Source organism: Glycine soja, chromosome 4 (assembly GCF_004193775.1).
Source record: "Glycine soja cultivar W05 chromosome 4, ASM419377v2, whole genome shotgun sequence".
NCBI lineage: Eukaryota > Viridiplantae > Streptophyta > Magnoliopsida > Fabales > Fabaceae > Glycine > Glycine soja.
Genome location: NC_041005.1, coordinates 45,030,186 through 45,102,274, shown reverse-complemented (window position 1 = coordinate 45,102,274; position 72,089 = coordinate 45,030,186). Strand labels below are relative to the sequence as shown.

Here is a 72,089-nt window from a genome sequence, read left to right as displayed (position 1 = left end):
TTGTGATATATGGTTATTTTTTAACTACTATAGTTTCTTATAAAAAAAATATTAAAATTAAATTTAGAAATAATAATGAAAATGATAGATCAAAAGAGATAAGAGTTAATTAAGTAAATCAAGTATAAAGATTAACAAAAAAGGAGAGTGGTTTTTGATGGTCCAGAAAGAAATGTTTTGGGCTAGTTGTTAAATAAATTAAAATTAAAATTAAGTAGATTGAAAAGGAATAAAAATAAAAATAAAACAAAATGTTAAATATACCATATTAACATAAGACTTGTGACTCAATGAGAGTGATAATAATTCTTAAAAACACTTTCATTTAAGAAATTTTTTGATAACACTCATTGAAAAAAAATCCTAAAAATGTTTCATTTAAGATGAGGATTCAAATTTATAATATGGGAGTAAATTATAAAATATATATGACCATGATATAACATTAAATAAATCTAAAATTAATATATGATAAATAATGAGAACAAATCTATTTAAAAAGATAATAAAAAATAATTATAAATATACTACAGTATTATAATTTATCTATTATGATATTTTAATTTGTATTGGTATGACTGTTTAAGAGTAAAAACAAATATAGAATGCATATAAAAAGAATCAAAGTGTCCATACAGTCATAATATAAATATGTATTGAATAAGAGTACAACATGAAATGGGTCTTTAAAGTGAGTGCGTGTATAATGTTTTACTTGACTATTTTAGTTATCTTAATTTTAGTTCCGTAAGAGAAAGTTGTAAATTTTAGTCTACACACATAGAGGAAGAGCTGAGAACCTCAACTCCTCAAGGCTTCTACCTTCAAGGTTTTGAGAAATGTGCTACGTACATATCACTACATCTATAGAGCCTCAATGAACAACATCTTTTTCGAAAAAGAATCGAAGTTCTTGAAGGGTCTTTCTCACCTATTTAAGGATTAATGGCAAGAAAGCTCATTACCTTTTTGGTATCTTGGTCGAAGTGATATGCTTAGCAAAAGGGTTTCGGAAGGGGATGAAACCTGATTCAGCAAGGTAAGTGGGGTATGAAGCATCACCATGAACTTAATACATATAAGGCTGAGGCCTTAATTGGCATGTATTGGTTAGGAGCTGCAATACTATTATGAGCATTACTACAAAAACCGCTTTCAAAGATAATTCTATAATTTTTCACGACCATTTTAAACTGTCTTTGAATCTCGAGATTTTTCGTGGAGGGATCAACCTTGATGACTGGGCATATATGGTTTTGAGATAATTAATGTGTGCTTTAGCTTCCTTATATGATGCTTCGGGTTATGGTTTAATGAATAGGGAGGTAGTTTAGGACATTGTGCAATTTGACTATCTTCTCTTAAGGCTGGCAAATGAGAGATATTAGGTTGCTTTTGGCAGGACCATTCTCGACTATATATGCTCTAGCAAGTCGACTGCAAAACCAATGATGGGAGCCAAGATGGAGGGTGGGAATTGAATTTATCAAAATATCTCAAAGACAGTGCCAATGTTGGTTTTCAAGGTCGACTTTGATCGAGATACGGTTCTCGTTAATGGAGGCCTGAGTTTTATGGATTGTGGTTATTCACTCTAACACAACTGGGTTGTGAAAGAGATTAGTTAGATACCTATAAAAACATTAATTCTACCCTTCCACCATTGATTTTGATAGAGTGCAAATGAGTTTTTTTTTATTTAACTACACACTCTCTTTCCTCAATATTTCCAAAATCCACCTTTTTATATTTTTTCACAAAAAACATGAGCTGAGGAAAAAGAATGTGTAGTTGGGTAAACAAAACCGTGCAAATGTAAGATACAAGCATACTTGAAATGGCTGATGTCGATTGTATTTATAAGACGGGGCGTCACAGGAAGCAAGATGCTTGCAAAGCAATTCCTGATACTTTGTCATATGGATTGGTGCTTTCGAGGTAACAGTTGTTTAGACAACTTTGCTTACCCCTAAAAAATTAAAATAAAAATAGCATATAATTATTATTATAATGTTATTTTTGAGCAACGACTATATTCGTGCAAAAAAGTACCGTTGGACACCAATAAAAAAAAAAACACCGTTGGGAAATTGTTGTCCACAACAACGACTGAATTTTTTTTGTTGTTGTCAAAAGATATATTTTTTTACAATGTAAATAGAGTGCAATTCAATTTTTCTGCACAATAAAAATCATTAAAATTTGTGTGAGATTAGTTATTTTTATCATTTTAAATAAAATATAATTTAATTATTTTTTAGTGCGCCAAAAAATAGTTTACATAATAATTGTCTAAAAAAATCTTAATTTTTAAACTTGAATTGATTTATAAATAAGATAATTATAAATTAATAAATAAGTTACTAATAAAATATAATGATGCAAGTTTTTTTTATGGGATTATTGGAAACACCTAAATAAAGTTATTCCATTGTAGAGATTAAGTGGTCAGAGTCGCTTGTACTTAGAAAAATGAAAAGGAGTCTGTGTACATGTGTAACTCATTGGAAGTACTAAAAAAGAACTGTTGCATTGTAGATGCTATGAGGGATTGGCGATGGGCTGGTCATTCCTGACACAAGGCCTAAAGGGCTCTTGTTACGCGCACCCTGTGTATAATTGCTTATACACCTAGTAAACCAGCGTGCTTCCCGTTTTACCTTTCTGTACTGATTGGACAATCCGTAAGTCTCATACAGATTGGTCAATTTGTATGAGACTTGATTCATAAGCCTCAAACTATAACCAACTGAGCTAATATGTTAATTATGTTGTAAAATCATTAATGTTGTTATATATAACATTAAAATTTCTAATGTATATTTAATACGCATGTAAATTTAAATAATAAATTTTGTGACAATTAATTTTGATATAATAATTAATATGTTTACCTATATGAATTTTTATGAAACCTATGATTTTATGTTTACATATATGAATTTTGATATAATAATTAATATATTGACTCCTGACACAAGGCCTAAAGCCTTTGAAAGGCAATGCAAGCCTATTTTAGAGTAGAACCCTATCAGTTTATCCGAGAAAAGGTAGGTTCTTATTTATTTAGATGGATTGTAGGGTCTTGTTCTTAGCTTGAATGGATGTTGACTTAAATCAACATACAATATCTTTAGGTTGAATCTTCTTTTAAGTTTAGGTGTCTTGTTAAATGGATTAGGCCTCAAACCCAGTCCAAAACATTATTGATTCTTTGGAAATATTAGTTGAATATTTTTTTTATACATCAGAAAAATAAAACAGCAACTAAGTGCATAACTCCCATTACATCAGAAAACAGAATAAGGGCAATTAAATCAGTAGGACAATTTGTCCAAACTAGAGACATAGCTTCATGATTTATCCCATACTTAGCAAGTCAATCTGTGCGTGCAGGAGTTAGTTTCACGAAGAATATGCTTCAAGCAAACCCCCCAATGAAGAGATCATAGTGTTAGTTTTTTCACAATTTTGTAAGTATCTCATGTCTTCAGGAATAAGCATATGCAGTTTGTTATCTGAATATTTAGTTAGGATACTAAGTTGTTATCATGTGAAAAATCTGTTTCTGATGTGGTTCATATTCTGTCCTGGTTCAACTCTAGTATTTGAAAATTGTTGTAACTATGTAACCATTATCCCACAATTATCTCTCATATCTCGTTGCACACTTGAGTTTGTTGATGGCCAGAGCTCTATATAAAGTGTGTGTTGCTCTGATAGGTCACCGAATCCGCTCCTCCTTTCATATACTAACACCATTGAGTACGAGTGAGCAAGGGTTTGGAACCACAATCGGTTACAAAGTTGCCGTGGAGCAAAACCGCCACCCCCACGAACATTCAGAATAACAGTAACAATGGCTAGAGGTTGGTCATGTCTCCTTTAGCTTCCGGTAATCGTTTAGACCTTTTTTTTTATTATGTTTTATATTTGGTATCAGAGTTTGTTTGTACCTCTGCCTTGCTTGTTGGGTTGTTCCTATTGTGCATTTACGGAATTTATTTTCTGAGTATATGGTGTTACGTTTTTAGCCTCCTTAATTCGAAATAACATCAAAATTAGGAATGATATGAGTTTTCTAATTTTTCTGTGATTTAAAACGTGTTTTTGGGTGTCTAAAATGCATATAATGGTGTGGGTTTTCGTAATCAGGATCGCGAGTATTAATCGGATCTTTATGACCTAGTTGGAGATTGAAGATACACATGGGCGTGTTTTTTTTTACTGATATGAAATTGTTAATAGATATTATAAACATGCACATGCAAGTTACTTAATCCAGTGGTTGATGCGTTTTATATTACCTCATTGTTATGGGCTGGAATCTCACTGGTAGCCTTTTAATTGCATGTTTTCATTTTTAATAAATAAAAAGAAACGCATAAATGGAAATGCCTTGAGCCAGTCTCAAACCCTTATCCCAAAGCATGATCATTTATGTACAAGTTATTTAAAAATTGTGTGTCTCTAAGCTATGTTGAACATGCAATATTATGTTAAATACTGGTATGCATTGGATTTGATCCTTTAAAGTTTATTACATGTTGAATGAATATACATACAATATTATTTTGAATTGGTATGATTGCTATACATGTAACTTTTATGATTTAATATTGAGCATATTTGCATTATTAAGTATGTTATGCAAGGATTATTTTTAAGTGATTAATATAATTTTATTAAATTAGAGAGTAGCCACAACATCTTTAATTGAGTAAAACTATATACTAAATTTTATAATCACATTAGAAATATTAATTGTGATTAATCATATGTAATGTGATGAAATCTACCCACAGGAATTTTGTTGTATTTGTATGATTAATTAAGATAAAATATTAGATTATATTTCTTAATTTACCCACAGGAATTAAGGAAAAGAACATGATTTAATAGTTTTATCATAAAGTTGCATGATGAATCTAATTGAGTAGGACTTTAGCTCACAGACAAGTTTTGTGTCACTAGATTCATATATTGAGACATGACTTGCATTGGCAAAACATGACATTTGTTTAGTCTCAAATTTGCTTAATGAGCAAGTGTGTTTGTTTGCAGTTTCACAATCTATGAATATTTCTTGTGACCTTCCCATATTGAAAGGTGGTAATTATAAGGTTTAGAAGGAGAGAATTTTCCTTCATTTGGGCTAGATGGATATTGACTATGTTATAAGGAAGGATGAGCCACCGGCTATTACTGAAACTAGCGAACTTGATGTTTGTTGACCTTTATGAAAGGTGGGAGAGATCTAATCGTCTCTCCGTTTTGTTCATAAAAACCAACATATCCGCTAGTATCCGGGGTTCAGTTGACCAACATGATAAGGTCAGAGATATGTTAAAAACTATTGATGAACAGTTTACGACCTCTGAGAAGTCGCTTGCTAGCACACTCATTATGCAATTCTCTTCCATTAAGCTTACTGGAACGAGAGGTGTGCATGAACATATCATGCGCTTAAGGGACATAGTGACTCAGTTGAAAACCTTGGAAGTTACGATGTCTGAATCCTTCCTAGTACATTTCATTTTGTGCACCCTACCTCAACAATATGCACCCTTTAAAATCTCCTACAACACACAGAATGATAAATGGTCTATTAATGAATTGATGACCATGTGTGTTCAAGAAGAGGAAAGATTGGTAATGGAAGAGTGTGAGAAGGTAAATTTGACTACTTTTGCTTTTGGAAAGGATAGGAAGAAGTCTGTAGGGACCAATAAAGGAAAGATTCTGATTCAACCAACAATTAAAAAAGAGTCAAAGTGTTTCTTTTGTAAAAAGAAAGGACACATAAAGAAGGACTGCCCTAAATTTAAAAGTTGGTTTGAGAAGAAAGGTACATCATTTACTTTTGTTTGTTATGAATCTAATATGATTAATGTGAATCATAATACATGGTGGATTGACTCTGGTTCTACAATCCATGTTTCTAATACCTTGCAGGGTATGGAAAGCCTAAGGAAGCCAATGGGAAGTGAGCAGTGCATCTACTCAGGGAGTAGGATCAGCTCGCATGTAGAGGCCATTAGAATGCGCGTCTTAGTTTTAAGTAGTGGTTTTAAATTACATTTGGAGAAAGTTTTTTTATGTTCCTAGTTTTTGTAAAAACTTAATTTCTGTTTCTAAACTTGCACCCTTGGGATTCTATTTTAATTTTACAGACTTTGGTTTTAATTTACAGAATAAATATGAAATTATTAGTTGTGGTCAAGTAATTGATGTTATTGAATTGAAAAATGACGCTACTTATAATTCTATGCACGTTTCTGTTGGGTTAAAACGATGTATTGTGAATGAAGAATCCTCTATATTGTGGCACCGGAGATTAGGACATATCTCTATTGAGAGAATTAAGCGATTAGTGAATGAAGGAGTACTTAGTACTTTGGATTTCACTGATTTTAAGACTTGTGTAGATTGCATCAAGGGTAAGCAAACTAACAAGTCTAAAAAGGGTGCAAAGAGCAGTTCTAATTTATTAGAAATCATACATACAAACGTATGTTGTCCAGACATGGATGCAAATAGTTCGAAATACTTCGTAACCTTTATAGACGATCATTCACGATATATGTATCTCTACTTATTTCATTCTAAGAATGAAGCTTTAGATGCCTTTAAAGTTTTTAAGGCTGAAGTTGAGAAACAATGTGAAAAACAAATTAAGATCGTGAAATCAGATAGAGGTGGGGAGTACTATGGTAGATACACGGAGGATGGACAAACACCAGGTCCATTTGTGACATTTCTTCAAGAACATGGGATTGTTGCCCAGTACACTATGCCTAGTTCTTCGGATCAGAATGGTGTGGCAGAACGAAGAAATCGAACCTTATTAGACATGGTGAGAAGCATGAGGAGTAATGTAAAGCTTCCTCAATTTTTGTGGATTGATGCACATAAGATGGCTGCGTATAAATTAAATCGAGTTCCAACCAAGGCTGTCTCAAAGATACCTTTTGAGTTATTCAAGGGTTGGAAATCGAGTTTGCGACATATACGCATTTGGGGATGCCCATCTGAAGTGAGAGTTTATAACCCACAAGAGAAGAAACTAGACCCTAGGACTATTACTGGGTATTTCATTGGATATGCTGAAAAGTCTAAAGGGTATAAGTTCTATTGTCCATCCCACAACACTAGGATTATGGAGTCAAGGAATGCAAAGTTTCTTGAAAATGACTTGATTAGTGGGAGTGATCAATTTCAGAACATTTCTTCTGAAATGGATCACTATGAAGTTGAACCTTCTGGGATAGGTAATAGATTGGTAGTCATTCCCACCCCTCAAGTTAAAATAGGTGTTAGACAACCAGTGATTGAAGTTCCACAAGCTGTTGAAAGTGATCATATAGATCAAGTTGTTTGTGAGGAACAACATGATAATATTGAACAAACTGGTGAAGAATCAGTTGAACAAGTTCCTCAGCAGGATGACCAAGCAACATTAAAAAGATCTACTAGAGTAAAAAAAACAGCAATTCCTAGTGATTATGTAGTGTACCTACAAGAATCAAACTACAACATTGGAGCTAAAAATGATCCTAAGACGTTTTCACAAGCCATGAGTTCTAAGGAATTAAATTTGTGATATAATACTATGAGGGGTGAGATGGATTCTATGGCATCTAACCAAGTTTGGGATCTCGTTGAGTTGCTTGTTGGTATAAAAGCCATCGGATGTAGATGGGTCTTCAAAACCAAGAAAGACTCAGAAGGCAACATTGAGAGACATAAGGCAAGACTTGTTGCTAAAGGGTTTACTCAAAGAGAAGGAATCGATTACACAGAGACCTTTTCCCTTGTATCTAAGAAAGACTCTCTTTGAGTAATTTTGGCATTAGTAGCTCATTTTGATCTTGAACTGCATCAAATGGATGTGAAAACAACGTTCCTAAATGGTGATCTAGAAGAAGAGGTTTACATGAAACAACCTGAAGGATTCTTATCTAGTGTTGGTGAGCACTTAGTCTGCAAGCTTAATAAGTCCATCTATGGATTGAAACAAGCCTCCCGCCAGTGGTATTTAAAATTTCATGAAGTCATTTCTTCATTTAGCTTTGAAGAGAATGTCATGGATCACTGTATATACCAGAAGGTTAGTGGGAGTAAGATTTGTTTCCTTGTATTATACATAGATGATATTCTGCTTGCGGCTAATGATAAGGGTATGCTATATGAGGTGAAACAATTTCTCTTAAAGAACTTTGATATGAAGGATATGGGTGAAGCATCTTATGTCATAGGAATAAAGATCCATAGAGAAAGATCTCGAGGCATTTTAGGCTTGTCTCAAGAAACCTATATCAACAAAGTTTTAGAGAGATTTAATATGAAAAGTTGTTCACCAAGTGTAGCTCCCATTGTGAAAGGTGATAAACTTGATTTGGGCTAATCCCCCAAAAATGATTTTGAGCGGGAACACATGAAAAATATTTCGTATGCTTCAACAGTTGGAAGCCTTATGTATGCTCAAGTTTGCACTAGACCTGATATTGCGTTCTCTGTTGGAGTTTTGGGAAGATATCAAAGTAATCCAGGTATTGACCATTGGAAAGCTACAAAGAAAGTGATGCGATATCTTCAAGGAACAAAAGACTTCATGCTCATGTATAAACGAACTAATGATCTGGAAGTGATTGGCTATTCCGACTCAGACTTTGCTGGTTGCGTTGATTCACGAAGATCAACATCTGATTATATTTTTATGTTAGCCGGTGAAGCTGTATCTTGGAGAAGTGTCAAGCAAACCTTAACTGCTACTTCCACTATGGAGGCTGAGTTCATTTCCTATTTTGAGGCTACCTCGCATGGTGTATGGTTGAAGAGTTTCATGTCTGGCCTTAGAGTTATGGACTCTATTTCCAGGCCATTAAAGTTGTACTGTGACAATTCTATTGCGGTATTTATGGCTAAGAACAATAAGAGTGGAAGTCGAAGTAAACACATCGACATTAAATATTTAGCCGTAAGAGAACGCGTTAAATAAAGGAAAGTTGTCATTGAACACATTAGCACAGACATGATGATCGTTGATCCCTTAACTAAAGGCATGCCACTAAAGAATTTTAAGGATCATGTAGTGTGAATGAGACTTGGTTCCATAATGTGACATTCATTGTAAGTACATTTATTGTTTTGATGAAATTCTTATTAAGTTTGATGTTTCTCATTTGTTTTGTGCACTTATTTATTTTGAGAAGTATCATTTGAATTTTGACCTAGAATAAACATGTGGTTCATTCATTAAGAGCATTGAGAAACTTGGTATATTGTGATACATGGAAGATAATACTTGTTTTTAGAGGACTTATCGCCTGATCCATATATTTTGTTTCTTGTTATGATTAGTGATGGGTTAAATGGATCAAGTGGGAGAATGTTAGTTTTTTCATGATTTTGTAAGTATCTCATGTCTTCAGAAACAATCATATGCGGTTTGTTATCTGAATATTTAGTTAGGATACTGAATTGTTATCATATGAAAAATCTGTTTCTGATGTAGTCCATATTCTGTCCAGGTTCAATTCTAATATTTGAAAACTGTTGTAACCATGTAATCATTATCTCATAATTATCTTTCATATCCCGTTGCACACTTGAGTTTGTTGATGGCCAGAACTCTATATAAAGTGTGTGCAGCTCTGATAGGTCACATAATTCACTCCTCCTTTCATATACTAACACCATCGAGTACGAGTGAGCAAGAGTTTAGAACCACAATTAGTTATGAAGTTGTCGTGGAGCAAAACCACCACCCCATGAACGTTCAGAACAACAATAGCAATAGATGGAAGTTAGTCATGTCTCTTTTAACTTCTGCTGATCGTTTAGACCTTTTCTTTATTATGTTTTATACATAGATCACAAATCATCTTGATTAGATGAAAATCATCACTGCTGTTTCGAACTAAATCCAAAAGTCATCTTTGATTCAAATTCACAAACAATCAATCTGTAGCCGTCATTCCAAGCATTTTGGAGACCATGGAACATTGGAAATAATTCAGCTTTTATGTTAGTAGATATTCCACATGTATCAGAGAAACCTGAAATCCAGTTACCCAAATGATCTCGAAGTACGTATGCCACTGAAGCCAGCCTTGACCAGGATTCCAAAGAACTTCCATCAATGTAATAAAAATATTTTTTTGTAATAAGCATATTTATAAGTATTATTACGATATTAATCATCTACGTGGTTTAAAATAATAATGAAAATCTCTCTTATTACAATTACCTTATCTAAGGTTACATTTTTTTTTCTTCTGAAAGCAACTCTGGCTTACCACTAGTTCATTCATTTGTTCGTGAAAAAATGATCTTCTTAAATCCTTTTTATTGATTTTTGTTGAGATGTGCATATTTCTAAAAAAAAATACAAATTAAATTTTAAAATAAAAGATGAAGCTGCTAATAAATAAATCGACAGCAATACCAAAAAACAATCAAATGTATGGCGTCAACTGATATTTGATGCTTTTAAAGTTACTATTTAAAAAAACACTTTTAAAGTTCACTTTTCATATACAAAACAGAAATATTACATTCTGTCTATTTCTTTTTATTTATCTATTTTTAAAAGGAAAAGTTATTTCTGTTTATTTAAGAAGTTAAGACAGCATTAATTATCAATTCATTATTCTTTTAATCGTGTCCTAGTCTTGACGTGATTTTTAAATACTTTTCAGGCTTATCATAAATGAGAGAAAAATAATATTAAAGATCATGCTAAGAATTAAAAAAATACTTTCAAAATATATAGGAAAAAGAAGAAGAGAAAGGGTACTAATAACTAATAAGAACATACAATTGGGCAGATCCTCCTGGCCCAGGCCATTCGTTCTGTAGCTGTTTTGGGCCTTTGTAGCCTGAGTTTTATTGAAATATTGGCAAAAAAAAGTAATTTCTTGTGTCACTGAAGAGAAGTCATTTGATAGGATGTATGAAAAATTAACACAAATTAAAATGAAAGGACTTTTAATACTTACTTTTATTGTAACAAAAATGTTAGTTACACATTTTTTAATACTCTATCAAAGTATATTTTAGCACTTTGTGCACAAAAAAGAGTTGTACCTCTATCGAGCAAGCATATATATAATGTTAAGTTTGATTTTAAACTTTCTTTTTCCCAAAATCTTTTGTTGACCATACACATTAGACATTAAAAACGAACATTATTCTATATTTATCCAGTTTTTTAATTTGCTTTTTTTTATTTCTTCTACCCAAGCTGTTGCAAAGCTAAATCCCATAGTAATGGAAAAATGGGCTTTCATTTCTAGATGGAAGGCAAACAACTCTTCAATCTTTAAGGAGTCCAGTTAATTAGGGTTATAAAACCTGCCAATCTCAAATCCATTACCGCAATTGCTTTGCACCCCCAACGTTTTTTCTTGTACATCCAACATTTTTCATTGTTTTCAAAATTATCCCTGTCAAATTTACATATTTGTAATTCGTATGATCCATTAAGAACCACCAATCTGTATGGGCCCATACAAATTTTTTTAATTTTTTTAAATATATATATATTTTACGAATTAATTTAAAATTAATGACTTATGTAAGATTCAAACATATGAATTTCAAGTTATTAATAAAACACTTTAATCAACTAAACTAATAGGTCAATTATATTATAAAATAATTAATGTCAATATATATAACATTAAAATTTTTTATGTATATTTAATGCATATGTAAATTTACATAATAAATTTTGTGAGAATTAATTTTGGTACATTAAATATATTAGAACAAAATTAATTGTCATAAAATTTATTATATAAATTTATATGTACATTAAATATACATTAGAAATTAAAAAAATAATTTGTATAACATTTTAAAAAAAATTATAATTTGTACGTGCATACTAATTGTCGATCTGTACGCACAACAATCCTTATGAACATATGAATTGTCAATCCGTATAGACAATCAATATGAACATGCAAATTGTCGATCCGTATGCATGACAATCCGTATGAACATACGGAGACAATCTGTATAAACATACGGATTATCAATCCGTAAGCTTGTGGAATATAAATTCACTTTGTGTATTACAAATCCATAGTTTTTCTGGGGATAATTTTGAAGAAAATGAAAAAGTGTTAGGTGGACACAATTTGCAGGATGCGCAAAGCAATTCCCATCCATTACCCATAAGATTATTTGTATAGATCCGCCACAAAAACTGGATCCTACCTCGGTTTTACTTCTACAAAACCCAAAATGGGGTTTCCCAAAATATAAAATGCTAGAACATATACACTTTAGAAAACAAAATGTAATGATAATAATTGTTTTAAAAGAATCCCGGTAATTCAGTCAAAAAAGAAAATCCCAGTAGAGAATAATAAAACATCTAACCAATTAGAATAGTTTGTTGTTTTAAGACAACAAATAGAATAGTTAGCGTAGTTCTATACTATTTATAGAAAATAAAAATAAAAAGTGCTATGATAATGGAATATGCATTTTATTCCTTGTCTGGGTCTTTTTCAATTGTCAAATCTAGGCCCTTTTGCTTTGTAAGAAAAGCTGCCGGCCATAGTAATTAGACTTTTTTTAACCTCATAATCATCGAAGAGAAAATAGCTGAACAAAAAAGAGTTTGGTGGTATAAGATAAAAGTTGTGTGCTTCTTGTTTCAAAGAGGTTTATGAAAACTTGAAAAAGAACCACATGAACCTCTTATTAGAAGCAGCTTAAAACACACACAATCGGTGCTTCAAGCTCTCAATAGTTGATCTGTGCAAAATATGGCCGTCATGCCCACTATGTTGTCACATGCGGATGGAAGTTTTTCGCACCACTATAAGAAAAGATCAATATGAAGATATAATTAAGGAAAGAACAAAAATAAAAGAAATGAAATATATATATATATATATATATATATATATATATATGTATGTATTTTCAACATATATATGAAGTTAATTGAACCATAGAAACTAAAATAAATGTGTGATAGACCAAAATATAATAGAATCACTCTATGTCATAAAATGAAACTAGATCTACATTTATATAAAAAAAAAAAAACTAAAAAAAAATGTATGCTAGACCAAAATATAACAGAAGGAAGTAGAAGATGATAAGAAAATGAGGGCTTTTATAGAGCACCAAGGGTGTTTCTAGGGTAAAACATTAGTGAGGCTGCTGCAGCACTTGCAACTTGGTATGGTATGGCTACGGGCAACGGGCAGGGCGGTGTCCAGAAGGGTAGGTTCAGGGCATCGTAGGTCGAGCTGCCCGGCAAAATAAAAGAGAAAAAAAAAATGTGCAAGTTGGTGCTTGGGTTGACTCTTGACAAGTGAGATGGATTCCAGTGTTAATTATCATAGAATAAAGTTCTACAGGTTTTATTAATTAATTTGGAGTTTATGTAAAAAAAATTAATTAATTTGGAACTCGGTTCATACACCCTTTTTTATTAATCGTTATATTTTCACTTGTTTAACTTTAGGTCTTTATTATTTAGTCTTTTTTTTTTCTTTTTACTAACTTAGGTTTTATGTATTTTATATTTTTTATTATCATAAAATAAGTGGTTTGATAAATACCATTTTGATCTTAATCTTCATAGGGTTTTTGGTACTATTTTTATGATGATAAACATATGAATTGATTGTTTTAATCTAAATTGTGTTAAATTTATGCAGATCTTGTGACTCTCCAAAGGGTTTAGAAAGAACATACAAAAGAGGAGTTAAAAGCTGATTTCTAGCATGTAGCACAACCTTGTACTTACGTTATGCACCAAGCGTGCTTATCAGACTTTGTTTCGAATTTGGAAGCACAACCCCCAAGCATGAGGCATGTATAGCGATCAACATTCTGAACTTTAAGCACGACCTCGAGCATATTTAAGCATCGGTTGTGCTTGCCCCTACGTGATAGAGCTAACTCTTCTGTCTATAAATAGCTTAGTTTTTAATTGTAAACGACCTTTTTCTTAATTTTTAAATTTTTTCTTTTATTTTGGAGCAATCGGAAATTCTTGAAGAGACGATTACTAGAAGACTGCGGAAGGAATATTTGGGGTCATAATTTGTAAGAATTTTCGTTCTCTATGCTATTTTGTATATTGTTTGGTTATACTTTGATTATGGTTGGCTAAACTTTTAGAGTTCAAATTATGATGTAGTTGTATCCATTACTATAGTTATATATTTAAATTGAGTTCTACTATGTTGTTCAATTACTTGTTGTCGTTTTACTATCTTTATTTTCATATTGAAATTGATCACTCTGATTTATAATTGATTACGTGTGATCATCATCTTGCAATTAACTAACATTTAAAATGATAGGATTCATCAAACTTGCATGATTAAACTAGGTGGCATGAATTTTCTTTTTACAAAATTCTCTATAATTTATTCTCAACCCTAAATTAAATCCTAAATGACCAATTGAGAATTAATTTAGAGGAAATAATATTTTCAAACATTGACCATAGGCTGGAAATTATATTAAGAGGCAATTGACGATTAATTATTAATTTAGGATTGTTAGTTAGTATTGGAATTAGGGAAAAATGGATGTGTGCCAACTCATAATCCGAACTTGTCTTTATTCATACATTTCTTTCTCTAAGATTGTTTGCTTAACTTAATTTATATTTCTTTGAGGCAATTGGTGAAACAATGTCAAACACAAGATAAAACCTCAATTTTTTTTAATTAATACAAATTGAATTATTTAGGAACACAATTAATTTTTAGGATACGATATCCGAACTTTCAAGTCTATGATCTAGTGCATATTGTTAGTTCATAAACTAGAATCTTAGCGACATAAAAGTATTAAGATTTATATATAAGAAAAACTAATTAGGGATTAAAGGGATGTATTGAAATAAAAAAAATTCTTTTGTGGATTTGGATAAGCTTATCCAAAAGATAAATAAAATGAAATAAATTTTTTCATAAGTTTAAATTAGTTTATGCATAAGTTAATTTATAGAATTTTTTCATATTTTAGAAAAGTTATATAAGAGAGTTTCTATAATTTAGATTATACATAAGCTAATTTGAACTTGTGGAGAAACTCATTTTTATTTTATTTTTCTTATTTTTTTATCTCTTTTAAGCATATATGGATAAGATTACCCAAAAAGATCATGGTGAGATTTTTTTTAAAATACTTTTGTAATTTGGAATAATAGATTTATATCGTAAAAATTTAAAAGATTTAAAAGGACTTTATGAATTTATAAAATTTGAAAGAACTTCATGAGTTTTTAGAAAACATTCAATATTACAAGAGTTAATAAAAAAATGATGAAGATGATTTGGATAAACAAAAGTAAAACAACTTCAATCTTTTTAATAGCTAATTGATCGACACATGAAACCCACGTTTTAGACGGATCGAATAAGTTTGATCCGCAACAAAATGAACTTTTTCTAAGGTCCATATTCGGCCCGCAAAAGCTTGTGGATACACAGATTGGTCTGTGGGTCTAAATAGTAGTTTGAAAAAATATTTGACTTTATTTTTAAGCTAAAATGTATAACACTAAAATATATCAACATTTTAAACATAATAAATTAACAATAACAACCTAAATTAAAGATCAAAATATTAACATAAAAAATTTAACAATATTTGCACATTGAACTTAGACAGGTTAAACAGGTCGTCAGTGAATCCGCGGATAAAACTCGCTAGGTCCATTGGACTTAAAAATTCAATATAAATATGTGAATTTTAAAAAAAGATGCTCGGTATCTGCAAGGTCCATAGGCTTAAGAGGTCGATGCATAGATTTGAGTTTATATATTCACTCTTAATTCTAGCTTTATGTCCTTAAGTACCCCCTTCATGCTTTAACATCTTCTCATAGATTTAAACAATAGGTTCAAAATTATCGTAATACTTGAATATCAAGATTTTTCTTTTATTTGAAAGGTTTCAAATTTTAATGTCCTCTATTGATTAATCCAATCATTTGTAGACATATGATCTCATTTGAAAAATTGAACTAATCTAAATAAATTTAATAAAATATTATCTAATTAATTTGAAAATTAAAAGTTCTTCCTTTTTAAACTTTCCCAATAAAATATATTAAGATACTATCTAATCAATTTAAAAATTGAAAATCCTACTTTTTTAAATTAATCTCATAAGATTTAATAAGATATTATCTAATTAATTTTGAACTAAACTACAAATATCTAATAAGTCATCATCAAATAGTCACTTGTGTATTAATACACTTTAATATAAACATGTCTATGATATATTTTAATTAATTATTTTTTAACTTAATATTTTCAATTATTTTTAAATTTTATAAATATACATTAGTAGATAGTTAGAAGTATAAATATTACAGCCAACTTGTCATTGATCTGAGTCTTACACCCAAAACGTACTTGAAAGGGGAGAATCCCACCCAAGGTGGCCAACTAGGCTCTGTAATGGAGATTAGCCATCCATAAAGCCACTGAATACTTTGTACCAATAACATGATAACAAAAGAATATTAACATAATTATGAATTCTAACATATATCTTACATTATTTTAATTTATACAAATATTTGTTTAAAAAAATATTATCTTTATAAATTTATTTGGCTAATATATACTTTTGATTCTTTATGATTTCAATTGTATTCAATTTAGTCCATTGTCTTTTACAAATGAATCAAAATGTTTCTTCTAAAACAATGATTTTTTATTTCTTTATTTTGGAACACGATGTTGAATCTTGTTTTGACTTATTTGAGATATGAAATTTGTCTAATTAGATGCATGTACATAAAATTAAAGAACTCACACATGTTCAAACAAAAAATGGTCATAAACATGATAAAAAAATCATGTGAAAATGAGTCTCGTGAAGAAAAAGAAATATCATTAGATTTTTAATTTTTCAATTGCTTGTTCTAATATGATTTTCATCATGTTTATTATTGGGACATCAATTGGGTTTTATAATTTTCATGTAAAAGAAATTACTTAGATAAGTTTTGCAACTCAAATTAATAAGAAAAAAAGTTCAAAATCATGTCTCAAAGTAGAAAGTAATCATTGTTTCGAAAGATCATTTTGACTCATTTTAGAAACATGAAAGACTAGATTGAACTTTTGGATAGACAATAAAGATTTAATTATTATTTTAATCCCCTAATTTATTTGTTAGGTTGAATTTGCTTCTTTTATTATTTAAATGTTCAATTAAGTCCTGCAATTTTTAAAAATAGTTCATTTCAGTCCTTTTATTTTTAAAAATTCCAATAGATCCATTATTTAAAAAAAATGAGTTCAATTTGACTCCATTTAAAACTAAATTTGGTCCTTTTTTTATTTTTTTATTTTAGCTGATAGAAAGAAAAGTGAGACCAAATTGAACTCATTTTTTTAAAAAAAAAATACACAATTGATCTTTTGAAAAGTAAAAGAACCTAATTGAACTATTTTTAAAATTACAAGACTTAATTAAACCTTTTTAATAATAAGAGAACCAAATTGAACATAAAAATAATTCAGAGAATCAAAATAATAATTAAACCTATAATCAAAATCATAAAAGAGTACAAATGTGTTTTAGCCAATATATTTACATTTGTATATAACTTGAATATGTACATGATTTTAAGATTTAATATTTTGTGAATTCCTCACCCTTTCATCATATTTTTAGTTAGGCTCTTAAACTTTTTATTTTTCTTTAAATTGGATCCCCTTATCTAATTGTCCTTAATTAACCACAAACAAGTGTAAACTATGGAACTAACACTTCTAATGTATGTTGTAAGTACGACTAAAAAAGTTTCCTACATTCATCCTTCTTTGTGAAAGAATATGAATATTTAAATTGAATTGACCAATTGGGATTAAAACTCTACATAAATCTCAATTCTTACAATTGACTCAATTGTGCTTAAAATTGAATCTAGAAGCACTAGTCCAATGTCTACATCACTAATTAAATATTTATAGTTAATTTTTTATAACAATTTGCCAGAGGATCCAATTAAAAAAAAAGTTTAGGAACCTAATTAATAAATCAAAGACCTAATTAAATTTTTGGTAAAACCTTAATATTGTGTTTTGATGGATACTTTTAATAGGATAATTCATTTTAAATGGGAGATTAAATATTTGTCATTTTAAACTTAGTGTTTGGATAATAATTTAAAGGAATATTAAATATTTCATTTTAATAGGGAATTTTAATTAACAGAATCAATAATTTGAAATTCTCTTAAAAACTAGCTTGTGTTTGGATGGAGGATTTGAACATTTTTAGGAAATTCAAATACACATTATTTTAATTGTCTTGATTTAAATTCCTTTCATTTTGTAAACATTTTGATTGGATGAAGCAATTCAATTTCTTGTATTTTAATTTTATTGTTTGGATAAAGTAATTCAATTACAATAAATTTCAAATTTTATTTTTTAATATTTATTTAAAAATTAGAATTTTAATATTTAATAAAAATAAGTATTAATCATTTTTTAAATACTTAAATATTCAAAATAATTTTAATGTTAGACAATATTTAATAATTAATTTTTTAATATTTAATAATTAAATAATAAAAATCATTTTAACGCTAAACAATTTTGAATCTTACACAATATTCTTGCATTAACATACAAAAAAAACTTGGATTAAACAATACTGCAAAATTAAAGATCAATAATATGTAATTTCTTGTTAAAAAAATTTCAATTGCTTAGTCTCACAGGAGTTTTAAAAAACGTATTGGAATTAAACAATTATGTCATTTAAGGACAATCATCTCATACAAACTCAAATATTGATATTAATTTTATTGTTAGTAAGAGAAGAAAATACTTCAATATATATCAAAACCTAAAATCATATATCATCTAAGTTGATGCCACTTCACTAATAATACTCAATTACTCACTAACTATTTTACAAATTAGAGGATCCAAAACAAACAACATAATCAAACAATTTTGGAAGAATCAACTTTTTTTCTTGGCTTGTAAGAATGTAACTCCTCTATTCCTTGTTCACAACATGACACAGAAGAAATAAAATAATATAATATAAGTCACAACAAAAAAGACATATAACTTAGTATGACATATGATTTCATTCAACTAGGCATAAAAATGACACAATTTTCTGATTTGAAAGTTAAAATTGGAAATGTAGAGAAAAGGTTATTCACCAAATTTCATGCAAGATGTATTAAGTTGTCTTTTTGTATATTGGGAGGACTTGCACAATAGCTAATTGCGTTAGCTAACTTTACTATTCATTTTTTCTACCATTTGGTCAAAAGAGTTAACCATTTTATCCAAAAAAGTTGTTATTCCTTCTTTTTCTCCCATCTTTCTCTCTCTTGTGAGAATGTGTGTCAAAAGAAGTTAAACCTTATTTTTTTTCTGTACTAAAGCTTGATTCTTCTAAGTCTATGGTAGCCAATGAATGATATATGATTCTAAATCTTGATATATATTGAAGCATTTTTCTCTCTTACAAACAAGGAAATTAATAAGTTTTGTATGAGATGATTGTCCTTAAATTAAGTAATTGTTTACATTTTTTAAAATTATTGCGAGACTACTTAATTGAAATTTTTTTAACAAGGAATTAGATTGAATAAAAAATTACATATCATTCATCTTTAATTTTACATTATTAATTAATCCAATTTTTTTTGTGTTAATACAAAAATATTGTGTAAGATTCAAAATTGATTAGCATTAAAATAATTTTAATTATTTAATTATTAAATATTGTCTAACATTAAAATTATTTTGAATATTTAAGAATTTAAAAAATGATTAATACTTATTTTTATTCAATATTAAAATTTTAATTTTTAAATAAGTATTTAAAAATAAAAATTTAAATTTTATTAAAATTAAATTACTTTAGCCAGAAATTAAAATACAAGAAATTGAATTACTTCATTCAATAAAATATTTACAAAATAAAAGAAATTTAAATCAAGACAATTAAAATGTGTATTTAAATTTCCTAGAAAATTTTAAAACCTTCATCCATACACAAGCAAGTTTGAAAAGACTGAAAAAGGGATTAGGCTATATACAATACAACATCACTTCTACAAAAGAAAGAGTTACAGCTACACATAACACAAACTACTCTTCTTTCAGGTCTAGGGACTTCACTTCAGCCAAAAGCCGTTTATACTCATCTTGAGCTTCTTGTATTTCACTTTTAAGCATCGTCACCTGTACAATCATAATTACTTCTTTTAAATGGATCGTCAAACGCAATAAAACAGATTTTCAAATAAAGGCTTTTGTTTTATTTTTGGTTGAGGGTGGAAGTCAAATACTTTTGTAGGTCTGGCTTTTAAAGATTAAAAAAGGGGAAATTTTTAAATGCAGCATCCTAGAATCCCGGTTCTCAATATATATAACGTATAATGTACAAAAACTGTTCTCTATGAATTAGGCAACAGGTATATGCAAAGTAACTAACCAAGCTTTATTACTACGTAAAAATTACCTTGAGATTAAGTTCTTCTCCTGTCTTTTCAAATTCTAAACATCTGCAGGTAAAAAGAGTGCAAATAAAGTTTACAAACACCATTTGTAATGCAAAATTGGAGGCCATAACTAAAGTTTGGTATATATTGGTAAAGTCAAAATGAGAAAATGAAAATAATAAAACTTGCATAGTGTTTGCCAGCAAGAGTTTGCCCAAATTTGAAGCCAATCCAACTTGCTGAAACAGTATTTCATACAATCCATCATAGTAACTGCAATTAGAAATATACTCACTTTGCATGCAGTTTCTTGTTTTGTTGCACCAAGTGCATAGTCTTTCGGTCGAACACCTGGTCAGCTGGAGTAGCAATGATCTACATAAAATGCAAGGATGAAGTTGGTGTTCAAAAACTTTTCAAAGATTTATAATGGAAGAATATGAACTCAAATGAAATCAAATACGAATATATTTGACAGAACATTGTTTGAGTTGTAAAATAAATTTGCACTATATGTTTGCAATGTAAATTAACAACAATATCATTGGAAAATATGCCTCAACGATGCGTACAAACAAATTTTAACATAATGATGAATAAGCCAAAGCAGACCTGTTTATTCTGACTGAAACCAACACAGGTTACATTCTCTGTCCTTGCATGTTTTTCCGTATTCTGAAGGTCTACCAGTTCATGTGTCTTCCTCTTATTATGAGAACCTGAATGAAGAAACATTAGCTAGATAAAATTGGTTAAGCTAATGATATAAGATCTTGTTTCTCACGAAAACAGTTACCTTGTTCGGATCTTATTTGCAGTTTTGTGGAACACTGTTCAGAATTCCCATATTCTATTTTTGTATTGACAACAGGGGAGCAACTTCTGTTCAGCATGACCGGTTTTTCTATAGCAAGTGGTTTCTGCATTGACGTAACCCTCGGTGGAAGCTTCTTCTTGTCCTTATCCTTATACCCAAACAATGTACAATGTGTGTCCCTGAAAAAATTTAAATAGAATTCTTAGAACGTTAGTTATGAGCCTAACTCAACCCCCTACAAAACAAGCTTGTAAGGTGAGGATTGTCCTCCACTTAAAATACTTAAATTTGGTCATATCTCAAGTCGATGTGGGATTAAACCACCAAACCACCACCTTCAAGGTTGCACTTCAAGCAACCCCCAAAGAGGCTACAACTAAGGCAGGCTAAGGTGTGTCCACAATTAAGACGGCCTTTCCAACACTCCCCTCACACCCAGGAGGGTTGCCCCCCACTTATATACTTTAATTTTGTCATATCTCTAGTTGATGTGGAATTAAACTACTAAACCACCATCCTCAAGGTTTCACTTCAGGCAACCCCCAAAATGGGCACAACTAAGGCGGGTTAAGCGGTGTCCGCAATTAAGGCGGCTTTTCCAACAAGAATCTTGGCATGTTAGATATTAATGCTTAAAATTAAAATAAAAATATTGCTTAGCATACAATCATAGTTATCAAACTCGAGAGTTAACTCGTAAATTGGGAGTTTACAAGTGCACAATCATGTTCCGAGTTAACTCGCTTTTTGGTAGTCTCGGAGTATAGACTTGGTAGACTCACAAGTTTAAGTTTGAGTTTGCTGGATTAAAAAATATAACCCAAAATATTCATGTAATGTACTACATTTTATTGATTTAAGTTATTTATGGATTATTTAAGTGTCATTTGTCCTTTTTTAGTTATTTAAGTGTTATCATTTTAAGAACTTGCATTTTGTAATTGTGTGAACTTATTATTAGTGTTTTCTTTGGTGTAGTTTGAACTTAGTAGTGATGTATTACTAGAGTTAGTTATTTTAGTATTGGGGAATTTGTGGTTTACTATTTTGCTATATTATGGTGTTGAAATGTTGATTGGTATGTTATTTATAGATATTTTATCATTTTTTATATGAAGTAGACTTGTAAGAGTCTGAGTCGAGTTTACCAAGCTCTCACAAGTCTACATCAGCTCACAAGTTTGATAACCTTGATACAATTATTTAATTATGAAAACCAAATGGTATGTTTCAAAAATAGAGCAGGACAAGCAAGAATAGAGATCACTCCAAAACACTATACCAGTATTCCCATGTCATCTCCTTCAATCGCCCTTCAAGCTTTTGAAACAGGGAAGTTCTCTCAAAATCTTGTTTGTTATGAGTTGGCTCAATAAAATCTGCTTGCAGGATTCCTAAGATTACCATAAAATTAACATAGTTAGGCACCCACACACTGCAGGTCCAGTAAATCTCTAAACATCACCAGATAGAACTTGGAATTGCATAGAAACATGTTACTCACCAACAACTCCTCTTCCCCTACTGTCCAAATAGCTTACAACCTGCCAAAATGGCTGGCATATTGAAAGGGTAGCAACAATATTAGAGAGTGGGAGAGTAAAAAGAAAAATAAAAAAGAACTGCTTGGCAAATCCATGTTAAAGCAACAGAGAATAAACAAAGTGATTTAAAATGCCTAATTTAATTTTACAATATATTTAGAAGGTTTTATTCAAAAGGAGAGAAAAGACAACTATGAGGAGGATAAGTCTTAGAATAAAGGTTAAGGCTTCATTCAACCCTACAAAATCGGCTTGTAAGGTGAAAGTTACCCCCCCACTTATATACATTACTTTGGTCATATCTCTAGTTGATATGAGGCTAAACCACCACCCAAGCTGCAATTAAGGCGGCTTTCCAACAAAAAGGAATCCCTCAAACAAGTAAAAAATATGACAACAATAGCCTTATCGCACTAGGTGAGGTTGGCTACATGGGTCACACGATGTTATTAGGCTCAATTAAAAAACAAATTCTCAAGGATATTATTCAACATAAAATCCCTTCTAATAATTTCCTCTGATGTCCTTCATGGTCTCCCTCAACCCCTTTTTACAAGGCTAAAATCATGCAATCTACTCTCCCCATTGGTGTCTCTAGACACTACTGACCTTTTGCATGTGTCGAAATCACCTTAATCAGTTTTTACATCGTTTCCTTTGATAGATATCACACCAATATCTTCTCATATATAATCATTTCATATCTTATCCTTTCTTGTGTAGCCACCCATCTCTCTTAACCTATTCATTTTTGCTAATCATACTTTTTCTCTTGTCCCTTTAGAGCTAACCTATTCATTCACTACCATAGAGTATAATTGGTCTAACAATATGATAAAACTTCCCTTTGAGCTTGGTAGGTACTCTGTGATCGGCCAATTATAATTATGTAAAGATAATATACACTACACACATGCACCCGAACCTCGACGCACAACACCCCTCAAGGTGACTGAAGCTACCAGAATATGAAGTCGTCATCTCCAACGAACCTCAACGACTTGACCAAAACAAACAACACCTTAACCTCTGACTAGTTCACCCTACCACCGTGGCAACTAAACAAGGCTCTTCAAGGTTAGGTAACATAACTGATACGGATAGAGATATTGCCATCCCCTGAATAAATCAAACACCAATGCTATTATCTGTAATTTTGTGGAAAAATTACAAAAATAGGAATCACTAGGACCAAACATCATCAAATGGGGAAGAAAAGCAATGTTGCACCTTGCACCAAGTGTCCAAAGGAAATCAGAGTAGAGCTTTGGGCTAATCTTAGAGAGAAAAAGAAGGGAGAGAACTCTAAAATTCCAAATGTGGCCTATTATGAGTGAAGAGGAGAATCTAATTTACACATCAAATGCTAACGGGAGAAGGAATATTGCCAAAGAAAGGGCCAATGACTATGTGACCAACATCGTCTCAATTAACTTTGCCACCAACTCCTCCATATTACCTTTCGCCCACAGGAGTCATAATCTATTCCAAAGATCCCACCTCCTCATCCTTTACAAGTATATCATCGACAACAACCAATCACCACATCCCCTCTAACACTACCTCAAGAACCTTATCTTCCCCATCACACTTTGTAAAGGCATATGCCCAATTCATAACCCTTCCTTACATTATCACCAATGTGAAGATTACAGCTATCGCACAATATTACAATCATGCAGCCTTTTCTCGAGCTAGAGAAGACATGAAATTGCCCAATTGAGATCAATGCGAGATAACAACAAGATCATGGGATTGAGCAAGCTTCTAATCCTACAAGTGGAGTTTTTTGGGTCAGGTTGCACGACCCAATTTGCCCATGGTAATCCTAATTTCCCATTTTCTAACTCCATCTCAATCGCATGATTGCTTTTCCCTCTCTAGCCTCTCTTGCTTTGATCAAAACCCTAATCTCAGCCTAGTAGTTCCCAACTTCATTGAGACTTTGTTTTCATCTATTTAACCTCTCTTATTTGCCCATCTCTATTTTGTTCTCTAGCAAGGGAGGTTGTTGATTCCTTTTGTGCTATATGTTCCATAAATGTTCTCACCAAACCATGACCTCTATGTTATGTTCAGTTCAATCACAATCTCTTTATCTTCTTTCATTTCCCCTAAAACTCATGGGTTCTCTTGGCCTTTATCTGAGGTATCTTTTATACTTTGCCTTTTCATTATGCTCTTATATTGATTGTTAAATTCGCCTTCTGTTATTTTTTCATAATTATATATAATAGGAAAGATTATCCATTCGATCTCTATAGTTGCACAAATTATACCTTAATCATATCCCTTTTGGTCCTTGTTACAAAATGGCAAAGGTAAAGTTTGTGTAACAATAGGGGCCAAAAAGGATCCAAAAATGCTTGTGTAGGGACTAAAAGGTAAAGTGTGTGCAACTATTAAGACCAAATGAGTAACTATAAATATAGAATAGACTCAGATATTAATATGTATACAATATACAATATTTATAAAATAATACCATAACTATAAATTAAATATTTTAAGTTTTTAAATTAAAGTTTAGTGATATTATATTATTATTATGTGTATTGCTAATTATAGCATCATTTAATCATACTTTGGTGTTAAATATATTTTTATATTTTTGGTAGAATCTTATGATCCATTTTCAATTCTACAACCCTCCCGCGATCCTAAGTAGGATCTTGATCTTGACAAAATTGATTGTCACTTTGAGTTGTCATCATTTTTCTCCTTTGTCTTTCTTCATAGTCTTTTGTGACAATGTCTAAAACTGTAGGTGATGCCATATCTCATCCTAGATTGTGACAAGCTATGCTTAATAAAATGTGTGCCCTTCAAGGCCATGGCACTTCGGACCTTGTGTCCCTCACGCTAGGGAAATCTCCTGTTGGTTGTCCCTAAATTTTTACAACAAAAGTTTTCCTTATGATCAAGTTGAGTGACTTAAGGCACATATAGTTGTCAAAGGCTATACACATCTTTGATTTAGTGCATGTTTGGAAAGTTGTTCACCTTACGTTTAAATCAAAAGTACCGAAGGAGCTGCTTTCAACAACTTACGCTTGCCTCAAACAAATGGTTATCCAAGCATACGGTTAGACTATGATGATACTCTCACCTATGGCAAAAATGGTCTCCTATCACATTAGTTTTGTCCATGGTGGCTATTCGCCACTAACCTCTATATCAACTTGATATCAAGAAGCTTTCCTTCATGCAATCTCACATAAGATGTTTACATGGAGCAACCTCTTTGATTTGTTGCTGAGCGAAAATCACTTGGCCTTGTTTGTCATCTATATAAACCTTTATATGGCCTCAACCAATCTCCTAGGAAATATGGTTTGACAAATTTAGCTTTGTGATTCAGCAGTTAGGTATGACTCAAAGTGAGGCTGACCACATAGTTTTCTGCTGCCATTCCATTGCAAGATGCATTTACTTGGTTGTGTACATTGACAGCATTATCATCACAAGTAGTGATCACCATGGAATCACTCAGGTAAAGCACCACCATTGCCATCATTTCCAAACAAAAGATCTTGGATGACTTTGTTGTTTGGTGGGGACAGAGGTGGCACAATCCAAGAACAATATTGTGATCTCCCAAAAAAAGGATGCAATAGACATCTTAGAAGAAACAAAATTGGTATGTTAAGTCTATGGACACTCCTATGGATCCTAATACCAAACATATATCAGGTTAGGAGGAGCCACTTTCAAACTCAAAGAGGTACATAAGGCTCTTTTAAAAATTGAATTATCTAAGTGCTTTTTATTATTCATAGCATAACGTTGCTACCTTTTATTATAATTAAGTCTTATAAAAAAAAAGATAAATATATGTAACGAAATTATATACCCCTAAGTAACTTTATATTCTCCTTGCCAAGTGCATGGCAAAAACTAGTTGGTAATAATATTTTGGCAAGGGCCAAGGCTATCCTGAAATACACTAATTTAGTATTCCAGTGCGATATCAAATATTTATTTTTCCAAAGTAAGGAAATTGGGAAACACGTTTCATATTGCAATTACAGGAATGCCTAAAAACATAATCATATGAGACTGCGAAATTTATTCCAATTAAAATTGAATTTTGAAGTGAAGTTTTTAGTTTATTTTCAAACTTGCTTTAAGAAGCAAACTTGATTTATCTTTTACAAAACCAAACATTAAAGAAGCTAAGAATCACAGCTGTCATTTTCAAGTGTGTTTGGGGAACTTCAATGCTCCCCCAAACATTACACAATGAGCAAGTTAAATGGCTACAATATGCATGCTTAATCCCTTCCCTCCCAACCCTAGAAAAGAAAAGAGGAAAGGTATCTGCTATTCTGCTTTACACAAAACATAAAATTTATCCAGCCAAATATTAGAATTTTCACAAGAATTTATCAATTAATCAATCACAAGCATTAATAAAGTAAAACTGCCTTCAACTAGGAATATTAGAAGATTTTGGGCAAAAATTACCAGTATAAGCCGATTTTTGTGATATACATTGAAACCATGGATATTGACTTGAGGAGCTTCCTTAAGAAATCCAATTGTTGTGACTGTCAAAGCTGTTCCCTACAAAGATAATCCAAATAATAATAATAATATAAAAATTAAAGGTGCACGAAATATAGCTAGAAGATATTTTTTACTCCGCAGCCCAAGATAATCTTTCCTCTCAATTGATATATAATTAAAAATATTCCAAAAGTTAGAGAATAACCTTTACGGATCCACCAATTACTGGTGCATATTTAACAAATTGAGGGAACTTAAGATCATCAGCAATGTTGTGTGGCTTCACAACTTGCCCTCGCAATATCATTTGAAAACTTTCTGGTATCTTCAAGTATAATATGGACATATATACCTGTGTAACATGAGAATATTAGACTCAAAAAATTCAACCTCACACAGCCACTTCACCATATTTTTCTAAATCAAGCATACATGTAAAGAGTAACGAAGCCGATTAGCAATGTGCTCCTCATTTACACTTTTCCAGGCTTTAAGTGTATCAATCTGCTTGACATCCCCAGCAATACGAATATCCTGCACATAAGAGGTACCCCTCATTAGCAACAAAGCAAGAAAAAAGAAAAAGAAAACTAATAAAATAACAAATACAACCGTAGGATCTGTATCAAAGTCTAGCTCCAAATTTGCATCATCATTGCACCACAAATTATAGATAATAACTTTAGTACCATGAGATCCAATGTCATCAAACTGCAGAGATGAATGTTTTCAAGTCAGAATAAGCTACTAAAACATCAAGATAGCAACCAATACTATGAAATAAATTAGTATGTTATACTAATTACTTCACAAGGATTTATTTGACCACAACTCATATCCTTCAAATAGCCCCCCATCTTTGACTAGTACAGCAGTAGCTATCACCTCTCAGCAGAATGATAAGAATATAAGGTTAGCAAGCAGATAAAATTGGCAATAAGAATCTGTAACTATGTGGTCAGGCACTACAACTAGAAGTCTCAACGATGTATGTGAGGAGTCATTAGAGGAGGATACCATAAAGACCAAAAAAACTTCATACAAACTGATACAGGACAGTGAGGACACACTTAACATATATGTATATACACAGAGAAAGAGAGAGAATGAGAGAATAAATGCCATTTGATGCCAAATCTCAAAGTATCACAACATAACAAATATACAATTATAATTTGGCATTCAAAGCCAAAACACTACAGTCCTGAGAAAAAGCCTAATTTAAGGGGACAGGAAAAAGGTCAGAACATAAGTCTCAAACTAAACTATCTATCTATTCATGATACTAGGCTGTATTGTCTACAATGGGGGGGAAAGAATAAATATGCCAACCATTAAGTATATTCTAACAAAGCCAGCAAATTATCATGGATGAAAGGGAAAATATAGAAAACTGACTTGTTTCAGAAGATCTGCTTCTGATGAATATGGTGACCAACGCAACAGCAAGGATAAATTAGACACAAAATGCTCATTGCCATTTAATATTTTCAATGATCCAGTTGATGTATCAAACTCATAATTCACCTGAAAATTGAAAAGATAAGTCAGTGGTGCAAGTTGAACCAACTAGAACCTTCACTGTAGAAAAGTTATCAGGAGATAGAGTATAAACAGTGCATCAATGATACAGACTAATGAGAGACAGACTGCCCACTAAATTGAACTTGACTCAAGAAATATCGACATCAATGATACACTCTGCCCATTCTGTACAGAAAAGGAGGAGGATGCAGGGCATTTGTTTTTCAGCTGTCACAGAATTAGGCAGATATGGTGGGAATCCTTGTCTTGGATCAACATGGTGGGACCTTTTTCGCAACACCCAAGTCAGAATTTCATGCAGCACTCGTTCTGCAATACACATCTTGGTATCAAGTCACAGAGATGGGTAATTTGGTGGGTGGTACTAACTTGGAGTATATGGAACCATAGAAACAGAATCGTATTTTCAAACGATAGCCCCAACACCAGTAAGATACTGGATGATGCCATTTTCTTTTGTTGGAGCTGGTTATGGAACCTAGAAAAAGGATTCGACAATCCTTTCCATCAATGGTCAAGTCATATCAGAGAAGGGTTTTGTAATTAGTGGAAAATAGCTCCACAGATAGGGATCACCAATATATACTTAGAGTTTTGGTTCTTTAATCCATCATGATTAGTTTTATATTAGGGAACCAAACCTCCACATGGGAGACTTCATTGGTGATTGTAAAAATCACAGTACAACTTGTACTGAAACTTATCTAATATATAATATTAATTTTGCGGATAAAAAAAATAAAATAAACAGTGCATCAATCATCATTATCAACTATCAAGGACCAACTCTCCCGAAAACTTAAGCTGAAAAGCAAAGGATCATATATCTCACATCCCAACCCCCCAACCCCAAATATTTGGGCTTGAAGCATGAACTATGCAGCAGTCCCACAATCTTGTGCTAAAATTCAACTTCATTTAGAAGAATGAGGACAACAAGGATCAAATTCTTGACCACTTGGTCATAAACCATGTCATAAAGATATGCTAAGATATCTAGCATAACATTTCTAAATTAGTTATCCAAAAGAAACACACACAAATGTACTGGCACCAATTAAAAAAGAAGGAAACTAAATGATAGTTGTCCACTATAGAGTCTCTAGAACCACAATATAGTAACAATCTCAAATTTTTAAGAATCAAATCAACACAGAAAAAAATTCAACATGCTATATTGGATAAAGTAGCATTTAAACCAACACCTTCAAATAGTGCAAATGAGAAATACAGCTTACCATGGGTACTACTATTCTGTCAAGCTGTGTTTTTATCAAATATGTATATGACAGAAGTCCAATGCTTTGAGTCAAAATCCTGATCAAGATAGAAACAATAAGAAAAACATTAAAATTTCATACCCCCCCCCCCCAAAAATAACTTTATTGTTGGCTTGTTGCAAAACCTCCCAGCCTTGCAGTCATGTCAAGCAATAGTCAAAAGAGGCTAACAGGAATCAGCTAATAAGTAATAATAATAAACTTACATAGAATGGATTGGTTCCTAAAATTGGAGAGCAGAATGCTTTCATTTATTAAAACACCTTATTATCCTCACATTTCTCCAAGGTTATAAAAAGGAAAGGAAAAAAGATGGCGAAGTTATTTTCAGCTTTTACTATAAAAAATCAATTTGCAAAATTAATAAATAGCCGAATAAATACTTCTGAGTGGATATGGCCTTCACAATCTAATTAATCAACAATAATCACACTTTCTTTAAGATAATAAGGTGATTGCCAATACAGGAGGAGACCCGTTGCACTAACCAACTTTAATGTAATATTATGTTCATTAGTTGATCCATACCTATTATTTAGATGGCAACTGAAGACTATGACATCTGCACCAAGCCTCATACTACTGGTCTTGAAGCCATTTCCATCTAGAACACCAAATTGAAAAATTAAAAAATAAATATGAAAGGGAATACCAATATGATAGCAGAAAAACAAGTCACAATCCGTACACCGTCCAATAGCAAACTGTGACTTCTTATCTGAAAATCCAAAACTCATGCAACGACGCATTGCATCCGGATCCATTCCACCACCATCATCTAATTGCCCAAGTGTCAGCATCAAATCAAAACAATTAGAATCACCGTATCCAGTGCAAATATGAACGATTCAGGCCATGAATTTAAAACCACGATAAAAATTGGTGCAAATATGTTCTATATGAGTTCCAGAAGCAATATACCTTGAATCAACAATGCTGGACTTCCATCCCTTGGATTTGAAGTTTTATCTACAATGACAAAGGTAGCCCCATTTTGGATCTATCCTAAGAATAAATGTTAACAATGCAACACAAAATAGGAACAAAAATCAAAAGTAAAATACAAATTGATAGCTTAAATGACAGAAAAAGCATAATACAATAGTAGCAAAAGACATTAATGTTTTAAAATAATTCATGCAATGTTACTATTAACAGGCATTGGCAATAGCTTAGTATGCTGCAGATGACAAAAGAAAATGACAGCTAATATAATGTTTAAAATATCATGCATTTCAATAGTTCAAACATCAGGAATAATCACCTCATCAACTGCATTATCAAGAAGCTCTGCTATGGCTGCAAACAGAAACAAAGAAAAAGATCAGCTCATGAAAAAATATCACAAAGGTGGTCAATTAAAGTAGTCATAAATAAGACGCAAGTTTATACAGATGGTAAGAACATACCACCAAATGCCCACTTATGCGAAGTTGCATTTGAGTGAAGGAACATGGGGTGCACATGTAGATAATTTTTGGCATCTGCAACCCAAAAAGTATACCAAAGAGATAAGAAGTCCAGAATGGAAAAAAGTCTTTGTACCTACTACAAGCTTAGCATCTAGCATGTGAGATCTGAAACTATAATCCCCATGAAAGTTAGGCATGAAGAAAAATATGTTAACAATTCAAGATGCATTTTTATAAACTTGTTGACAGAGCATTAAGTAGGGGAGTTACAGCCATGGAACATATTTAGAAAGCTATATATCAATCTGCCAAAAAGTTATATAGGATTACTTTGGACGGTGACTTTAGAACCAAGTCCATCATCATAGTTTCCAGCTTTCCAAAACTGCCTACACAGGGGTGCTACACCAATGGATGATGCATAAGAAATGCCTGTGTCATCAACAGGCGACGGTCCCTGCTCCAACACACTGGAGTTACTATGACCTGTACTTGGACCATTAGAACTTAAATTTTCTTCAGAATCTTGTCCAGTAGTATGACTTTGAGATCTCTTGTGCTTGGCTAGTTGACCTTTGTTAGTCTCATTATATTGTTTTGCATCCAAAACAAAATCTTCCTCCAACTTAACAGCTTTGAAAGCAACTTCCTTTTCACTTTCATCATCACTAGATAAATACACAACTTCTGTAGGGCCCATAATTACCCCTATAACCAGAGTAAATTATAAAACAAAATGAGTTAACATGACCGAACAATGATGTAATTAAAGTAACTAAAAAGAGCATGCAGATTCAACCTAAAACACATAAACTGCTAGAATGTTTAGTATACATCCAAAACAACTCTAAGCACAGCTTGTGGTTGAAAAGGAATTCATGTCACAGCAAAATTTTGAAACTAAGACTTGATCCATAAATGGTATGCAGACATACATCTTAAAACAAACATGTGGGAACAAGTACCATAGAAATCAAATTACAATGCTTGCATTCATCAAAAGTTGATACAGTAATGGAATTCACATCGGTACTAACAACACTTAAAATATTGAAAATAGTCAGTAATCCTGCATGGTTACTAAAAGCAAGAAATTGAATGGTGAACCTGTGTCACTTTCATCTGCAATAAAAATTCAATATCATTCTTTTTTTTCCCTTAAAATCATGGCAATCTGAAATCTCTAGGCATACATAACATGCCAATATATCTTCCACTCATAATACAAACATTTAATTCGAGATTTGGTTCAGTTGTAATAATAACAGTAACATTATGATCCATTAGAATCGAACTCGGATAACAAGGGTTTATAACAATTCACGCACACCTCTCATCCAACTGAGCTAGACCCTAGACCCCATTGGTAATAACAGTAACATGTGAAATTCAAAATTCAAGAAAAGAGAGCCTAGTCAAGAAAATCAAGCTAGTTTACTTTAGTTCTTCAAACTGAAATAGTAAATAGCAATTTGCACCGAAACAGCCACGCCCAAATGAGAAAGAAAATTAAAAAAAAAAAATCCCAATTTCCCAAAAGGAAAGAGAGCAGGCATGGGGAAAGGGAACAGCAACACAGAACGGTACTAGCGACAACTAAGAATTAAAAAAAAAATAAGACGAACTACGGAGATTACAGGCTTAATGAATCGTAGAACACAAAGAGCATAGAGAGTGCATGACGGAAGGTGGAAACGAAAGGAGCTGGTTGAGGGTTAGGGTTTTGTCGTTTTGAAAGAAACGCAGAGCAGCATATGTAGCTTACCAGAAAGAAAGAAAAAAAAAATAGACAAGGGAATGCGGAAGGATTAGAGAGGTGCTTGAGGTCGCGAAAATGAAGTGTGCGTGCTGGTCGAGATGGTAGGAAACGAAAGCAACCTCTCTCTCTCTCTCTCTCCCTTCCCGTCTCCTTCGAGCTCCGATGTTGTTTTCTATTTTTGTGTTTTCTCTTACTACTTCTCTCCCGCATACATAGGCTCTCAGCTTAGACCCTAGAGTCCACTGTACTGATCGTAAAAACTAAAAACTAATCACTTTATTTTTTATTTTTTTTTTGTTATGTTCTCACATCATTTTTATAATAAATATTCTTTCATTTAGTTATTTATTTATTTCAAGACAACAATTCTGTGTAAAGAATCCATAAACTATCGAGGTGTTAGAATTACTGGAATGGAGTATGCAGAAATTATGGAGGTGTATTAAATTGAAATTTTAAAAGATTATTTTGGTATAAAAAGGTTTTGAGAGTCTTAAAAAGAATTGTGTAGGAATATAATGATTTATAAGATTTTTTTATCAAGATTTTGTAGTTTGAATTTTAATGAATTTATTTATATCATACAAAATGGATGGTTTAATGTTACTTTTAATTTATTATGTTTTTTAGTTGTTTTACTTTGATATATTAAATTTTAAAAGTTTCATTATATTTCTTTATTTTTTGTAATGTTTTGATTTTTTTAAAATTTTTCCTTATAAACATTGTGGATTAAATTTTAATTTTAAAATAATTAACTTAACATAGTAGTGGTTTTTAACCGCCACTATGTGTAAATTTCAAATGATGAAAAACATGTATGCCAAGATCTACCAAACACCTATGAGCACAAACAAGAATGCAATAAACACAAAAATAGAATCTTGAATGTTGCAAAAGATGTGTTTGAAGTTAAAATAGGGACTATGTGGGAAAAAAACTTGGATCTGAAAAATAAAAACTCAGATCTAGAAAAAAAGTGTTCATATCTGAAGGAAGAAAAAAAAACTCAGATCTTGCACGTATTGGTCACATTATTCCTTAATCTTCACATTCTTGGAAATCTAATAAGATTATGTGAAATAAATATCCCCTATGTAGGGAAGAAGTTTTTTCATGCCTAGGAATCAAGATTCCCAAGAATCATGAATCCTAATAATCATGAAGCTTAAGAATGAACAAAATTTGTTTGATTGGTCGTAAATATAATATTAATATAAGTTTTATGAGAATCAAAGAGTTGTGTGATATTTTTACATGTTACTTTAATTATTTATCATGCTAATGTCTTTGTGGGAAACCTAGCTTGGGAAAGTTAGATTTCTACCTCCCCCATGGTAATGTTTTTGTTGGAAACCTAGCTAAAAACTTTTCCAATAAACATTCTTTCCTAGGAATGCTATACTTTTAAAAGATATACTAAACATGAAAACTAAGATTTTCAACCTAAGATTTCTAGGAAAATAAAAATTTATCCCCTATCAAACTCCCTTAAGGGTTTAGGTATTACCTTTATAGCACGCTTTCAAATAACGGAGAGTTCTCACTTAATTACTTAATATTGAATATGACAATGCCTCCATTCCGTCCACACGAGTAAAACCAAAGCAAGATCTTGGTGATAGCGACGATTAGAGATTTACAAAGAGTTCACAAAATAATGTGTTTTTTCATGCTTCATGTTTTTTAAAATATGCACTTCCTTATATAGAATACACAAGTTTATCTTAATCCACATGAAATATTTAATCATATCATGTCTAATCAATTATCTTTTAATTAATTCAAATCTTATCTTATTATATCAAATTACAATTGATCAATAATGATTAGATCATAATTAATCATATATCTCTTATCAACTAATGAAATCATATTTGATCCATTAAACTATTGACTAGATCTTATCTAATTTATTATATTTCATTGAGATTTCTTTAATATTTAAAAATTTCAATCCAATATATTGATAAATTAAGAGATAAATATATTTGAAAAAAAATCTTAAAATTCTATTTTATAAAGAAAGAATACTAGTTAAAAAATTAACAAAAAAATATTTTAAAGATAAGTTACATGCTTTAAATTTCCTTTCTTTCATTTTAAAATAATTACTACTAGTATTTTAGAATGTGTATTGCACAAAATAAATGAATATTTTATACTACTTAAGTTTATATTTTATAAAAAAAAATAAAATTTTATAAATATAAAAATTATATTATAATTAAAATTTGTAATAAATAAATATTTTAGAACATATGTTGGAAGTGGTTAGTCTTTGACTTTTTGCCAAGGAATGTCCTAGTTCACAAAAAAAAAAACAGATTTATGATAAATCATTTATGTTGTTATATATTTCCATTTTTAATAATGATAAACAATATTTTCATTTTTAATTATTGATGATTTCGTTTAAAAAAAATCAAATTTAAGTTAGAACTTTAGATATTAAAAATGATAAATTGAAATAGATAAGGAGTTAAATTATTCAATTGATATCAGAAATACAATGTAATAAATATCACATGCATATTAGAAACATATTTGAAAATATACATAGAGAGATAGAGTTCGACTCTAACGAAGAGAACAAGCGAGAATGTGAAAATAACTAAAACAATCTTTATATCAATATTAAAAATAAAATAATATACTCTTGGGATTAATATACTTAAAAATTTGAATTAAAATATTATGTAATAATCAAACCTTTAAAAGATTCACAAAACAAAAATCAAATATGTAAAAGATTTATCACATTCAAAAATATCTCAATTATCATGTTACTCTTCCTCAAGATTGGCATTAACTAGGGCTGGTCCTAAGATGTTTGGTGCTCTCGTGGGTCAAAAAAAATGATGCCCTTATCATCTATCATGATACAAACAAGGCCTTGACATTGGCGGTCAGGGACACGTGTCAAGTTGTGGTTATTCTAATTCCAGCCCAAAAATGTCACCTCACGCTACAGTGTCAAACCCGTAATTAATGTCAATTCTCTCTCCACCGTTTCCATTCTCTCTCTCATTCTCTTTTTTTTTCCTACCACGTTCTATCTACTTCATTTGCTCCACCCTTTTCCATTCTCATTCTTTTTTTTTCCTACCACCGTTCGAAGATGATGCCTTGGTGTTGTTGTTCTCCAAATGCCGGATGGAAATGACGGAGATGCCGAACGAAAAACTCAAAGGTTATGCTTCGTTTACCCTCTCTATATGTTTTTTTTTTTTCGATTTTTTTCATAGCATGTTCATTGTTTCTTCTAAAACTATCATTTTTATCTCAAAAAGCTTCGATTTTTATCTCTAAACTCCATGAATGTGCTTTGTTTTCCCTCTCCATGTGCTTTTTTTCAATTTTTTTCACATGTTCATTGTTTCTTCTAAAACTACCATTTTTATCTCAAAAAGGTTCGATTTTTATTTTCAAACTCCATGAATGTGCTTCGGTTTCCCTCTCCATGTGCTTTTTTTCGATTCTTTTCACAGTATGTTCATTGTTTCTTCTAAAGCTACCATTTTTATCTCAAAAAGCTTTGATTTTTATCTCCAAACTTCATGAATGTGCTTTGGTTTCCCTCTCCATGTGCTTTTTTTCGATTTTTTTACTGCATGTTCGTTGTTTCTTCTAAAGCTACCATTTTTATCTCAAAAAGCTTCGACTTTTATCTCCAAATTCCATGAATGTGCTTCGGTTTCCCTCTCCATGTACTTTTTTTTATTATTTTTTTCACTGCATGTTTATTGTTTCTTCTAAAACTATCATTTTTATCTTCAAAAACTTCGATTTTTATCTCCAAACTCCATGAACGTGCTTCGTTTTCCCTCTTCATGTGCTTTTTTTCGATTTTTTTCATTGCATGTTCGTTGTTTCTTCTAATGCTACCATTTTTATCTCAAAAAGCTTCAATTTTTATCTCCAAACTCCATGAATGTGCTTCGTTTTCCCTCTCCATGTGTTTTTTTTCACTGCATGTTCATTGTTTTTTCTAAAGCTACCATTTTTATCTCCAAACTCCATGAATGTGCTTCGTTTTCCCTCTCCATGTGTTTTTTTTCGATTTTTTTTCACTACATGTTCGCTGTTTCTTCTAAAGCTACCATTTTTATCTCAAAAAACTTCGATTTTTATCTCCAAACTCCATGAATACAGGTTCATTTTCTTGCTTTATCCCAAAAAGCTTTGATTTTTGCTTCCCTGTCTTCTTCTACATTTTCTTTTTACATGTATTTGCATTTGTATGCGCTTTTTCGGATTTTTTTTCACTGCATGTAGTTTAAATGTTCTAAAGCTTAGAACTTTGGTTTTTTTTTTGCTTTTGTTTCAGATTTGTGTCAATTAACCATTTTTGGTTTTTTTTTTCGAAAGTAACATTAACTATGTCCTTATATATTCCTTGGAATAGTTAGTCACGTAGGGGGAGTAGCCACGATGTCATCAGGATGATATTATCGGTTTGCAATTTTCACATGCATTCTATTTTTTATTTTGTGGTTTGGTTAGGGGTTATTTTGAACCAATTTGCTTAACTTCAATCCTCTTTTTGTGTGACATCAGTTAGATTGACTTCTATTTGTTTTTCACTTCCTCAGACTGAAGATTAACCAGTAATTCAATTAGGCCAAGAAAAGCTACTTCAATGGGATCACTCAACAGTCCATCATAAAATACTTTTTACCTGTTTAGTGAATCTGTAAAATAGGACATTTGTGTTGTAATTCTAATTTCTAGTTTGTTTTTAATAAGCATCTGAATCTTTTGTATATAAATTGTTCATATCACTCATAAAAATATTCATAGCCTAAATCCTGTGTTGTAATTACAACAACCAGTTTTACCAATGAATATTTACTTTTTATTTTCTATTTCCCTTTCTTTTTTTCCTATTGGCCCTTCAGTTAAAATTTGTTGATTTTTTTTTTTTGTTTTCCAGTTTATATCCGTGTCACATAAATGGAAAAAACTTAAAATCAAAACAAAGAAGATGTACACTTTAAAATTGAAAATGAAAACATCTACAATCAATAGATCAACAGAGATGAGTTTGAATTCAAAATCTAAGGAAGGGATTATACAAACAAGGCCATGGATGGCCTACATGTCAAGCTGTGGTTCACCGTAATTCTCGCCTAAAAATGTCAATTTGTGATATAGTGCTTTATTAAATGACGCATTTTTAATAAATAAAACGATGTGTTTCAAATAACAAATAAATCAAATACTAAATTAAACATTTAAAAGAAAGATGTGTTTCCAATACTCATGTTTTTCGAATACCAATATCTATGCTTTTGGATTACTAATGTTTTTTGAAAACCAACAACAATTATGACCACATGACAAGACGTTTGTCCTTTTTATTCATTTATAATTAAATGTCACAATATTATCGATGTACTTTTTTTAAAAAACGTAATTAATACACTTATTGATGCACTTTTTTATATTTACGTTTACCAATACACTTTGTTTTTGCATTTTCATTTCACGCTTCTCCATATTTCCTATTTTTTAATTATTTAATTGTTTTTGTCCTTTTTATTTATTTATTGCATTTCTTCTTTTCCGATATATTTGTATTTTCATTCCTACCATGACCATTTTAAATGAAACAAATTCAAAAGTATTGACTAATTTTTTAGTTAACTTAAGTTATATTCGACAAAACATTTTAAGTAGTTTTTAGTTTTTTTATTAGCTAAAAAACTCATTTAATTGATTATTCAGTAAATAAGTTTTTTTTAGTAACTTCTAACTTTCATTGGAATGTTAGTTTTTCATTTTTTTTTAATATTTTCTTATACTTTTATCATTTAATTGGTATATCCGGGTCACATAATCTTGGACCAGTTATAGAAATTAATTTATGGATAATAAAATCAATTTTTTTGGTTTAACAGTCAATTAAAAATATTCTATTAAGATACAAAAATAATCATAATTTTCTAATTAATAAACATATTCTGGTAGAACATAGAAACAATGAATCTTAAATATGACACTATTAATCTTCAAATTAATATAGACATTGAGTTATTACTAATTAATAAGTTCTTAATAATTATTTTTAAATATTATCATATCAATTTTAACATATTATTCCTAATTAGTAGGAACTTAACAATTAATTATATTTAAAAGTATATTTTGTGAATTTAAAAATTAAACAAAACGCTAGACAAATTTAAAAGACTTTTCCATTAATAGGTACTTAACAATCAATTTTAAATATTTTGTTAGTATATTAAAATAATCATGATTTTCAAATTACTAAACATATTCTGTTTGGATAGGTAAATAATCATAATTTAGACGTTGAATTATTCCTAGTTAATAGGTTCTTAACAATCAATTTAGAATATTACCATATCAATTTTAACATATTATTAAAATCATGTTCCCTTTTGTATTTATTTTTGTCTTAATCATCGCCAATTTATAAAAATTTAATCATAATATCATTTTACTTAACAATCAATCTTAAATATTACACTATTAATCTTAAAAAGTAATTTTGGCGTTCAGTTATTCCTAATTAGTAGAAACTTAACAATCGATTATATTTAAAAGTATGTTTTATGGATTTAAAAATTAAACAAAACGTTAGGAAAATTTAAAATACCTTTCCATTAATAGGTACTTAACAATCAATTTTAAATCTTCATATGAAAATAATCATGATTTTCAAATTACTAAACATATTCGGTTTAGATATGTAAATAATCATAATTTAAACCTTTCCATTAATGGGTCCTTAACAATCAGTTTTAAATATTCAGTTAGTATATTAAAATATTCATGATTTTCTAATTAGTAAACATAATAATTTAGCAGTTAAGTTATTCCTCATTAGTAGGTCCTTAACAATAAATTTTAAATATTAGCATATTAATTTTAACCAATTATTAAAACCAGGTTCACTTTTGTATTTATTTCTGTCGTAATCATTCTCACTTTATAAAAGTTTGATCAATTTTAATAAGCATGTTCTGTTAGGATATCAAAATAATGATAATTTAGATATTGACTTATTCCTAATTAGTTTGAACTAAACAATCAATTTTAAATATTACACTATCAATTTTAACATTTTATTCAAATCAGCTTTAATTTTGTATTTATTTTTGCCAAAGTCATTTTCAATTTATTAACATTTAATTAATAACCATATTTTATTTTTATTTTGGTTATTTTTCATTTCATTCTGAACTACTTGACAATTTTATTAGGATATCGAAATAAACATAATTTGCATGTTGACTTATTCCATTTTTATTTTGTTTTATCTTTGGTAACTAAAAACAATATAAGACGGCTTATAATAACCCATACTGTTCAACCAAACGTATTTCCAGATGAGATCTCCATCCTTTTCTTTGTGTGGTCTTATTTCGGTTACCATCTGTTATGTTCTATGAATTTTAATTGTAGATTAAATTTGGACGAAAGATTTATGCTCTGTAATTTTTGTGTGTGTATTACTTTCTTTAATTCATGGTGGAGGAGATTCAATTAAAAAGAAGAAAAAAGATGCAGTCAACGATTTAAAGGCACGGGCTAACACTACCTGATTTTAGTCATGTGCATCCCAAAGGTCCTCTAATAAAAAAGAGGAAAAAAATACAACCAACAATTTCAAGGCACGAGCTAACACTACTAATATCTATTTTTAGTCATGTCCATCCCAAAGATTCTTCAATAAAAAAAAGACAAAAAAATACAGTCAACAATTTTAAGACATAAGCTAACACTACTAATATCTTATTTTAATTATGTGCATTCCAAAGATTCTTCAATAAAAAAAAATACACCCAACAATTTGAAGGTACGGACTAATACTACTAATGTCTGATTTTAGTTATGTGCATTCCAAAGGTTCTTTCATGTGCCTTTTTCTCATACTTTTTATTAATGTTGTAAGTTCAATACCTTTGGGTATCGAACAATTTTTCAATTCCATTTTAATTTTAACTGAACAATTTATGGTTTGCTTTAATTAATTCTGAATTTATTTCGTTGGCTTATATTTTTATCATTTCTTTTTCCTGCCCCTTGATGTTTCATGACTTAGTGTTCTTGATGTTTCATAACTTAATGAGGTACATATTATTCAATCATGTAATCGTTTGATTCACATATTTTTACTATACATCCTTTCTTTTATTCCAAACAATATCAAACAATATATAATATTTACACATTACCTTAAAATTATGTTTTATTACCTACATGTAACTCAATATTAGTTTCAAATTCATATTTTATTTAATATTTTTTTTTCTGTCAATACTTAAACATTATTATTATCCAAATAAACAAAATTATGTAAGTGTGTACATGTAGTAATAATTTATATTTATGAAATCTCAAATATTAGTATGAGCCCGTGCATCGGCACAGGTGACTCGCTAGTAATCATTTAAATATTGTCCTCCTTGCACTTTTTGTTGCAAAACTCAATTGTCCTCCTTGATCGGTTATTGGTTAATTTTTTGGATCGGTTCAATTTTGAACACCCTTAGCTAAAGCAACCATTGACGCATAACCACCCTTTGTAGAAGCACAATAGACGTGTGGTTGAGGTGAACATGTAATATGGAGTGACCATCCTCGGAGTATACTTAATGAAAAATGACAACCTAAAATTACATGTGACTATTCTATTAGACTTTTTGATGATGTGACAAGTCAATAGATAACTAACATCGTTGTTTTATTATTATTTAACATTTTTACTTGACAACATAAACAAATAAAAAATAAAATTTAAAGGACTAAAATCAAAACAAAAATCTTTAAAGGACCAAAATGTTATTTAAGCAGTAAATATATTTGAAAGAGTGTTGTTAATTGGGACATGAGGTTGCTTTAAAATATTTCTCTATTATGTGGCACATCTAGAGTAGACTTAAATTTTACTAGACTGTATAAGGTACGTACAAACTACGCATAATATAATACTAGGCTACTTTCAGCAGCACATACAACTAGATTGCATGTAGGATGCCATGCTACATGTAGCAGCTTGGAGCTTAAGTTACAAGAAAAGTCAGCTCTACTAGACTCTGAATCAGTGTGAGCTGCAAAACAGAAAGGGACGTCAGGTTGAAATAAAAATGAAACGGAAGATAATGGTAAAAGCACAAATAAAAAGAGAGAATAAGGTGAAAAGTGTATGTATAGGAAACGCCAACCATGCTGGTAAATTTCACGAGGTATTAGGTTGCTTAGAGAAGGCCTTCTAACTCGAGACTTAGCTTGGTGAATAACCTTCCTGAGAGTGACAATGGTAAAATAAGAATAAAGAATAACATGTACTTTAATGGAATGGATACATATTTCCAAAGCATGCGATGCCGATTTAGTTTGGCATTCATCAAGTTATAGAGACATGATTTCACAAAACATAGGAGTGAATAATTGTATGTTAGTAACATCATGATGCCATAGGGAGCATAACTTTTTATTTTACAGGTTTTAGGGGGAAGAATGTTTGCACTTTGCAACCTCAAAATTAAAAGAAAAATGATATGGAAAACAATAGCAGTGTCACTCTGGTGCAGTTGTGGGGTTGGGTGGCTATCTCAAATATCAAACAAAAATCCGTGACAAATGACAGTATTGTGAAAAAGTTAATAACTACTCCAAAAATAAAAAAGCAGAAAAAAAGAGTCAACGTTTTTTTTTTCTTCTGTTTTCCAAGTTCATATGGTGTCAGACCTGTGAGAATTTCCTCTAATTTCTAGTTTGATCTCTTCCTTCCTTTCAGAACCCGGGGAGAATATCCGCACGACATTGCTAAGACAAAATAGGCACTGTTTTAGTAATCATCATGGTTTGCAGAATGCAGATGCAGAGGTTAGACCAACACAAACAACTGATCCGTATTAACATAACCCATGAGATATATTTGCAGTTGGTTTAAAAATGACAAACCTATAAGAACCAGTTGCAAAATGGAGTCCATCACCACTAAAGCAGCACTCGAATTTGTCAAATATGCAGTCATTATTATATAACTCTGGCAACTGCATAAAACAATGGGAACCTGGAGCTATCAACCATGGGAAGAAACAGAATTTATCAACTTCTTTGGAGTACCCCTCCAAAAGAAAAAAGCTATAAGATCTTCAAAAAACTTCATAATTGAAAGCAGAAAAGTTCAATCAAAATGGTGGAGAAAATTATATCTTGATATATCCAATTTACAAGAACAAGCAAGATATGTAGAATTACCCTAACCATAGAGGGATAAAGCTCATAAGCCATAACACAAAATATGGGAAAAGGTAATTGAATGGAGAGTAAAGAATAGACTTATATTATAGAGAACCTATTCAGGTTTATGCTATGCAGGCCAATTATGTAAGTAAAAATACCTCTAATGAAGATTGATGGAAAGATACATGAGAAAGTGAATAGATCTACAAATGGTTTTCATTGGCTTGGAAAAGGCCCATTTGTATCATATGGTCAAGCAATCAAAGTTATGTATGATGGGGTTAACATTAGTATGTAAACACATGGTGGAGCCACTCAAGATTTCCTAACGACTTTAGGATTATACTAAGGGTCAATTTTGAGCTCTTATCCTTTTTACCTTGACTTTGATAAGTTTCTGTGCTTATATCCAAGAGCTAGTTCCACAATGCATTCTTTTTGCAGATGATATGATCCAAATGGGAGAGACAAGAGAAGGATTAAATGGTAAACTAGAGTTGTAGAAGTAGATGACTTGAAGTAAAACAAAATATTATAATGTAACTTTAGCAAGATGTGTGCTATCGCTAAGATGTAAAAGTTGGAGATCACACTATACCAGGAGTCTTATATAGTTTAGGTATTTTGAATCTGTTATACGGAGTGATGGAGAAATAGATGGAGCTGTATTGTAACCCATTAGATTCAAGATTGGTTAAGAAATGGAAAAATGCTTTAGGTGCTATTTGTGATTAAAAGGCACCTCTCAAGCTTTAAGAAATTTTTTACCATACAACTATAAGACTCGTAATGCTTTATAGTAATGAATGTTGGGTTGATAAAGTGCCAAAAAGTGCATAAGCTAACAGTCGCAAAGGTGAAGAAGTTACAGTGGATGAGTGAACATACAAGACAACATAAGATCAAGAATAAATGCAATAGAGAGATAGTAAGAGGAGACGCTATTGAGGGAAAGACGGTTGAGTCATGCCTAAGGTGGTTAATGGTCATGTCTCATGCGAGAAGGACAGAAGCCTCAATAAAAAAAGTTGATCATATGGAGGAAAGAGTTAGAGAGAGCAAAACCAAAAAAAAGAACTCTATTAAACTGTTAAAATGGACTAAAGATCTAACTGGCCTTTCTGAAAGTTTAGTTTATGACAACATAGTGGTTCTGTTTGATTCAGGTTGACAATCCCAACTAGTTGGAAAAGTCTTCTGTTGTTGATGCTTGAAATATAAATAACTATTAAAGCACTGTTGACATATTGCCCTCTTAATTCAAGTAATTCAATTCTAGAAATATGGGCAACAAAACCAAAAGTTTTGAAGTGAAACTGGATACACAATTACGAGGAAACATAATCCATAGGATTGTTACATATGTAGTAAAGCTCTCGGAAAAATAATTTCACAATAACGAAGCCTTTTCCCATTAGGAATAATTATTATAGAACTTCAGGAGAAAAAGCAGAAAAGGAGAGGGGGCAAATGATGTTTCAAGTCCATTCTACTTCAGAATCGTGCAGGTATTCTACAATACACAAAGCCTATAGAATTTACTCTCTCATTCACCACAGAGGGATGACTGTTGATTGTTGAATGACAGCATTTTATGAATGAGGACAACAAATGCCTCAAAATTCTATTGCCACTTCAGCCAAGATTGGAATTGATAAATGCAAAAATGATAAAAGCAGAAAATTACCCACAATTATGCTTCATTATACAGTAAACAAAATCCTTAAAATACAAATTTCTCAACAAACCTTAGGACGCAGATGCTCGTGAATTTTGAATATTGCGACTGGAGATGATTCCATACGCATGTCCCAAAGCTAAAATAAGAAATGAAATTATATAAATGCCTTAAAGTAAATAAAGAGGCATAATTCTAATGCCATGAGAAATCAAGGCATCTTGTACAGTTTTTGTATTTACAGATTTGCATTTTGAGTTATTGTGTAACTAAAATTGATTGTCTCATCTGTCTGTTCATTGGAGTCAATGGAAAAACTTAACATAGCCAAGCCAATTTAGATCACAAAATCACAATAATAAGTGTAACATGCAAGACAAATGGAAATGGCATTTGTTAGTTGGTATGGTACCGGCAATATGCTTTCTATGTTTTGTGCGTGTGTTCAAAGAACAGTTAAAAACAATGTTGGCTTCAAAAGGAAACATTTTCTAATTTTCCAAACTTCTAAGGTGCTACTTAACCAAAGAACATCTAAATTCCAAGGGCCAAGGAAACAAGTCTAACTAGATTTATAGAAAAAATTACAAGACAAACAAGAACTTGGAAAAGAAACTAAGAAAGAAACTGAGAACCCCGCCAAACCACTAGTGTTTGAAGAAAAAAAACTATAGCATAAGATAGGCTCTAGAATACAATTTTGAAATCAAAATTTACATGACAGTAGTAATAATAGGAAAACCTTCATATTCATGTAATTGCGACTTATAAGATGCTGGCCATCATTTAAAAACTTTATGTCTGAGATGGAAGAAGTGATTTCTGTAAAAAATGACTTTGATCCAGAACTCTCTCCATGTTGAAACCTGTATAATCAAGCTGAATGAGAAGTATCAGAATATAGGAATAGCTTAGCAAACAGTAAAATCCAAGAAAGTGAACTTTGCCTAAACTCAAGAGGGAGTTGAGTTCTATTTTACATTCTAGAAGCATGGTCACATATTGCTGCCTGTCGCAAATCAGATAGACGAATAAAACCTTGTGAGCTGCTATATGCCAGGAGGTTACAATGCAAAGGATGAAATTCAGCTGCTGTTATAACCTCTAAACAAAATAGAATAAATCAGTTAAAAGACCAAATCGAGAACAAAAATAACATGGCAAGCACATATGATGCATATGACATAGATGACATAATAATGACTTAACAGAATTTAGTCAATAGGTTATAGAAGCAATATCAATGCATCATACTGATGAATTCAAAATATAGCCTATGCATAGAAGCAGAAATGCTTTCATTTCATCATTTGATGAAATACCACTTGGGGAGAACAATGGATCCTCCAAAATTGAGAAACAAGACCATAAGTGTAATTTCGCATTGGCAAATAACCAGAAAGGCAAACATGAAGAATTGCAGCAAACAGTCAACAGTCATTGTCAATTTGATGGACAAAAAAGTACAAAGAAGCAAAAACTGTCCTTGTTAGTGAATATCTATATTGCATTTAGGAAAATGAAATGAGTAAAGACTTATTGAAGATGATCCAAACTAGAAGGGGTAAAGGAACAGTAACAGGTGCCTAATCAATATATAACAACGTTAGTAAGCATTAAAAAAAAAATTAGAGAGGCAACAACTTAAAAGTGTCCAACTGGTTTAGAACAAGTTTAGATTAAAAGCAACAAGAAGAAGGGCCTATCTTGGATAGGGTTTTTCATCTAATAAGTCCACGGTATCAACTATCTGGTTGAGTTTAATGCATTTTCATACCAAGTTGGTAAATGATATTTCTGTTATAGTTGTTAGGATTTTTTGTTTTAAATAATTCTTCCAGAAACTAAGAATATGATCAAATTCTTCTAATCTAAGCCTTATCTCATGTTTTGTATCTCCCTAATCGACTAGCTTGAATTATAATCAGATTGGTTGGAGAATCTCTAACCAACTCTTCCTATTTATACCATCCTTTGTAATTTCAATTAATTATAATTTCTTCCCCTAAACTATAATTTCCTTACCCAATCGAAATCAATTTACATTTGAAAACCATTTGATCAAGAACTTGGTTTTCAAGGGTTGTGTGAAACCTGGGTAGATAAAGAATTCCAAGTATAAACACTTCTTTTCCTGATTCTAGGCCTCCCGACAGTAGTGATCCAGCAGTAAAACTTATCTTTCCAATAGAGAAGTTCTCAAAAGCTCTTAGCATGTATCCAAACAAGCTCTAAGTTTTTGAGCAGGAATAAATTACTCACATTAGGAAAGCTTGCTTCCTCGGATAAAATATCTTCAATCTGTTACTTCTACAACATCTAAAATATTTAATTGTTTTGGTTGGAATCATTAGACAGAATTAGTATTCGTAGTGATGTAAATATGAATGAGAGCATCCAAGAATTAGAATGCACGAAGATTGTGGATAAACAAAGTTACCGGTAAGATCCTCCATGTTTGATGGCTTCATGTCAATAATATTGAAACACTGATCACTGACTTCAAGATTCCACAAATTGATTCTAAGGTCATCTGCCGAGATGAAGGTCTCATAATCACTGCGGAGGTATCATGACGCCACTGTTATTTAATTTTGTAACTAACAATGCCAATAAAATGAAGGCATCCTCCTATTATGTTTTCACATGACTGAGAACAGGATGTTAAGCATCCATGGATAAAAGGGAAGCAGAATGCACCTATTATTTGAGATGGAGTTAATATTGAAACTGTGAGCATAAGCATACACTTTTTGGCACTTTGCACGGATAGGGTCTTCCATTCCACCAATCTGATGACAAAGAAATCAACCAACAATCATGTATTTATACACAATCTATCTTTTTCCCCAAGCACTGCTATCTATTTCCCCAAGAACCAACCTCGCCATCAATGTCTTGAGGCAGCAAATGATTCTTAGGTGTCTTCTCTATCCATTCCAAATGATAGCCATTAGCCGTGGTTTCCAGCCCTGGTACGAAACTTCTTTCAGCCAAAAGCATATTTTCTGAGCATAAAGGAGGGGCCATTTCTTTAACTTGTTTTACCTTATGTTCCTTAACCTACCCCAGAAGCACCACAGAACACAAAAAGAAAGCAATAAGATATTATTCAAATATGGAACGCAAGGTGAAACAGGTTAGAATCACCTTAATCAAATTTGCAAATTGTACAGAACTATTAAAATTAGAAATGAAAACATGACAAGGCATGTTCAAACCTTCCACAATTTAATTGTTTTGTCGTTGGTTGAAAGAATAAATTGCAAACTGTCGTTGGACATCCACCACCTTACTTTGTTAATCTTCTCTTCAATTTCCACACTCTTCAGGTAATCAAACTACATAAACCAATAATAATAATTATAATAATAGTAGTAGTGGTGAAAGAATTGAACTACTGTAATGATTAGAGAAAACTTATTTAAATATCAGTTTTGTATAATTTTTTTTTATTTGATAAAGAAAAAGATAGGAAGAAAAGAGAGAAAAAGATACACTAAGATGGTTGGCATGAAAGAAAAATATAGAAAAAAATAAGAATAAAAAATGAAATAAAAATTTTAAACATTTTTAACTCGACCATTTAATTACAAATATTATATATAATAACTTGATTTTATAATAAGAATAAATAGTTTATGTATTAATAGTATAAATATTTTTATATTTTAATTCAATAATATATTGTCATGTATAATATTTTTACGGATTTGATGACTACTTTTAAAGTCATACTTTTATAATTTTTGACCGACTAATATTATAATTTTTTGTGTGAAAATAGATAGAAATTAAACTCTAATAATAAACTCAAAATAGTATTTATTCCTATAAAAAAACTCAAAATAATACAAAATATCTTCAACAAGTATCCGATGAATGATAGAAGAGATGTTCTAAGAGTGTTCAAAATATTTACTTTCTCACATATAAAAATGATTTTTAATTGGTTGAGAATGTAAATGTTTTAAAGAACAGTGCACAGAAATTAAACCAACGACTAATTACGAACATGCCTCGGGCTCGTGGCTCTGAAATTCCGTTTTGAAACGAAATTCGGGATGCCGCGAAGTCGCGAAATCCCGCTGCTCCAGTTCTCTTCGGTCATTCCTAGCCTAACAAACAACGAAAAACATAACGGAGTTCAGAAAAAAAAAACGGCGTTTCGAATAACGGCGTGGCGACGCGATACTCACATTCTTTTTCCGATCGTCGCGTTCGAATATCACAACGCGCCCACCTCGGTCGCCGACGGCGAGGTAATCGCCGCGTTTCTCGAACGCAACGGCGGTTATGATGTCGTCTGAGCAAGATCCTCGAAACGAAACGAGTTGGATCGTGAACGGCAATAGAAAGCACCAAAACGCAGAGACTTGTGATGAGTTGAGTAAACGACTAACCGTTTTGGAGAGGCTCGTTGGGAAGTCGCTGGCCGAGTACTTGGGAGAACTTCCAGTGGAGAGGAGCAGAAGAAGAATCGGAGTTAGTCGTCATGGGTGGCGGTGCTAAAACGACGTCGTCGCACGCAATCTCATTCTCTTTTTTTGCAGAATTGGCGATTCCACTTGGTTTTCGGAAACTTGAGGAAGAAAACAAAAAATGTGTTTTGGAAGTGTCGTTGTCGTTGCGGTCATTCATCCACTTGCAATTGCAAGTTCGTTGCGCGCGCCACACAACGGCAGAGAGAGGATAGGCACCGGTCCACACAGCACCGCAAAAACGGACCATGTTGTGGACTTTTTTTTTTTTTTTTGTACATGTTGTGGAGTTGATAATACCAGGGGCCTCTCTTATTTTATTTGTTTTAATATTTAGTTGGTTAAATTATTATTTTTTTTAAAATTATTTAATAGGTTTTTTTTACTTTTGTTCTTGTCGATTGGTCTTACCTAGAATTAAGAGATCTTACCCAAAAGCATTTAAATGCGAAAGTGTAATTTGTCTACTACTTGATCTAGGTTGGCTTATATTGGGCGTTTTACCTTACTCAAACATCAAACAGCCTTGATATTTTCGGGATGGTTTCTCGTATCCCATTTTGTCATTTATTTTGGAATCTTTGACTTGCATATCATGGACCTTTAGGAAAAAGAGTGTTCAAAAACATACATTATATAATAAAAAATCTATTTTATATTTAAATTATATTATAAATAGATGATATTAAAAAATGTATTTGTTGATGAGTTCTTGAAACATAAAATGTTTTCAATAGTATAAAGACTCTACGTGTATTTATACCATCGTCAACAATTTTGACAAGTAAAAAAATAAGAATAAAAAAGTGATATTGAATTTCTTTTAACATGCAGCCCAATGCTTATTTATAGCATCCTAATTTATGATCAAATCAAAATCATTATTGATAGTATCCTTTTTTAAGATATATTATTTCTTGTTACCTTTTATTGCTAATCATTTAACAATTAAAATTGAGATAATAATTGATCAGGTCAAACTTCTATCTAACCGCATTTTCAACCCAAATTATCAAATACAAAATCATAGATGTTTGTTTCTCTTCTTTTACCAAATCTTTCATATTATTTATATTTTTAATGCTAGCAAAAATATAATAATATTCCACCTTTTTTGAAATCAATTAATCATTTGATCATATTAAATTCTTTAATTTAATTAATCATCAAATACTAAAATAATTTTTTTAACAGAGATTAGAATACTTGTTTGTGTGTGATCTCGTAGGTTCAATATTAAACTGATAATATATTAATCAAATTAATATACTAATCAAGATAGGCATCTAGCAACACTCCTTAACGTCCAGATAACATGAAGTAACATTTTACTTTCAAGAACCATTAGAAGAGAAGTGTAATAATTTCTTTCATCTTTACGGGTTAACCCTAGAGTATAGTATTACTCTCAAACCCTTTTGAGTTAACTCATAATGACTTAAGAAACTCATTTCTTCTTTCATTTAATTTTCCTGGTCAGGATATAATTTTATTCATAGAACTTAAACTCATTACCAAGAGTTGATGAATTTCTTCTTGATTAATCATTAATTCTACAATTATTTAATCATATCCAATATCTATTCAACAACTGCTCTAAAGCATTAGATGTCCAGAATCAAATTAGAACAAATAACTTGTTAATTACTATAACAATCTCAGGTCAAAACAAAATTATACCTCTTCTTGAGAATTTTCTATTGATAGTTTATGATAAATTTTAACCATTAGAAAATTTCAATTCAGTCAGTTCAATGATCACATCAACATGTGACTCATCTATATATGCAAATTAATAAATGAGATCTATTAATATTTATCCAATAAATACTATCACAAATATATTAATCTATTCGAATTATTGATATCTTATTTACAATAATCTTATGATCAAGAATAGTTTAGATTAAAATTAGAACAAACTTGTTTCTCATTATCATAATCTCTATTATAATAACAAGTCTTTAATTTTAATCGAGGACATTATCAAATGGACCATTTAATCAAATAGTGAAATATGACAATGAAAATAAAATAATACCTTATTATTAAAATTAGAATTGATTACATGATGACTTAGATCGTGGACATACAAATTTATTTCCAACAGGACAGTTCAATGGAAGATGATTAACAGATCAAAGACCAATCGATTATTAGGTGAGCAACTCGGTAGGATAAAAAATCCTACCATAGGCCAACTGAAGGGTGCAATATTAAAAAAAAAATCAATTAGATCCTTTATTTTTTAAAACTCACAATAGAATTCTTTCATTGGAGGATTTGAGGGGATACTAGTGTGAGTGTCACATAGTTCTGATTATGCCGGTTGTGGTGATGTAGAAACAACACTTCTCACATTTTCTTCGAGTGCAGAAAATTTTCAACAGTGTGGATGAAAGGCTTAAAGTGGTTTGGTATTTCTTCAGCAATGGATAAGGATTGTAAGAAACATTTTCTTTTTCAATTTTGTGATGTACTAGCTAGCTGCAATTGCAAAATCAGAAATTTGTGGAGTATCATTTGGTTTGCCGTGATGTGGTCTATTTGTTTAGTGAGGAATTGGTCTATCTTTCAAGGAAAGACAATAGAGATTGAGAAAGTTGATGAGGCAGTGAAGCTCCATTCTTGGTTATGACCTATGACTAAGCTCACATGTAAAAGAGTTTAAATATACTTTTTATTGTTGGTTTTATAACCTGTATAACGGTATGCCTGAACTTCTTTGCAGTTAAGAAAGGTACGACAGATTTTGGTGGGACAAGTTTTAGTTTTCTTCTTGTCATACATTATTGGAAGCAATGATTTAAGATGACCTTCACAGCAATTGTGTAATGGAATTGGTGAACCCATTGGTAAGCAAAGTGGAAGTAAAAATGTGATTATTGTATTATTCGGTGTTTATGAAGGTGTCAAGAATGATACAGGATCTATGTGGCCATTGTTATTGTTGAAACTTTGTAATTTTGAGTAATACTGGTATTTTTGCTTGTAAAAAAAGAAAATTAAAAGTGTCATAAATTTAAGACTTAAATATGTTTTTGATTCTTAATATATACTCAAATTTTATATTTGATTTTTGATAAAAAAAAAATTTGTATCTGTTTTTTGATATTTGAAAATTTTTATTTTAAATTCCTATCATCAATTAAATAATGATGTGTCTATTAAATATTTAATAACGTGATTTGTGTCGACTCAAAAATCATCAGTATTTGTTTCAAAATCAAATTTAAATTTTCTGACGGTTAAAAACTAGTAGAATTAATTAAAGTAGAAAATAAATAAGTCAAACATTGAAGACTTTCTTCTGAGTCATTCACCAACCCTTTACCTACCTTCTTCTCCCTTCAACCTTCATCTTCTAAAACATATCTCATTTTTTTTAAAAAAGAAATAGACCTCGAAGGAACATCAACAATAAACTTATGAAGAGAGGGTCCATAATCTGTAGAATCTTGAAGGATTCACCATTGTCGTCGACCTCATCGACAATCTTGAGAATGGAGTTCATAAACTTTAACCGGTCAGCAAGTTCCATGGTCTGTGCTTTGAGGATGTTGTTTCAAGCTTCCATCTCAACATATGCTTCCTCCTCCATTGATGAGGTCTTCAAGCAGCTTCTGCTTCTTCATCCACAATCGCCATGCGGACTCGCAGTTTGACTCCATTTGCTACCTCTTTCTCTTGGTCATCATCGTCGAATCTCCTCCTCCCTCCAACAATCTTGAACTTGTCGGATCTCCAACTTCTGCTTTGAATTTTGGGGGTTTTGTTAGGGTTAGAGAAATTAGGATTTTGCAAATCTGATTAATTGAAAAAATGGGAAAATTGAAGGGATTAGGTAAGGGATTGAGAGGGAGTTAGTTCATGAGAAGACGTAGAATCAGTAGAAGAAGATGATGGAAAGGGAGTGGAGGAGACATTTATTTTAAATTTGGTTGAGGAGTGGAGGAGACAATGGAGAGAGAGGCAAAAAAGAAGGGTGAGATCGATGCAAGAAAAAGAAATTTATTTTAAATTTGATTTTAAAATAAATACGGATGATTTTTTGAGCCGTCACAAATTACATTATCAAATATTTAACATACACGTCATCACTTAATCGACAACAGAGATCTAAAATAAAATTTTTCAAATATCAGAAAGCAAATACGAATTATATATATATATATATATATATATATATATATATATATATATATATATATATATATATATATATGATAAAAAACATATTTATGCCTAAAGTTGATATGTTCCATTTTTCTTCTATAAATAACTTTTATGGATTCAATTGATCTTTCCTTCAATGCTTTTAATTTATTTTTATATAATCTTTATTTACAAGTATCCTGCAATATAATCCACATGACAATATTCATAAAGCAAAATAAAGCAGAAGTGGTTCATGAGCATAAAACTCTTAACTTATTGTGATCAATCATCACTAATTTTATGTTGCACAAAGAAAAATTAATGAAGGAGGAGCTCCCACACCCTTGTCATTCTCACTCGTCCAGGGATCCATAGAGACCATCCAAAATTTCAGCGTGCATTTCCTCTGTTGGTTTCCAATGGCGCTTCCTTTGGTTTATAAACCAATTATTTACTTGCTTTTGGTCTAAACCAGTCCATTCAGCTAAGGCAACCTTATCCGCATCCTGGGCCAATGAGAGCATAGTTATAGGTCAAAACATGCCCCAGCCAGCCTTGGTTAATTCAATTGATTGAATGAACAACTTTAATTAAAGACTTGATAAAAAAAATAAGTTTTTATTGCTTAAGAGTTTATACTGTAAATTTAATCATGAAACTTATTTAGAGTAAGTAAAAAAGAATTTGTTTTGAAGATAAATTTCATCGAAAAGCCTTTTGAAATAACCTAAAAATATTATAAATGTTATAAACTAATTTCTTAAGCTCTTTGTATATATACGAGAAATACTAATTAATAATATATTCTTTAATATACTCTTTTAAACATAGTCTCTACTTTTGACCGACTGAAAATAATAAAATTTTCACAAATCTCACTTGTTATGTAATTAATTTTTTTTATTTTGTAATTTTTAAAGCTATAGTGTGTAATTTGGATGAATATGCTAAAGAGTTGTGTTGCTAGTTATTAAGGCTCCTCTTTGTTCTAATTTAATGTCTCATTCTAATTTCTAAATCAAGCCAAGGCAAGATCATGGACTAAATATAATTTCACACCAAATTAATTTTGTAACACGATTCTTGGAAGAAAAGATGTTTACCGTTGGGTATGGCCATTTAAAGTGAACATTCCACCATGAAAGTAAGATTTGCTTTGCTTCTTTTGGTAGTTTTTCTTTCTTCTTCTTTTTGGAAAATTCATGCCTCAGATTAGTAATATAACCGCTATATCTACGTAGAAGGTTATCCTTCAGCTCTTGAACTTCCATCCTCTTGCCCTCAATTGCCTCTTTCTTCACCCTACTAAGATCTTTTCCAGGTGATCCATGAGTAACTTCATCTATCACATGAAAACACAAATTGTTATTCATAAACCCAATACAAATTAATTAAGTTCATTTGCCCATCATGAACCAATATGCGTTTGGCTGTTTGGTGTGCATGCCCATTCAACCATGGTCCCACCATGAAAAACATTGCACCTTCACGGAATTGTACAAACAAGGAACCAGTTAATTTATCAATCAGAGAAAAATTGTGCACACAATTACCGCGAGGGTCCAACTTTTGGAGAGTCATAATTTTTAATCTTATTTTTAATTCTAATTCATTTTACACTCAATTAAAAACTTGTTTTACTCTCACTCGATCCTCTCATTCGTTACTTAAGCGATGTGACATTTTATATGAACATTTAAGAGGCGTTTATACTGCAGAGAAAATCTAGAGTACTGCTATTAAGTGTTGGAATTAAAAAAAAAGGAAACAAACTTATTTCAAGCCGGAGAAGGAACAAGAAAATTAATCACCATGAATTTGGCTATAAACAGTGAAGAGAAATTGTGTGTAGGTTTTTCTAGTTTGGTTTGGGCTATAAATTAAAACAGCATGAATATTTATTTGCTCCATTATAATACAAACAGTCAGAAATTATAGAGGACTTGACAATAGATTACCAATGGTATAATCTACAAACAATATATAAACTCCAAAGCAATCATGACACATATACTAGATTAATATAGAGTCATTATTGGGTGATATATGTAAAAGACCCAAAAGACAGTAATATGTATAGAAGAAGCAATGAGCAACCTCAACAACAAGACCAAATTTAATTTTATGCATCTCTCTCTTGTAACAATGTGGCAATGAAGTTTATTTGAATTGAACTACGTACACAAACTCTAACTCAATCCTAGCTAGTAGCTTTTTTATGCACTACATGTGAATGTGATACGTGCATGACATAGTAAATACATATGAAATTAAAGTATCGCAAGCTAAGCATAATGTCACAACTCACAAATATAGTCATTCATATGAATAATGTTAATATATAACTTAAGCATGCATGAATTTCTACGTAATATATAACTTAAGCATTTATGAATATATAAAATAAATAATGTTAATTTTAAACATCCAGGAAATTAACATTATTTATTCTATATATTCATAAATTAACAAAAAATCAGACATTTGAGGGTATATAAAAGAGATCGAGGAAATTAATCCTCTTTTTTTCTTCCTATTTCTTTCAAAATCCTAAAATAGGCTAGGAAATTAAAATTGTTTTCCTTTGCCTTGTTCTCTTTTCATTTCTCTACCTTTCCTTATTCCTTCACTTATTTCATATTAAAAACTAAGTTAAACAAATTAAAATTTGAAATTTGAATTAATAATTTGTCATTCTCTCACAACATATAAATCCAAAAATATTAATGGTGCCTTAGCTTTTTTTTTTTTTTTCCCTAAAGGCAACATGCAATATGCATAAGCTAGAACATTTTTTCTTTTATAAGTCAATATTAATTATTAATTTTTGTTAGAATGTTAGTAAAAGATTCAAACTCATAATTTTTTTTCTATTTCCTTAGCTTTTATTTTTTTTTTCCTTTTCCCTAAAGGCAACATGCAATAAGGCAACATGCAATATGCATAAGCTAAAATATTTTTTCTTTTATAAGTCAATATTAATTATTAATTTTTATTAGAATGTTAGTAAAAAATTAAAACTCATAATTTTTTTTTCTATTTCCTTTCAACTCTTAAATATCTCTCTTTCCACTAAATTAATCTTATATCTCCCCCACATACTTAAACATTTACCCTAAATAACGGATACTATACGCTTGGTAGAAATTATTAACACTGAAACAGTTCCTTTAGAAGTTTTTCGATCATGTGTCCTGCTGGCTGCTGCATTAATAGAAGAATATTTTAACAACCAATAGACAGGCATGCAATCACCTGAAAAAGCATATATATAAAGCCTCATGTGTGTGCGTTTTAAGTGGATAATCCAGAGTAACTAACTCTTTCCACGTTCAATATGATCACTCTTATTTTCCACCAAATCAAATCCATAATCTTCAGATCCAGCGCAATATGCACAAATTAAAGAAAGCAGCTTTATCCGGAACTGGAACTGGTTTACTCAAAATAGCCAATCGAATGAACACATATCGTATAAAATATACTGTCTATCCTCGATTATATGAAGATATTACTAATTAAAATAAATTTTGCGACAACCCTTAGGGTTCAAGTACAAAAGCCTCATGTATACAACAATTTCAAATAGGGTTAATGGATAGGCTCAAAAGCATAGGCGATTAAACTAAAGAAAAGGGAAGAGACAGGAGTAGATTTCTCAGGAAACAATGAGATCAGTATATAACACGTGCAACCACACCACTACTTGGAACAGAATCATAGTGATAAAGATCAAAGAAAACAGACATCTGGCCATACCCATAATTATAGCTCTTTGAAATTGGCTCCAAAGTACTGTTCCAGTTGAGTACTTTAAAACTTTTTTCCCCATAAATATTTTTTGGTTAAAAGAAATTAAAGGAGGAAAAGGAAAAATAAGAGTAATATATATATATATATATATATATATATATATATATATATATATATATATATATATATATATATATATATATATATATATATATATATATATATAAAAGAAGAGATGGAGAACAACATCAAAACACTTAAATTTAAGATAGTATGATACAATTTTTTTTTTTTTTTTTTACGATCCTATTAGGTTCAAACTTATAACTTCATGTATAATATCTCAACTCTCTTTACTAGTCTGACCCTAATGAGTTAATACAATTTATGCAACTTATATTAAATGTTAATGTAAGAAAAATATTTTTATTTTAGGAAAAGTCAGAAGTTTAAATATTATAAATCATTTTTCCTTTCTCTAAAGTTCTCAAATAATATTAAAGTAGACAAAAATAAGAAAGAATACAGTTTGGCTTTCTCATTTTCTCCTGTTTATCTCCAAGTTCCTAAACAAAATAAGGAAAAATTATATAAAACATTTTCCTTCCTTTCCTTCCATTCTTGTTTAAACACTATGAAAGATTTATAAAATATTTAAGAGAAAAGTTTGATGCAGATCATCCTAGGAGGAGCGGGTCATGGATTTGCATAAGCAAAAGACAGAGAGAGAAATGAATAAAGTAGCCAAAATGGTGATGCCTGGAATGAGCTAGGTGTGTGTGTGTGTGTGAGGGATCGAGAAGTGTCTTTATATCACTGTTTTTTTATTTAAACAGTGACTCATGCACTTCATTATATCCACAATGTCTAGTAGACATCATTATAATTTGAGTATTATAACATAGAGTTTCAAATAAAACTCTCTATTAAAGAATCTAACTCATCTGAGGTACAAATGAGATGGATTTGCCGTTGCCCATTATAACAAAACGCATGCTAATCCACTACATTTAAAACACCTTCCCAATCATATTATAAATTGCAGTTTACATATAATGATGAATCCACCCCATCTCTTAAAACTATATAACAACAAAACTGCATGAAATTCCACTGCACTATAACAGTTTACATATATATGTGGCTGGTGGATAGGCTCTAAACTTCGGTTTTACTATATTTATGTTGTTATGGGCATAACTATATTATTACCTGTAGTTAGAGTATTCATGCAAGGGATGGGTCATTTGGTTTGTACATTGGGGTATTTCTTGTACCCTTTTTTTTTTCATATATATATATATATATATATATATATATATATATATATATTTGCTGATAAAAAAAATATGCTACACATTTAACACGAAATGAACTAATTTGCATCTGAATACCAACCAATCATATTATATCGCGGAAGCAATTTTTTTTTACCAACAACTGCCTTGGAAATGGAAAAACCAATTAATTAACTTGATGTATTTAATTTAATTATCTCATTTCGTCATGTTCATAAATATTTAGGTTAGCAGAATTTTTATATGCATGCATTTCTCATTCTAAGAACTTACAGTTGTTTAGAGTTATAGTTTTAAGAAGTCAATTAAAGTTCCAATATTAATCCATAAATCTATTGCATTACGTGTTACACATGATCAGGTGATGAAGAGTCTAATATTTCAATTAAGTTATAGTTTGAATGTTGTGACATGCAAAGTGATATTAATTGATACACTAGTATACTAGCATATATAAAATATGTAAAGGAGTTAAAAGAGAGAAAATTTGCAATTTTCTTTCCAACAAATCAAAGTTAATTACGCTATAAAGTTAATAGTGAAAGCTTCTTTCTTATAAAAAATCGTTCATATAACATCATGTTGATTTTGAATTATAAATTTATTTTATTCACCCTTTATCCTTTTTTTAATACTTATTTAGGTTAATAAAAAAGTATTGTTTAATATTGATCGTTGAATGATTGGAATTGGATAATTTACATTTTACCCTTTTATTATACACTTTCTCAATTTCCCTGTACTTTTTTTGTATAATGAATGAAGGAAAAAAAAAAGGAAGATTGAAAGAGGAGGGAGAACACCAGCTTAAACAATCTAAGAAATTCACTTGATTTTGGATTTCTTGACTTGTGTTGACTTTGGTTACAATATTTCAATGATATCCACTTATGCTTATAAAAAAAATGTAACTCTTCCAAACTAGTATAAACTATTAAATGCAAGAAATGCATAGGAAAAATACTATATATATATATATACTACCAAATTACATGAATTGAAATAAAGTAGATGAATCAAATTTAACTGCAAACTTCACCAACATAATTGCTCCATTTTCCAACAATGAAAATTTTCTGTTTTTCTTTTTCATTACTAAAATCCCTTGCGATAATATAAAACAATATAGGATAAATAAGTTTAAAAAGTGTGATATATAATAAGATAAAGAGTAATTCATAAAAGAAAATAAACAAGCACCATGCTTAAGACATAAAAGCTCTATTATAAAATTCTATGTAACACATTAGATAACATATAAATAAAAGAAAAATTAAAATTGGTAACGAAATTATTTATAAGTAATTTTTTTAAAAAAATTGTTACTAAAATTTTTGTGACCTCAGAATTACTTAGAAAAAAAGCAAGTTACATTAGAAACTAATTTACTGATTTTTTGCAGTGTATTTTTTTTTTGTCAAATGAGTTGAAATTACTGTTGACTCTTGAATAGATGAATGGTTTGTCATTTTGAATAGTTTGACCCATTGCCTCAAATCTCAGTAAATTCAAAAATAAAACCAGTCAATTTTTTTCTGGCTATATAGCATTTTCAAAATTTAAACACATAGAGTGTCATCATATAAGTTCATGCATGCAACAGAAAAGTGTGCAAAATTTTAACAATTGAAATATTTATTATCAATGAAGAGAAATGAACTAAACATCATGTAACAAGAATTTCTTGACCAAACAGACTGACATGAAAATCTTCAACCTACCGAACAGCAACAGAAACAAATTAAAGTCAACGAATATATATGAAAAAAGTATACCAGTAGAAAATAATTATTAAGAAATGCAACCATAAAACCAACAATTAAAGTTTCAGTGAAAGTATGTAACAAAAAAAAACATGAACATATATAACGTTTTCTCTTCCCTCTTTGTATTGATCGAGGTAACTTCTGCATAAAAAAATGTAAATCGAAATTTCAAAAGAAGTACTGAATCTTAAAACAATTTATACAAAGAGTCAGAGATAGAAAAAAGAGAAAGAAATAGGGAATAAAATAGGTATATATATATATATATATATAGGGAATAAAATTGGTTGAATGAAGGAATGAATAAAGCTAGGACTTCACCTATTTGTAGTTAATTTATGATTGTTGCTATTAGACCCCGTAACATATATAATTATTGGTTGTTTTAAACTATATATATACCCTGTTTAATTCTAACGAAAATTATTAATGTAGGTATAACTAATCCGCTAAAGGAAAAAGAAATATATTTGGAAACTCAAGGATATCTACATCTAGAGAGAAATAAGAAGGTAGAGGGGAGAGATAAATGATTGATATAATTGATATTTTGATGTAAGGTGTTTGTATTTTTTGGATGTCCATAAATCAGGACTCACATAGGTGAAACAACTTTCTCAGTCAAGCAGCCCTCAGCATATATATATATATACTCTTTGCTCAGCAGAGAGTAGTATACACATATAAAATGTCCTTAGCTAGAGAGGGTAATTAAATGAATCTTATCATGAAGGAAGCAAGAGGAGTACGTATAACATAACATGGCTACCAAAGCAAACACAAACCACGTGACTCACTACAGTGCATCCATGTGTGCCAGCAAGTTCCTCAAACGTGCTTTAGGACCTTTTGTCTAACCTGCTAACCTTAATCTCATTATTATTATTTTTATGAATGTTGATTTGTTTCCCATATTATTTTATTAATTTGGTGCAAATAGCTTGTGAACATAACACATGTATGGATTAATTTCAAAAATTAGAGAATACATGAAAATAAAAAACTAAAAATATTAACAATTAATATTTATCGACATAAAAAATAAAAATAGGAACAGATAATCATATTAGCCAACAAGTGTCGAGAGAGATCTGAAAGAGAGAAAGAGAGAGACCAGGTTGAGGAGGAGTGTTGTTACAGATGGAGTGAAGCTGAGTTTCCATGAGGTTGAGGAACATTGTTGCCTCGTTAAAGGGCTTTAAAAGATCTGATTTGTACTTCACCAATAAATCGCAAAACGTTCCCTTCAATATGCAACATATTAAGGTGAGAGAAACTTGATTAGGGTTTGCGATTTAATTAGTTATTGAATTTTTTTAAGAAGAAATTATACCATGAAATCATCAAGCTCGGGATCCGTACCCAAGAAGCCTTCAGATTCAGATATCTGACACACCCCAGATGTATGCTCTCCTTTGATTCCTTCTAATAGGTGTGCCACATCTTGCGGCGCTCCCACCTGAAAATTAAAACACAGAAATTAGTCATAATAAAAAATAAAATAAAATTAACACAACATATAATTAACTTCACTAAGTACAACACTACATAAGTACATCTTATTAGTGATGATTAATTGACCATTTTAAAGAGGGTTTTTTTGGTCCCTAAAGCACTCTAAAATCAATATATGACACTTGAAAATTGGAAATATGTATCATTCACATTTTATATAAATATAACCTTGTGGCAATCCATGTAGGCATGAAGGAGGTGAGGAAATAGAGGATGGGAAGCAACTTTAGCACGAAGTACTTTTGAAACATCCTCTTCCTTCCCAAAGACAGGCTTGTTAGACGGCGCAAATGGAGCCATTGTTGACTCGTCTGAGTAAGTGGCTGAACAGTAAAAGTCGTAGAGGCTCTTCTCCATTTCTTTTATTTCTCAAAAAGAAAACCAAGTTCATAAAGATTTGGATGCAGTATTGTCATGCGCCAAAGTCAGTGCAGAGCATATATACTCAGAGGTAAAGAGAGAGGGGAGGAGCGCGAGAAATGTTTGTTTAGGTAACAACTAGAAAAAGAAAATAAGAAAAAAAATGAAATGCTTTCCAAAAACTTATCCAAGCAAATAATAATCTATAAAGGTAAAAATGATGGTTGCATATTTCTATTATTTGAATTTAATAATTATACATTGATAATATAAAATAATTTTATAATCTTGTTTAATCACAGATTACTATTTGTATTAATATCTAATATTTTCTTAAACAATATAATTTTTTTGAATAATTATGTATTAATAATAAAATTTTAAATTTATTATTAATACATAATTATTATATTTATAATAAAATTATTTATTCTACTAATTAATTATACATAATGTTTAAATTAGTATTTTGTGTTCAAAAGTCAACCTAACCTGATCTTGTTCCATATATTTTGAGTTCAAGTCTAATAAAATGATCGGCCAAAATTTTTGGATCGAGTATGCGTAACGATAAACCTGATCGATGCTCATCCTTACTCTAAGGCCTCAAAGCCTTCATTTCTAACATACATCTTGTTGCACATGATAGCCTTTCTTTCTTCACCTCCATTAGACACCAAAACCCCCACTTCCAACCCCCCATCCTTCCTCTATGATGAGTCCACGGGCGCTTCCATATACCTCTTTATACACCTTCTCGACCCAAAACCCTTCCACAAACATGTGCAAAATCTCCAACAACATGCGACCCAAATGACCCATTTCTTAAACCCTCACTTTCCTAGCCAGATTCTTTCCCAATTTGCAAATCATCCTCACCCTTAATCTTCTCTACAAGTCTGTGAAAGTTTACCATAAAAAAATTATTACTTACATGAACCCTTTGAGGTATCAGGGGAGACTGTTAGACTACTAAGCTAATGCAAGAAGTAAAAGGAATGATGAGGATAACAATTTTGTTTTATTCCATTGCCTGAATGATATTTATAGAAGAATACAAGCAAAGGAAGTGTTGTTGCCAATCATTGGCCAGCTGCAATAACACTGCAAAATAAAGGAATAACAAAATTAGTGGGTGTTGGTTGATAAGGCAATGAGAATATTTTGTTGCCTTGTCCTTTTCTTGAGCTGGGACTAAACGTAGTCACTGAGGTGTGTAGGCCTCTTGAGGGTCCTTTTTTGTTAGACAAGTGGTCTCAATAATTTAAGAAGGGGTGAATTAATTTCTCACTAACAAACTTTTAACCCTCTTCTAAATGAGATAGGCTCAGAATGCAGAAGAAGCAACAATCAATTTAATAATGTTCTTTAAACATGTAAGATAAAATTGATTGCAACAAAATAAATAAGATAAGGGAAAAGAGAATGCAAACTCATTCTTATACTAGTTCGACCACACCCTTGTGCCTATGTTCAGTCCTTAAGAAACCCACTTAATATTTTCCTTTCTCTTTGTAAAATCCTTTTACAAAGTCTGAACCACACAGGGACAACTCATCCCTTGTGTTCAGGAATCCTTACAGCTTAAGAGACCCTCGGTCCCTTAATCAATCTTTTTTGTATTAGAAGAAAGAAGAGGAATTCTCTCTTGAAGAGAAGGATATTACAATTGAAGTCCATGGATGAACTCTTAATGAATTTGCAAGTGTTTTCCCAAGAGTTTCTTTTGAGAGAGCATTTGGCAATGAAGTTCTCTTGGAATATCTCTCTCTTGCTTTTTGAAATCAGACACACACATATATAGGCCCTTCGTGCCTTTTCAAAATGGTTTGAAGAGATGTGTCTTTTCAAAAAGCTTTTTCTAAAATTTTTCACTGGTAATCGATTACAGGTTTCTGGTAATCGATTACATAGTTATATTTTGAAGGGTTATGACTTTTGAATTTGAATTTCCAGAATTCTGTTGCTGGTAATCGATTACAAACATCTGGTAATCGATTACAGGTTTAAAATTCAAATTCAAAACCCTTTTTAACAACTATTTTCAAACTTGCCTTCTGGTAATCGATTACACTGCTTGGTAATCAATTACCAGAGCCTTGGATGACTTTGAAACCCTTTGTTTTGAGGCAAGACTTGATCTTGAAGAAATCTTGAAGCAAGACTTTGTTTGTTGAAGCAATCTTGTATTAATCTCGAAGCAATGTTTATCAGCCTTGTTTGATTCTTCTTTGACATCATCAAAATCATGTATACATACATTCACATTTTTTGTCTCCTAGTGTGCTCCGTATTGATAGTATTGTTAACATCTCCCCTTTTTGGGAAAATAACCTTGTCCTAAAGGTTATAGGAAGCACGCAAAGTGTCCCAATTCTCCCAACTGGTGTCCTCAGGAGCCAATCCAGACCATTGTACTAGAACGAATTTAGTCAAAGGATGCTTCATATGATGGCTGCAAGGAGGCTTCAAAAGTAGGATGCGGATCCATAGCAAGAAAAATGGTACCAAAAGTAATTGTGGGCTGTGTGAAACTTGGACTTTTTTTTGTTTTTAAAGGTGCAGGAAAGATGAAAAGGCACTTGCAAGGGCATGTGCAATGTGCTACCAAAGTAGGGTTCAAAGGCATAAGAAAGTAGGTATTGAAAAGTGAATGATATAAATGGGGGCTTTGGAAATTTAGTGGGGAGGGAGTATGGACATTGGGGAGTGAGGTCTCCATTGAGGAAGAAGAAAAAATAAAACTTGAAAGTGGGATTGAAGGAGTGAATGGGGTTAACGTGGCAAATGGTGATTGGAGGATTGGGTTGACATAAACTGTGCTGGAAAGTGACGACTGAGATTAAGAACGCGTGAAATGTTGGAAAGCAAGGACGGAGATGGTGTCGCATAGGAAGGGGTGCACCACACGGACACTGGAGAAATTAGGCGACTCTCATTTGGAGAAGGAGGTTGTGGAGGGCTTATCCCCGTGATGATGATGAGGATGGAGAATGTGACCCCGATTATGGCGGGTGCTCTTATGCGCACGGTAAGGATTCAGAGTCATGCGACGCTATTCGTGATACTGTTGGAATGTTTTCAAAGGACAAAAGAGGTATCGTGGGTGGTTTTCTAGACGACTCTGACAACCACGAAAGTTTGAAGGCCAGCGGCGACGCTGAAGACAGGGTCATAGAGCACATTGTAGAGGTGGTGATAATTTACCACAATGGATACGGTGATGTCTAAATTCCTCTGACAAAACTGCTTGCATTGTAAATTTTTTTTGTCACTAGAGCGGTCATCTCCGACGAGAACTGTTGTTCTAATAGTGGTTGTGACTTCATCAGAGTGAGTTTTTTCGCCAACTTCTTTTTTGGAGACATTGGCGGCATGGTTTTTGTGCTTTGTTGCTCCATCGTTGTCATTGTCATTGCGGAAACAATACATGACCTTTGAGATTTGTCTGTTGGTGGTGACTTCATGGTCTCCACAAGTTGCAGATCAATGTTGTTGACGTGGAAGTGAAACGAAGGTGATTTAGGAGATGATGGAGTGGTTGTGAAGGCTGATAATCGGTCAATGATGATGTCGAACTTAACAGTCAACTCCTGATTCTTGGTGGTCATGTTGGATAGATTCTAGGTGGAGGTAACTTGGCCCTGCATGAAATAGTTCACAACCTCTTCAAGGTGGTCCATGGCGGTTTGCGAGTGTTGTGGTCGGGCATGGCTAACTTACGGGAATTGTGGCCAGGAATGGGAGGCAGTGTGTACAACGATGGTTGGGGGCCCCACTTGTAAACAACAATGGGTGGCAGGTCGGACCAATGTTTAGACTACTAAGCTAATGCAAGAAGTAAAAGGAATGATGGGCAAAGGAAGTGTTGTTGCCAATCATTGGCCGACTGCAATAACACTGAAAAATAAAGCAATAACAAAATTAGTGGATGTCGGTTGATAAGGCAGCGAAAATATTTTGTGGCCTTGTCCTTTTCTTGAGCTGAGACTAAACATAGTCATTGAGGTGTGTAGGCCTCTTGAGGGTCCTCTTTGGATTGCTAGTGTGCTTCGTATTGGCAGTATTGTGAACAGAGGTCCAATTTGGGGACTGTGGTGGAGCTTTTGAAGGTCACAAATTTGTTGAATTAAAGGCTTTGTGATGCAAGTCTTCCCTTTACTATATTACATGAGAGTGTCAATATGTTGTTATTGATCCTACAGTAAGTAAGGAGTTGCACTACATTTACTTTACGGGGTGAGATGCAGGTGAGGGAAGTGTGTATGTTTCTTATTTTGGGTGAATCACAATTCACAATTCTAGTAGATTTTATCTGCTACAAATTGAATCACCTAATTTTGCACTTTGTGAATTACAATTCACATTTTTTTTTGGACCGTTTTCAATTGCTACAAATTGAATCATCATTAACCCCACTAATGGAGTAAGTGACACAGGTGTATTGTGACACATCTTAAAAATGGAGGACAAAAATTGATGTTTTTGGGACTAAAAGTGAACTTTTTCATATTTATAGGGAGTAAAAAGGTGTTTAATTAACCCTAAATTTAATGGGGAAAAAAAGAATAAAAAGGACCGTAGGCTCCATCCATAGATATATATTCTCACTATTATTTTTCTTCATTTATTTCAATTAATCACTTTAAATAGTTAAACATTTATCACCGTAAATTGATCAATTATACGTGAGATTATTTTAACTTAATCATATCATGAGTTTGAGTCCTGAGTATAGGATTATTTCAATTATACATGTTTACAAATTTCCTGTTACTATAAAGTTTTTAAACTATAGCTCAAGAGTAATGTGGTGCACTACAACATTAAAAGATCAGTTAAACTTCTTTAATGCTTTAACATGCATGGCACAAGAAATTAGAGGTGTTTACTTGAGTAATAACTTTTATGTTTCTCCCCCGACGGTACTAGATAATACGCGGTATAATAGTACTACTTAAATCTTTTATATAGAAATGAAAAACTAATTTATCAAAATTTATAAAAATACTTAAAATTAATTAATTTTAATTGATAATGTCATAAATTTAAAATTTTATTATTCCTTAAGTATTTATAAAATTTAATTGTTTGAGTGATAATTATATTTAATGACAATATAACAACAATATTCGTGAGTCAAATGATAATGTTCCCGATAATTGTGACTAATTATTGTTAATAGACTAATAAATAGTTTTACTTTCATATGAAATGGATGTGTGTCTCATTAACTAATATACTTCATAATAAATTAAGAGCATATAAAAGAAAACTAACATTTAATATATCTCAAAAATTGTTCTATATTTCTTGTAATTACATTCTTTAACAATACATTCTTATATAAAATATAGAGGTAATAAATTAAATATAAGGATTGTTAGCAATAACAAAATATTTCTATAATACACTCTATTATGAGTGAGATTTATTAAAAATTCATTTAATATTGTGATTTTCAATAAATTTTTGTTAATATTAATAAAGAGAGTATGAAAAATAAGAATTAATTAAGTTTTTAGCCATTCAATTTTTTCAGATTCTAATTTTTAGTCCTTTAATTTTTTTAACAAATTTTAGTCCTCCATTAATTTTTCGTCAATAATTTTAGTCCCTCAAAATTATTTTTGTCCATTTTTTGTCTCTCGTTTATTTTTATTGTTTATTATTAGTTATTATTTTGTCCATTTTATTTTATATTTTGAAAAATAAAAATAAATGAAGGACTAAAACCAGCAAAAAAATTTTGAGGGACTAAAACTGCTCACATAAAATTAATGGAGAACTAAAAGTTGGCAAATAAATTTTGAAGGACTAAAAATTAGAATTTGATGAAGTTGATGGACTAAAAACTTAATTGACCCTAAAAATAATGTTAGAAAATCTTTTCATATTGTGAAGAGTGTATTCAATTTTTAAAACAAAATGTGTTTGACAAAAATGGAGATAAAAATAGTTTTTTAATTACTCAATTTTAAAACTTTTTAATTCATTTTCAAAATCAAGAAAAATATTTAAAAATTTAGTTTTTGGTTTTAAAAAAGTACACACTCCTTACATTTGACGATGATCTTTTCCACTATGTGACCATAACTGACACCTCCACCACAACTACTAACACTACTATCATTGTTATTGTCATTATTGTCATTATCATCACTGCTATCACCAATATTGCTATCATTGTCACCACCTCTACTACCACCATGTCATTGATATCGCCACCACTAATTCCACCCCCATGTACTATCGGCACCACCCCATCATTGTCCTACCGTTGTCATTGTCATCATCATCACCTCGACACAAAAACACTTTTAAACTAATTAATAAGATATTTTTTTAAAAAAATGAGTTTATTTTGAAACTAAAAATTGGAAGAAGAAAAACTAAAACTAAAACTAAAATTTAAAAACTAAAAATGATTGTTGCTTTTAAAAGTTTTGAATCTCACAACTAAAAACATGCACCCTAAATGGAGCCTACACTAGTCATTTAGTTTAGGGGAGTTCATGGGTTGGGTTTGGTCAAATCTATGAGCAAATTCAATCAAGTTTGGATTGGATTAGGTTGACTTTTTAATTTTTTTGTAAAATCTAAACCAAACCAACCTATTTAAAAACACGTTGGTTCGGATTGAGTTGGTTAGAACAGTTAATTTTTATTTTATTTTTTAAAATCCAATATTTTTTATAAGCTACTCTTTTTGTCCCTAATTATAAGAATATTTCAACTAATTTACTTTCCTTAAAAAAAAGTAGTTAATTTAATTAATCACATTAAATTTGTCCACTAATTGTATCATTATTCCAAAATTACCTTTTTCTTATCTCTATCCACTTAGTTGTTTCTCATTAATATTTGAAAAGAGAATAATTAAGTAAGGATATGTAGGAAAAAAATAATTAATACATCTAGAAATTAGAAAAGGTTCTTATAAAAAGGAACAAACAAATTTTTTTAAAAAGATCTTATAATTAGGAACAAAGGGAGTAAAACTTAATGTATAGATTCAAGTAGAGATCACATGAAAAGCACATTATTATTGTAAACCATTAAATTCAGAAAAAGGGATGTCGTGCAATTGAAATTGAAAACACAGATTCAACGTTGTTTGGTAATCACCTCTCATAAGAGGGCAAGAAAGAGACGTCTTGGAGGTTGGAGGGAATGTTGTTCATCATATTGTTTTCAACATGGTGCAGTTGCAATGGAAAAGAGAAGGGAACCCAAACCCTAATCTTTGAGAGAAAAAGTGAACGTCATCTATCTCGTGACCGTTTGAATGAATGTGTGTGTAATGTGTTGTCACTCAGGCCTATTATCACCAGTATTCTAAGAGTTTAATATCTATGCACTGACATTGTAAAAATAGTTTTACACTATTATTCAATCATAAATAATCATTTAAATTACTTTAAGATAATTATTTTAAAAGCTAACAAACTTAACATATATGATGAGTTGTGATTGGATGATTGTGTAAAATTTATACTGTTAGTGCATAATACTTTTTTTGATAGTCTAATAATAATAATTTAAAATTAATTAAAATGTTCACAAAACAGATCAACGGGTTCAAAAATCAAAATCTATGACCCAATCCGTATACCAATTGATTTGAATGGATTAAGTCAGGTTCCATCAAAACACAGAAAATATTCAATCCAAATAATTTTGGTCGATTTGAATCAATTTTAGTCAATTTAGGTTTGCCAATAACCTATCACCTATACCCATGAACTACTCCTAATTTAGTTTTTAACAAAAATCTCATCGATAAAACTTAACAATTAAAGTTTTTAATATTAAAGAAATTGAATAATGATATATACATAATTAAGTAACCCCTATGACATAAGGTTCAAAAAAAAATGCATATGTTATTCTTTGTTAATTTTAAGAACTTGATAATAAAAGTATGTAAAGAAATATATCTAAAGTCTTGTCCTTTACCAAAGTTGATGATTAAGGTTGGTAATGAAGAGTGTTATGCGAATTATTGTGAGAAGACAACTTTCTAGTATTCTGGTCCTATATATATATATATATATATATATATATATATATATATATATAATATGTTTTCATTAAATTTAAAGACTAGAGCTCTTTGAGCTAGCTATCTGCCTCAACTAGAGGCTCCAACCAACAATACAACTATTCCTCATGGATGCAAGCTTAATTTATTAAGGCTTAAATATGTTTTTGGTTCCTGATATATATCCTACTTTTGTGTTTGATCCCTGATAAATTTTTTCTTCGAATCGGGTCCCTAATATTTGAAAACTTTTATCTGAGGTTTCTACTATTAGTCGGAATCCGTTATCTGCTTACGTGGTCGTTAACCGAATACGTATGTAGAAGCAAAGCTTCCAAGATTATTTTGATTATGCCAAAGATTTTTAAAAAAGATACATTCAAACAAGATTAAAGAAATCAAGAAAATTCAAGTGAAGATTCAAGAGAAGACTCAAGATATGAAAGAACCTCAAGAAAAACATCAAGATAAGTATAAAAAGAATTTTTCAAAGAAAATATTGAATATCACAAATTGTCCAAAAGAATTTTTCAAAGAAAAATCTTTTACCAGAGTTTTTACTCTCTGGTAATCGATTACTAGAAGTTCAAACAGTTTTATAACTGTTTTACAAAGTAGTAATCGATTACCATGGGCATGTAATCGATTACCAATATTTTTAAACGTTGGATTTCAAATTTCAAGAGTCACAACTTGTGATAAAACATTTTCAAACTTGTGCAATCGATTACACAACATTTGTAATCGATTACCAGTGTTTCTAAACGTTGGTTTTCAAATTTAAACATGAAGAGTCACATTTATTGATGTGTAATCGGTTACACCATAATGGTAATCGATTACCAGTGACTTATTTTAAAAAATAAATTACCAAAAGTCACAATTCTTAAAGTGACTAGTTTCTGAAGATTTTCAAAAGTCACAACTTTTAAAGTGACTAGTTTTCAAAAGAGTCACAACTTTTAAAGTGACTAGTTTTCAAGAGAGTCACAACTTTTAAAGTGACTAGTTTTGAAGAAATTGCCAAGAGTTACAACTTTTAACTTGGTTTTTCAAGAGCCATCAAAATGGTTATAAATATGTGACCATGGCATGAATTTTAAAAAAACTAATTTTCATTCAATTATTCTCAACATCTTTCTAAGAGTTTTTATTCAATACTTTATTTATTCAAGAAAAGTTAATTGGCCAAAAATTTGTGCTATTCTTCTTCTTCATTCCTTCTTCCTTTGGCCAAAAGAATTCAAAGAACTAACCGTCTGAGAATTCTTTTGATTATTTTCTTCTCCCTCCTGCCAAAAGAATTCAAAGAACTAATCGTCTGAGAATTCTTTTTATTCCCTAAACAAAGAATTCAAAGAACTAACCGTCTGAGAATTCTTTGCCCAAACACTGAATTCAAAGAACTAACCATTTGAGAATTCTGTGTAAGAAGCGGGTAGCTTCTTGGTTGTA

The 72,089-nt window shown here is 31.0% G+C and overlaps 3 protein-coding genes across 7 annotated transcripts; all 3 read right to left on the bottom strand.

Moving 5' to 3' along the window:
* Positions 1 to 19,961: 19,961 nt before the first annotated feature.
* Positions 19,962 to 33,574, bottom strand: LOC114409844 (protein MICRORCHIDIA 6-like). Of its 2 annotated transcripts, none has more exons than XM_028373479.1 (20): positions 33,236 to 33,574; positions 31,929 to 32,306; positions 31,596 to 31,670; positions 31,451 to 31,485; positions 31,108 to 31,186; positions 30,875 to 30,964; positions 30,715 to 30,790; positions 30,145 to 30,223; positions 28,760 to 28,888; positions 27,974 to 28,072; positions 27,794 to 27,895; positions 27,567 to 27,713; positions 27,320 to 27,418; positions 22,813 to 22,864; positions 22,591 to 22,702; positions 21,288 to 21,487; positions 21,104 to 21,210; positions 20,787 to 20,866; positions 20,512 to 20,554; positions 19,962 to 20,231 (listed from the first exon to the last, which is right to left on the bottom strand). In XM_028373479.1, exons 2-20 carry the CDS (start codon positions 32,296 to 32,298, stop codon positions 20,139 to 20,141), a joined length of 2,067 nt encoding a protein of 688 aa, XP_028229280.1. In that variant the 5' UTR covers positions 32,299 to 32,306; positions 33,236 to 33,574; the 3' UTR covers positions 19,962 to 20,138. The 2 variants fall into 2 exon arrangements, with proteins under 2 accessions (XP_028229280.1, XP_028229279.1); XM_028373478.1 differs by having other exon boundaries at positions 33,364 to 33,574.
* An 8,570-nt stretch (positions 33,575 to 42,144) lies between these two features.
* LOC114409842 (serine/threonine protein phosphatase 2A 55 kDa regulatory subunit B beta isoform-like) lies at positions 42,145 to 50,014 on the bottom strand. Of its 4 annotated transcripts, none has more exons than XM_028373475.1 (14): positions 49,663 to 50,010; positions 49,459 to 49,565; positions 49,279 to 49,377; positions 48,481 to 48,600; positions 48,143 to 48,322; positions 47,960 to 48,051; positions 47,700 to 47,818; positions 46,240 to 46,363; positions 46,002 to 46,125; positions 45,330 to 45,398; positions 43,297 to 43,388; positions 43,081 to 43,158; positions 42,555 to 42,634; positions 42,145 to 42,440 (listed from the first exon to the last, which is right to left on the bottom strand). In XM_028373475.1, exons 1-14 carry the CDS (start codon positions 49,988 to 49,990, stop codon positions 42,304 to 42,306), a joined length of 1,749 nt encoding a protein of 582 aa, XP_028229276.1. In that variant the 5' UTR covers positions 49,991 to 50,010; the 3' UTR covers positions 42,145 to 42,303. The 4 variants fall into 4 exon arrangements, 3 of the variants coding, with proteins under 3 accessions (XP_028229276.1, XP_028229275.1, XP_028229277.1); XR_003666218.1 differs by having other exon boundaries at positions 42,380 to 42,440; positions 43,297 to 43,414; positions 49,663 to 50,014; XM_028373474.1 differs by having other exon boundaries at positions 42,145 to 42,634; positions 49,663 to 50,013.
* A 4,029-nt stretch (positions 50,015 to 54,043) lies between these two features.
* Positions 54,044 to 62,699, bottom strand: LOC114409843 (homeobox protein knotted-1-like 6). Its single transcript, XM_028373477.1, has 5 exons — positions 62,399 to 62,699; positions 62,049 to 62,174; positions 61,830 to 61,959; positions 55,002 to 55,240; positions 54,044 to 54,404 (listed from the first exon to the last, which is right to left on the bottom strand). Exons 1-5 carry the CDS (start codon positions 62,585 to 62,587, stop codon positions 54,252 to 54,254), a joined length of 837 nt encoding a protein of 278 aa, XP_028229278.1. The 5' UTR covers positions 62,588 to 62,699; the 3' UTR covers positions 54,044 to 54,251.
* Positions 62,700 to 72,089: the final 9,390 nt, after the last annotated feature.

Excerpts from the sequence above, each read along its gene's own strand:
- LOC114409842 (XM_028373474.1), bottom strand. The coding sequence starts at position 49,990 with ATGGTCCGTTTTTGCGGTGCTGTGTGGACCGGTGCCTATCCTCTCTCT. Across the intron at positions 49,566-49,662 it reads CAACGAGCCTCTCCAAAACG|ACGACATCATAACCGCCGTT; the intron begins GTTAGTCGTTTA and ends GATCTTGCTCAG. Across the intron at positions 43,389-45,329 it reads ACGAGCATCTGCGTCCTAAG|TTGCCAGAGTTATATAATAA; the intron begins GTTTGTTGAGAA and ends TGTTTTATGCAG.
- LOC114409844 (XM_028373479.1), bottom strand. The coding sequence starts at position 32,298 with ATGGGCCCTACAGAAGTTGTGTATTTATCTAGTGATGATGAAAGTGAA. Across the intron at positions 21,488-22,590 it reads GAGATGACATGGGAATACTG|GGACACACATTGTACATTGT; the intron begins GTATAGTGTTTT and ends AAATTTTTTCAG. Across the intron at positions 21,211-21,287 it reads GCAAATAAGATCCGAACAAG|GTTCTCATAATAAGAGGAAG; the intron begins GTAACTGTTTTC and ends TTCTTCATTCAG.
- LOC114409843 (XM_028373477.1), bottom strand. The coding sequence starts at position 62,587 with ATGGAGAAGAGCCTCTACGACTTTTACTGTTCAGCCACTTACTCAGAC. Across the intron at positions 55,241-61,829 it reads CAACACTCCTCCTCAACCTG|ATGAAGTTACTCATGGATCA; the intron begins GTCTCTCTCTTT and ends TTCATGTGATAG. Across the intron at positions 54,405-55,001 it reads TTAAATGGCCATACCCAACG|GATGCGGATAAGGTTGCCTT; the intron begins GTAAACATCTTT and ends TCATTGGCCCAG.